Below are 72089 nucleotides of genomic sequence, written 5' to 3'. Positions count from 1 at the left end.
CCAAATTAGTCATGCACACGTGCGAAGTATTCTGTGGTCTGGAGACTTGCAACCTTCATTCCATATGTGTCCCAAGCACACCAAGCCACTGATTGATTTGTTCAAGGGGAAGAAGTTCCTTCATAAAAGCTAATCATATGACTTATGCAAGGACTTCGTTATCCACGGTGATGGTTCCCAACCAGAACTCGGTAGTGTTTTATTGTAAGACTACCACGTGGTCATGCTTGTCCGGGACAACGTGTTCACATGTTTGTAGCAGAACCAGCTCATGTTTTGGAGCTTGCTATCGTAGTTCATCTCCCAAAAATCCCGCAACGTCATCTCGTCGATTTGTGTTGCAAACTTTTATTTTCTTCCTAGACTCGATGAGTCTGGAATATCCTGACACCAACCAGATCTGAATCTCAGGCAGATATGATGGTTTGGAACATTTCCCAAGAACTATAATATTGGTCCCTCGATAACCGGTAAAGTGGATGTCGTGGCCAGCACCACCCAGCCGAAGGACCTATTATTGTGGTATCTTGATTGAAGCAGTTGGCCACCTTCCCATAAGGACTTCGTAGGATTTACTTCCTAGTTGTGCCTTATGATTATTGTGTTCCCGAAGTCCGACCTTTTACTTGATGTTCTAGTTATCAAACCATATCTATGAATGGGATACACTAGCACGTCAAGGAGAACATTAGAAGCGGAGTGCTAAATGTCTCTCGGTCGATCATCCAGATTCTATTCCCTTGGCCTCGCTAAGATGAAATCTGAGAAGTGTTATCTTCCTTTGCATCTGCATCATCCATCATCATTCATCATGGTAGCAAGTTGTGTTGCCAGGATCCTTGACACGGATGTTGGTAAAACCTTGATGAATATGGAAATGCTCAAGTTCTTGAGAGCACGCACAAGCGCTACGTGTTATCATCGGCACTAACTGGGATGCTCTCAGTTCCCTCGGCAATGCTATGACCTTCTCAAACAGTGCATTCACTCTCTATTGTTGGGTTCTTCCCCAGTTACCAGAATCATTCCCAGCATTTGCATTTTGTTCCCAGCTTGCACCGCCAATGTGCCATTCTACCATGGGTCTCTTCCATTTCCGGTGATAAGCAAATTCATCCATTACGTTGTCTTCAACAAGGTAATCCACATCATCCAAGTCCGAGTATGCCATTCTACCGACCCCCTCCAAACGATCGCTCGAGATTTGCCTTAAGCTGGTATAAAGAGTTTTAATGATCTCTGAATCAAAGGTAATTCTTTTGCCACTTAAGGGGAGATATCTACGAGTGACGGTTCCGAAGGTGTCTCGTTGTGGTATCATGGCAACTCAACTCCTCGCTACGTTGACAACCGATTACCACCTTCTTAAGTGTGGAATTGTTGTCCACCTAGTGAACCTTCGTCATCCGTTTCTTTCCACCCCTCTTGATGTGTATCTCATGTCTCAACCCGAGAGATGGTCCTATGTCTCATTCCGTGAGTTGTTCGATCTTCGAGAAGATCGACCCTTCTAGAGTCTCCTTCTTCCCTCCATGTCATGTTGGCAGGATTTCTCAGAGCAAGACGACAAGACAAAGATGGTGTTCAACTCAACGTTCATTTGAAGTGCAACCTGGATCGTGAAGATTGTACTAGTTTGCGTTTCCCCTTCATCCTACCCTACGCTTGAATCTCGAGACGAGATTCTTGTTTAGTGGGGGTGAGTTGTCACATCCCTAGCTTCTAGTAATGCTCTAGGCTAGCTTCATGTGTGCATCATGTTTAAATTTCATTTAAATTTGAAATGAGGATTGGTGGAACCCTCAGAATCATTTTGAAAATGACCCAAATAAAAAAAATTCCCCAAAAGGGTCCAAGAAAATGCTCATGTTGCCCTCTGAAAATATTGGACAGAGATAAAAATCAAAACAATATTTTTAGGAGCTCATGGACATTTATTTTGGCCATTTGGATTAATTCGATAAATATTTGCATTGGAAAGATATTTCTATATATATGAAATATGGTCCAAAAATTATGCCAATTATAAAAGATCTCTGGAATAATACCATTAGCCCCTACAAAAATTGGCATAATAAAATTAAATGATTTAATATATATTTATTAAATCAAACAAATGTCAGAAAAATAGAAAACAGAAGTAAAATAGGAAAAACAGAGAGAGGGAGGGAAACATTACCTGCAGCCCACCTGGGCCACTTACCTGTAGCCGGCCCAGCTCCTCCCGCTGGCCCAGCCCACCTCCTCCCCCCCCTTGTCCTCTTCTTCCTCTGCCAGTAGGCAGAGGCGAGGCGTGGCGCGCGCCCGAAGAGCGCCGGCCACCTCCTGCTTCGCCGTGGCAGCCTCCCTGCCTCCCTCATCGACGCCCGGAGACGCCACGCCACCCCCTCGGACCCCTCTCACTCTTCCTCGAGGCCCCGCTCCTCTGCTCTTTCTCTCTCGCCCGAACCCGAACACAGCCGTCGCCGCCGACGAGAACCACCATGGCCACAGCCACCCCCTCGCCCCTCGGTTGTGCCCACGAGCTCCGCGACGTCGTCCTCGACCCCCTCACCGAACCACGCCCCGCTGGAAGCCCTGCAGCGTCGACTTCGAGCTCTTCTTCAACCTTCGGCCGCCGGTGACCTCGTCTTCGATTCGCGCCGTCTAGGTCGTCCCCAGGCCCACTGAGCTGCGCTTCGACCTCCCAGTGAGCTCCTCCGTCGTTTCCCCCTAACCCCACGGCCTAGCGCTCGTTGTAGCACCACTTCCCATGATGGCCGAAGCACACCGCCGCACGAACTCGTCGCCGACGAGGCTCCGGTGGCCAATCGGCCCCGTGCATATGCCCGTTGGCTTTGTGGGAGCCTGCAGAACGCGTTGTTGCTACCCATTGATCCTCCCGTGCACGGTGGCGCCGTTTTCATCGGCGCCCGAACTCCGGCGACCGCCAAAGTCGTCGCCGGCGACGTCTCCGGCCACCCCGAGCTCAACCATCACCACCAAGAGCTGCGGCTCGTTCCCAGGAGCTCGTAGATGCTCTCCGCCCCCCGTTTGGTGGCCGTAACGTGCAAATGCACTTCCTCCGCCGCGCTTGGCCTCGCCGGCGGCTAAACTCCGGCGAGTTGACCGGGTTTGACCCCCAGGGTCGCTGACCAGTGGGCCCGACCCCCCTAACCTTTTAATTAAATTAAATTAACCCCTGTTAACCCCCTGTCACTGACGTGTGGGTCCCACACGTCAGATTTGACCGGACTGTGCCACGTTGACCTGCTGACGTCATCATGACATCAGGCTGACGCAATTAAATCATTTCTGGATTTAATTTAATTCTGAAATTCCAGAAAATAACTAAAACTTCAATAAATCATAGAAAATTAACCGTAACTCCAAATTTAATAAATTATATATGAAAAATTATCAGAAAAATTCAAGGAATCCATCTGTACCATTTTCATGCATGTTAGAACAACTTATAGGTGCTGTTTAGCACAAATCATATAAAGGGCATTTAAATAATCACATATGGAGTTTGAATTTGAATCTTGTATTCAAACCAACTTCATTTAATCTGTTGCTAGTTGCATTAGCTCAAAACACATTCATTTTGCCATGTCATGATCATGCATCATATTGTGCATTGCATTGATTGTGTTTTTCTGTGTTGCCGGTATTTGTCCCCTCTCGATAGACGCGATACCGGTGATGTGATCGTTGACACTGATGAAGACTCAATGTTATCTTCAGAAGTGCCAGGCAAGCAAAACCCCCTTGTTCATTCCGATACAATCCTACTCTCTCACTCCTGCTCTCTTTTACTGCATTAGGACAACACCGATTCAACTGTTACATGCTGCGGTAGTTGAACCCCTTTATCCTTTGCATGACCTGTCATTGCCACAGTAAATAGATGAAACCCACTAGCATGAGTAGGAGTTGTTTGAGCCCTGTTGTGCCTACTCATTCATGCTTGTTGGTCATGCCTGCTACTGCTTAGAGTTGAGTCAGGTCTGATTCATCGGGGATGAATCAGAGGTGTGTGAACATGTCCTACTGTGTGTGAGCTAAGTGTGTGAACACGTTTTGGTAAAGGTAGCGGTGAGAGGCCATGTAGGAGTACATGGTGGGTTGTCTCATTGCAGCCGTCCTCAGGAACTGAGTTCTGTGTTTGTGATCCATGATTCAGCTACTACCATGCATTGGGCCCTGAAATATGACCCCGCTCGACTTCTTATTCACCCTAGTCCTCTGTCCAGGAGTTGCAAGTAGTTTCTGGTGTTTGTAGCTTACTGGAGGCCGTGGACAGCGCTGACCGTAGGGGTGGGTTGTGATGCGGTAGGTACGTGGCACGGTGTACCGGATGCCCGTTTGGTATCTCGGGAACCCTGTTCACATCGTTTGGGGCTGTGAGCGAAACTCCGGCCGGATCTCCTCATGGATGGAACCCGAATAGGCGATAAACCTGGACTAGAGACTTGAGTGTTTAGGTAGGTCGTGGTCTACACCCACGTCGGCTTTCGCTTGAAGTCTGCCGAGCACATGTCGTGTGCAGACGCTAAGTGGTGGAAACATGTATGAAGAAGTACACCCCTGCAGGGTTAACATCATCTATTCGAATAGCCGTGTCCGCGGAAAAGGACTTCTAGATTGCTTATATCAGTTCATAGACAAGTGAAAGTGGATACTTTAAAATGCGCAAGATAAGCGTGAGTGCTATGGATGGCGTTCTCGTAGGGAGACGGGAGCGGATCCATAGTGGTGTATTGATATGGTGAATATGTGGACTCGTGTGCGCCACCTCAAAAGAGTCGATTGCAGTCGTAGTTTAGGATAGCCACCGAGTCAAAGCTGGCTTGCTGCAGTTAAACCCCACCATCCCCTTGTTGAAAATGATGCATATGTAGTTAGTTCTGATGTAAGTCTTGCTGGGTACATTTGTACTCACGTTTGCCTATTTTATGTTTTTGCAGAGAGACTTCAGTCTCACTAGTAATTCCGCGTGGTCTTCGACGTTTAGCTTGATACCTCAGCTACGATCTTGTGCCCTCGGCAGGATCTGATAGATAGTCAGGCTTCTCAGCCTTTTTCATTTATAGTTGTCTGTACTCAGACATGATAGCTTCCGCTTGTGCTTTGACTTGTATGCTCTGAGTGTTGGGTCATGAGACCCATGTTTGTAATATCTCGCTCCTCGGAGCCTATTGAATAAACTACTTGAGTCGTAGAGTCATTTTGTGATGCCATGTTGTATTGCACATATCGAGCATATTGTGTGTATGTTATTGAAATGCTTGGTATGTGTGGGATCTGACCATCTAGTTGTTTATATTTAGTAGCCTCTCTTACGGGGAAATGTCTCCTAGTGTTTCCACCGAGCCATGGTAGCTTGCTACTGCTCCGGAACACTTAGGCTGGCCGGCATGTGTCCTTCTTCGTTCCTGTGTCTGTCCCTTCGGGGAAATGTCACGCGATGAATACCGGAGTCCTGTTAGCCCGCTACAGCCCGGTTCACCGGAGTCCTGCTAGCCCAGTGCTACAGCCTGGTTTCACTCGCTGATGACCGACACGTTCGATGCTGGGTCATGGATGCCTGTCCCTGTAAGTCTGTGCCACTTTGGGTTTACGACTAGCCATGTCAGCCCGGGCTCTTTATCATATGGATGCTAGCGACACTGTCATATACGTGTGCCAAAAGGCGCAAACGGTCCCAGGCTAAGGTAAGGCGACACCCGTGGAATACCGTGCGTGAGGCCGCAAAGTGATATGAGGTGTTACATGCTAGATCGATGTGGCATTGAGTCGGGGTCCTGACAGCGTTGGTATCAGAGCTTGACTGCCTGTAGGATTACCAAGCCAAACCGGTCGAAGTTGAGTCTAGAAATTCTTCAGTTATATAAGGGAATTGATTGTGGGATGGAACGTAAGGCTCTTTTACTCCTTATATCTCATGCCCTTCTGATCTGAGTCATCTTATCTTTCCTACGGGGATTAAGAACTAGGCTATCTCTTCTTTCTATCAGGATCACGTGTTACTAATCCGTAGACTTATAAGATTGTTGGACTTAAGTCTCAGTTCAGTTCCTACTACTTCCGTATGTTAATTGCTGATCTTGAAACCTTGATTTTGTGCTTCTGAGTGGTTATGCCACCATTTTTGTGAATGTCTCAAATCTTTTCTGAGCATTTACCGCCGTTATGCTGTCCGAGTCATCCCAGGTTTCTAAGTAGTCTGATGCAATTGCAAATCCTTTCTTCCCGTTTCAATGTTCCCATGGGCCAGATTAACCACACTAATCAGTGAGTTGAGGTACTCCGTTACCTTGACATATATGTTGGAGATACTATTATGACCCTAGGTGTCTCAGGGGATCATCTAGTAGCCTAGCCATGATTTATGTTCCAGTGTGATGACTCTGGCCGTCATTATCGAAAGCATCTCGTGATGCCATTTAGTTAGTAGGTATTCTGTTCCTGGGTTCTTGAACCCGAGATTCACTCTACCTACTTCATGTTGATAGTAATTGCTAGTGCCTTTAGGATATTAGTAACCTTTGCGATAGTCCTTGAAGTCCGTGGTATCTTCTTCTTCCAAATACCATGAACTACTTATGGCAGAAGTTCCTCGTTGAACTGAAATATCACAACGGGATTATTTTGATGAGTTCTCCATGCTATATTGTGACTCTGCCAGCTCAACCTTTCTGCATGGGTTATCCGGAAGAAACATGTTGAACTTGGTTCAACATGCTAAACCATGCATCCACAACTCAGAAAATCGTATGTTCCTTTGAGTTGTCCCTCTTTAGTTGTCCTCTGACCCTCGTTTATCAATTGATAGTCAAGAGTATGCGTGCGTTCGTTTATCGATGCCTATTACTCTTGTGGTCCGTCAAGCCATTCTGTCCTGAATGACTTGGAGAAACAAACTCCAGTGCCTCTTCCATATCCAGGATTGGGTCAAAGAAGTTGTGCTCCGCAGATCAAATTGCTAATCCAGCTTTTGGTTATGTTCTACCTTGGAGTATTACCTTATTCTATATCGAGATTGTTATAGGAATTGCACACCATCCCATGAACTCTTGGTACAGTGATACTTCTTGCCATCACTGTTCATTCCTCGGCCCTCGTGTTGATGCAACCGGAATACCGACAAATGAATTGTGATGTGTGAAATCAATACTGCTAGCAACTCTGTTGCTTGGTAGTTAAAGGATAATAATTTCATTCTTAGTATGTTGGTTTTCGAATCATCCTTCTAAAATTGATCGTGCTACCTAGTCCTTATTTCCTGGTGCACTCTTTGATTGATGAGTTAGGATTTGTCAAGTCCTCGCTCATTTGATCATATCATCTTGCCCTGAAAAGCAAGATTGTTCTCGAGCTTAGTAACATATCGGTGGTTCGTGATTTTCCGAAGATCTTCTCAGAAATACTACCAGGTCGTCACCTGACCGTTATGTTGAGCCCGTGATCAAGTTGGTTTCTTATGAACCACCTTCCTTCCAAGAATCGGTGTTAGATATCCCTGAGCTAGTTGGTTAAGCTGGACAACAACTTGGAGAGTTGGAAGATAAAAACTTGTCTGACTTAGTTCGTTCCAAAGGGATATTCTTGTGTAGTGTGTGTTGAAGAAAGATGATATCTTCATCGATTGGTCCCTGTGATCAGTTGCTGGACCTATTGTCTTATCAATCCCTTGATTTGAGTGTGGGCTATCATCAAATCAAATCAGTACCAACGATGCTCGTAATGTTGTCCTATATTAAAAGTGCATGACAACCTCTGCTTCCCTCTACGAAGGGCCTATATTTTACTTTATGTCTTTTACTTTATGCAAGAGTTAAGGTGATCTTCACCTTTCCCTTTTTCATTTTATTCTTTGGCAAGCACTTTGTGTTAGGGTGATCCTGATATATATATATATATATATATATATCCAATTGGATGTACGTTAGCATGAACTATTATTTTTGACATCACCCAAAGGTGAATACGTTTGGAGGCAACATCATAAGCCCCTATCTTTCTCTGTGTCTGATTAAAACTTCATAACCACAAGTATGGCGTGACTGTTAGCAATTGTAGAAGACTATATGATAGTTGAGTATGTGGAGTTTGCTATTCCTGAAAATAAGATGAATTGCAAATTGTTTTAATGACTACGAATGAAGTTTGCTAGTTTTCAAGAAAGTTTATGGTCTATGCTTTGACATGTGAACTGCTTGTTACTAGTTCGTGAAAATTTTATGAGATGAACTACTGTTATGACATATAATGATGCTAGTAAAGGTGATTGAAATTATCATTGATCAAACTTGTGCACCTCTAGCATTCACACTTCATAAATTCTTTCTTTATCATTTACCTACACGAGGACGAGCAAGAATTAAGCTTGGGGATGCTGATACGTCTCCAACGTATCTATAATTTATTAAGCATTCATGCTATTTTCTTATTTGTTTTGAATGATTATGGGCTTTATTATACACTTTTATATTACTTTTGGGACTAACCTATTAACCGGAGGCCCAGCCCATATTGTTGTTTTATTGCCTATTTCAGTATTTCGAAGAAAAGGAATATCAAACGGAGTCCAAACGAAATGAAACCTTCGGCAACGTGATTTTTTGGAAGTTATCATCCTGGAGACTTGGAGTCCACGTTAGAAGATACTCGAGGAGCCCAGGAAATAGGGGGCACCCCCCTACTAGGCGCGCCCCCTGTCTCGTGGACCCCTCAAGCACACCCCGACCGACTTCTTTCGCCTATATAAGCCTACGTACCCTAAAACCATCAAATATCAAGATAGATCAGGAGTTCCGCCACCGCAAGCCTCTGTAGCCACCAAAAACCTCTCGGGAGCCCTTCCCGGCACCCTGTGGGGGGGGGGGCCATCACCGGTGGCCATCTTCATCATCCCGGCGCTCTCCATGACGAGGAGGGAGTAGTTCACCCTCGGGGCTGAGGCTATGTACCAGTAGCTATGTGTTTGCTCTCTCTCTCTCTCTCTCTCTCTCTCTCTCTCTCTCTCTCGTGTTCCTCTATGGCACGATCTTGATGTATCCCAATCTTTGCTATTGTAGTTGGATCTTATGATGTTTCTCCCCCTCTACTCTGTTGTGATGAATTGAGTTTCCCTTTGAAGTTATCTTATCGGATTGGGTCTTTTATGAGAACACTTGATGTATGTCTTGTCGTGCTTATCTGTGGTGACAATGGGATATCATGTGCCACTTGATATATGTTTTGGTGACCAACTTGCGGGTTCCGCCCATGAACCTATGCATAGGGGTTGGCACACGTTCTTGACTCTCCGGTAGAACCTTTGGGGCACTCTTTGAAGTACTTTGTGTTGGTTGAATAGATGAATCTGAGATTGTGTGATGCATATCGTATAATCATGCCCATGGATACTTGAGGTGACAATGGAGTATCTAGGTGACATTAGGGTTTTGGTTGATTTGTGTCTTAAGGTGTTATTCTAGTACGAACTCTTGAATAGATTGATCTGAAAGAATAACTTTGACGTGGTTTCATACCCTACCATAATCTCTTCGTTTGTTATCCGCTATTAGTGGCTTTGGAGTGACTCTTTGTTGCATGTTGAGGGATTGTTATATGATCTATCTATGTTATTATTGTTGAGAGAACTTGCACTAGTGAAAGTATGAACCCTAGGCATTGTTTCCTATCATTGCAATACCGTTTACGCTCACTTTTATCGCTTGCTACCTTGCTGTTTTTATAATTTCAGATTATAAATACCTTTATCTACCATCCATATTGCACTTGTATCACCATCTCTTCGCCGAACTAGTGCACCTATACAATTTGCCATTGTATTGGGTGTGTTGGGGACACAAGAGACACTTTGTAATTTGGTTGCAGGGTTGTTTGAGGGAGACCATTTTCATCCTACGCCTCCTACGGATTGATAAACCTTAGGTCATCCACTTGAGGGAAATTTGCTACTGTCCTACAAACCTGTGCACTTGCAGGCCCAACAATGTCTACAAGAAGAAGGTTGTGTAGTAGACATCAAGCTCTTTTCTGGCGCCATTGCCAGGGAGGTGAGTGCTTGAGGTGTGCAATGGGCGATGGGCCCAGACCCCTGCGCGCATAGGATTTAGACCGGCATGCTGACCTCTCTGTTGTGCCTAGGTAGGGCGGCGACGTGTTGATCTTCCGAGGCCGGGCATGACCCAGGAAAGTGTCTCCGGCCAGAGGGATCGAGCGTGTTGGGCTATGTGGTGCACCTCTGCAGGGAAGTTTATCTATTTGAATAGCCGTGTCCCTCGGTAAAAGGATGACCCGGAGTTGTACCTTGACCTTATGACAACTAGAATCGGATACTTAATAAAACACACCCAGACAAGTTCCAGAGATAACCCGGTGATCGCTTTCACACATTGCGATGAGGGGAGGATCGCCGGGTAGGATTATGCTATGCGATGCTACTTGGAGGGCTTCAATCTACTCTCTTCTACATGCTGCAAGATGGAGGCTGGCAGAAGCGTAGTCTTCGATAGGACTAGCTATCCCCCTCTTATTCTGGCATACTGCAGTTCAGTCCACCGATATTGTCTCTTTACACATATACCCATGCATATGTAGTGTAGATCCTTGCTTGCGAGTACTTTGGATGAGTACTCACGGTGGCTTTGCTCCCTCTCCCCCCCTTTTCCTCTTCTTCCCGGATGCCGCAACCAGACATTGGAGCCCAAGAGTCAGACGCCACCATCGACGATGACTCCTACTACACTGGAGGTGCCTACTACTACGTGCAGGCCGTCGCCGACGACCAGGAGTGGTTTGGGAGGATCCCAGGCAGGAGGCCCGCGCCTCTTTCGATCTGTATCCCAGTTTGTGGTAGCCATTTCATGGCAACTTGTTTAACTTATGTCTGTACTCAGATATTGATGCTTCCGCTGACTCGTTTATGTTCGAGCACTTGTATTCGAGCCCTCGAGGCCCCTGGCTTATAATATGATGCTTTTATGACTTATTTTACTTTTAGAGTTGTGTTGTGATATCTTCCCGTGAGTCCCTGATCTTGATCATACACATTTGCGTGCATGATTAGTGTACGATTGAATATAGCTTCAAGTAAAATACTGATGGTTGTTAGAAGAAAGCGAGGATTCCACTCGGGGGCACCCCCAAGCTTAGTTGCTTGCTAGTTCTTGAATATTATCTTGGGGTACCTAGGGAATCCCCAATCTTAGCCTTCTTCTAATCCTTATTCCTTCATCCATCGTAAGATCACCCAAAACTTGAAAACTTCAATCACACAAAACTCAACAAAACCTTCGTGAGATCCGTTAGTATAAGAAAGCAAAACACTACTATAAGTACTATTGAAAACATATTAATATTTTGTTTTTTCATTATATCTAATGTATTCCAACTTTTCTATGGCAAAAATTCATCAAAGAAAACCATAGAATCATCAAAACAAGCACACAACACAAAAAAACTAGAATCTGTCAAGATCAGAATAGTCTGTAGCAATCTGACTATTTCGTATACTTATGTAACTCCAAAAATTCTGAAAAACTTAGATTGACATGGGAAATTTGTCTATTAATCTTCTGAAAAAGGAATCAACTCAAAATCACTCTTCTATTAAAAGCGAAAAATAATTTCGTGAGTGCAAAAGTTTCTGTTTTTCAGCAAGATCAAATCAACTTTTACCCAAATCATCCCAAAGGCCTTGCTTGGCACAAACACTTATTTAAACCACAAAAACACATCTAACCAGAGTAATAATTGGGTATTTTATTAAAAACGTCAAGAAAACCAAAAAGCAAAAAGATACAAGTTGGGTCGCCTCCCAACGAGCGCTATCGTTTTACGCCCCTAGCTAGGCATAACGCGTAGGACCTGAGTTTTGCCATCTTTATTTCTAGATCCATAAGATGCCCTCATGATTGATTCATACGGTGGCCTAATTCTTTTTCTAGGGAAGTGTTCCACACCCTTCCTTAGTGGAAATTAAAATTTAATATTGCCTTCTTTCATATCAATCACGGCACCAATAGTACGTAAAACCGGTCTACCAAGAATAATTGGACAAGACGGATTGCAATCAATACCAAGAACAATAAAATCTATGGGCACATAATTCCTATTTGCAAGAATAAGAACATCATTAATTCTTCTCGTAGGCTTTTTAATAGTAAAATCCGCCAAGTGCAAATTTAAAGAGCATTCTTCAATATCGGTAAGACCAAGCACATCATATAAAGATTTTGGAATTGTAGAAACACTAGCACCCAAGTCAAATAAATCAAAACACTCATAATTTTTAATCTTTACTTTGATAGTAGGTTCCCACTCATCATGCAATTTTCTAGGAATTGAAACTTCTAATTCCAATTTTTCTTCAAAAGCTTTCATCATAGCATCTACAATATGTTTAGTAAAAGCTTTATTTTGTTCATAAGCATGGGGTGAATTTATCATGGATTGAAACAAAGAAATACAATCAACCAAAGAGCAACAATCATAACTAAAGTCTTTTTAATCCAAAATATTGGGCACATCACTAGTTAAAGTCTTGACCTCTTCAAACCCACTTTTATCAATTTTCTTAACAAGATTTTCACCCTCCGAATCATAGGGACGCCCTCTAAATAAAGTTGACTCTTCCCCAATCCCTTTTTCATTCATCTTAATTTTACTAAAGAAAGGATCAATAGAAGAAACATCAATCATTTTAAGATCTTCATCACCTTTATGAAAGTAATCACTAGAAAATGCTCTTTCTAAAAAAATCTCTTTTAGCTCTAAGCATAGCGGTTCTTTCCTTACTTTCATCCATAGAAACATAAAGAGCCTTAATGTATTCTTCAACTTTAGGAACAAAAATTTTCATATTGAGAGTTTCTAAATCATGAGAAATTCTATCAACACTTCTAGAGAAATCATCAATTTTATTCAACTTTTCTTCTATCGAAGTATTGAAAGCCTTTTGAGTATTGATAAATTCTTTAATATTGTTCTCAAGATAAGAGGTGTTTCTATTATTATTATAAGTAGGATTACCATAGGAATTACCATAATTATTAGAGTAATTACTAGGAAAAGGCCTAGGATTAAAATTACCTCTATAAGCATTGTTATTGATATTGTTTCGCGAGACAAAATTCACATATATGGCGTCACTATTTTGCTCAATCAAAGTAGACAAAGTCACATCATTAAAATCAATAGGAGCACTTTTATTAGCAACCAACTTCATAAGAGCATCAAAATTTTCACTCATAGAATTTATTTCTTCTACCGAATTGACTTTTTTTACTAGTAGGAGCTCTTTCGGTATGCTGAGTAATTTGACATAATATTGTCTAGCAATTTAGTAGCTTCACCCAAAGTAATTTCCATAAAATTACCCCCGCGGCGGAATCTAAAAGATTACAAGAAACAAAATTCAATCTAGCATAAAAAAATTGAATGATCATCCAAAGATTTAACCCATGAGTTGGGAAATTCCTTAGCATCAATTTCATCCTTTCCCAAGATTGTGCAACATGCTCACATTCAGGTTGCTTGAAATTCATGATCTGGGTTCTAAGGGAAATAATTTGTGCGGGCGGAAAATACTTAGTAATAAAGGCATCCTTGCACTTGTTCCAAGAATCGATACTATTGCGAGGCAAAGAAGAAAACCAAATTTTTGCACGATCTCGCAAAGAAAACAAAAAAAATTCAACTTCACAACATCATTGTCCACATATTATTTCTTTTGCATATCACATAATTCCACGAATGTGTTAAGATGGGGCGCAGCATGCTCATTAGGAGTACCGGCAAATTGATCCTGCATGACAAGATTCAGCAAAGCAGTGTTAATATCACAAGACTCCACACTAGTGGTGGGAGGAGAAATCAGAGTGCTAATAAAATCATTGTTGTTGGTATTTGAGAAATCACACTGCTTGGTGTTCTCTTGAGTCATGATGACTTCACAATAAGATTGCACTCAACAATAGATCCGACGAGAAAATGGCGAAGGAAAAAGAGGGTGAATAAAATGGTAAATTTTTGTGAAGTGGGGGAGAGGAAAATGGCAAATAATGTAAATTGCGAGGAGATGAGATTTGTGATTAGGAACCTGGTTGATGTTGAAGATCCTCCCCGGCAACGGCGCCAGAAATTCCTTTTGATGTCTGCTAGAACTACGTCGGTATTTCTGCAAAGAGATAGGGATGATGCAGTATAGTGACGGTAGGTATTTCCCTCAGTGATTAGACCAAGGTTATCGAACTAGTAGGAGAACCTCCTCACACCACGTAAATAGCCTATGCACACAAATAACAAATACTCGCAACCTGACGTGTAAAAGGGGTTGTCAATCCCTTTCGGGTACGACACCTCAAGATAGGCAAATAACGTGAGATAGAAGTGGTAGATAGGATAAATAGACCACGGAACAAATAAATTGCAGCAAGGAATTTTTGTATTTTTGGTTTAATAGATCTAAAAGTAAATGCAAAGGAAAATAGATCGCAAAGGCAAATATGATGAAAAGAGACCCGGGGGCCGTAGATTTCACTAGTAGCTTCTCTCAAGAGAAAAAGCAAACGGTGGGAAAACAATTACTGTTGGGAAATTGATAGAACTTCAAATAATCATGACTATATCCAGGCAATGATCATTATATAGGCATCACCTCCAAGATTAGTAGACTGACTCCTGCCTGCATCTACTACTATTACTCCACACATCGACCGCTATCCAGCATGCATCTAGTGTATTAAGTTCATGGAGAAACGGAGTAATGCAATAAGAACGATGACATGATGTAGACAAGATCTAGTTATGTAGAAATAGACCCCATCTTGTTTTCCTTAATAGCAATGATAAATACGTGTCATTTCCCTTTCTATCACTGGGATCAAGCACCGTAAGATCGAACCATCACAGAGCACCTCTTCCCATTGCAAGATAAATAGATCAAGTTGGCCAAACAAAACCCAAATATCGGAGAATAAATATGAGGCTATAATCAATCACGCTTATAAGAGATCAAAGAAGAATCAAATAACTTTCATGGATAAAAACATAGATCTGATCATAAACTCAAAGTTCATCGGATCCCAACAAACACACCACAAAAAGACTTACATCATATGGATCTCCAAGAGACCATTGTATTGATAATCAAGAGAGGGAGAGAGAGGAAGCCATCTAGCCACTAACTATGGACCAGTAGGTCTACAAAGAACTACTCACGAATCATCGGAGAGGCACCAATGGACATGATGCACCCCTCCGTGATGGTGTCTAGATTGGATTTGGTGTTTCTGGACTCTGCGGCGTCTGGAATTGATGTTCGTCGACTCCCCTAGGGTTTCTGGAATATTGGGATATTTATAGCGCAAAGAGGCGGTTCAGGGGGCACACGAGGTGGGCACAACCCACCTGGGCGCACCCTAGTGGGTTGTGCTCCCCTCAGAGCACCCCCCCCCCAGGTGCTTTCCTGGCACACTGGATGTCTTCTGGCCCAAAAAAGTCCTCAAGAAGTTTCATTGCGTTTGGACTCCGTGTGGTATTGATTTCCTGCATGTCAAAAACATGCAGAAAATAGCAACTAGCACTAGGCACTATGTTAATAGGTTAGTACCAAAAAATGATATAAAATGACTACAAAATGATTGTAAAACATCCAAGAATGATAATATAACAACATGGAACAATCAAAAATTATAGATACGTTGGAGACGTATCAATGATCTAGCATAGCAAATGACATCAAAAAACGGACAATCCATGTAAACATCATGCTAGTTATCTTATAATCATGCAAAGCAATATGACAATGATGGAACGTGTCATAATAAATGGAACGGTGGAAGTTGCATGGCAATATATCTCGGAATGGCTATGGAAATGCCATAATAGGTAGGTCTGAGTGGCTATTTTGAGGAAGGTATATGGTGGGTGTAAGGTACCGACGAAAGTTGCGTGGTACTAGAGAGGCTAGGAATGGTGGAAGGGTGAGAGTGCGTATAATCCATGGATTCAACATTAGACATAAAGAACTCACATACTTATTTCAAAAGTCTATTAGCTATCAAAACAAAGTACTACACGCATGCTCCTAGGGGGATATATTCATAGGGAAAGACCACCGCTCGTACCCGACCGCCACTCATAAGGAATATGATCAATAAATAAATCATGCTCCGACTTCATCACATAATGGTTCACCATACGTGCATGCTATGGGAATCACAAACTTTAACACAAGTACTTCTACCAATCCACAATTACTCACTTGCATGACTCTAATATCACCATCTTTATATCTCAAAACAATCATAAAGAATCAAACTTCACATAGTATTTAATGCACTTTCTATGAAAGTTTTTATTATATCCCTCTTGGATGCCAATCATATTAGGACTAAATTCGTAACCAAGAAAATTACCATGTTGTTTAGAGAGACTATCAAAATAATATAAGTGAAGCATGAGAGTTCAACAATTTCTATAAAATAAGGCCACTGCCATGCTCTAAAAAGATATAAGTGAAGCACTAGAGCAAGATTGCCTAGCTCAAAAGATATAAGTGAAACACATAAAGTATGATAATAAATCACAATTCATGCGTGTGCCTCTCAAAAGGTGTGTACAACAAGGATGATTGTGGAAAACTAAAAAGAAAAGACTCATATCATACAAGACGCTCCAAGCAAAACACATATCATGTTGTGAATAAAAATATAGCCTTAAGTAAATTTACCGATAGACAAAGGCGAAAGAAGGATGCCTTCCGGGGCATCCCCAAGCTTAGGCTCTTGGTTGTCCTTGAATATTACCTTGGGGTGACTTGGGCATCCCCAAGCTTAGGCTCCTGCCACTCCTTATTCCATCATCCATCAAATATTTACCCAAAACTTGAAAACTTCAGAACACAAAACTCAACAGCAAACTCATGAGATCCGTTAGTATAAGAAAATTAAATCAACACTTTTTGTACTATTGTGAACTCATTCTTTATTTATATTGGTGAAATATCAACTATATTCCGAATTATCCATGGTTCATACCCCCCGATACTACCCATAGATTCATCAAAATAAGCAAACACCACATTGAAAATAGAATCTGTCAAAAACAGAACAATGTGTAGTAATCTCTAACTTTCGAATATTTCTCTAACTCCAAAAATTCTGAAAAGTTAGGACAACAGAGGCAATTTGTATATCAATCTTCTAAAAAGAGAATTAATATTTTATCACGCTTCTGTTAAAAATGAGAATTATTTTACTAGGCGCAAAAGTTTCTGTTTTTCAGCAAGATCAAATCAACTATCACCGTAAGCCATCCCAAAGGACTTACTTGGCTCGAACACTAATTACAACACCAAAACATAGTTACTACAGAGGTCATAATGTGTATTTTATTCTAGAACAATAGCAAAACAAAAAACACAAATAAAAAATTGGGTTGCCTCCCAACAAGCGCTATTGTTTAATGCCCCTAGTTAGGCATAAAAACATAGATCTAGGTATTGTCATCTTTGGTACGCAATCCATAAGTGGCTCTCATAATAGATTTGTATGGCAACTTGATTTTATTTTTAGGAAAGTGTTCCACGCCCTTCCTTAACAGAAATTGAAATTTAATTTTTCCTTCTTTCATATCAATAATTGCACCAATCGCTCTAAGGAAAATTCTACCAAGAATAATAGGACATGTAGGATTGCAATCTATATCAAGAACAATGAAATCTATGGGCACATAATTCCTATTTTCAACAATAAGAACATCATTAATCCTTCCCATAGGTTTCTTAATAGTGGAATCCGCAAGATGCAAATTTAAGGAACAATCATCAAATTCAAAGAAACCTAGCACATCACATAAAGTTTTTGGAATAGTGGAAACGCTAGCACCCAAATCACACAAAGCATGGCCCTCATAATCTTTAATCTTAATCTTGATAGTAGGTTCCCACTCATCATAAAGTTTTCTAGGAATAGAAACTTCCAATTCAAGCTTTTCTTCAAAAGATTTCATCATAGCATCAACGATATGTTTAGTAAAAGCTTTATTTTGATTATAAGAATGTGGAGAATTCAACATGGATTGTAACAAGGAAATACAATCTATCAAATAACAATTATCATAATTAAAATCCTTGAAATCCAAAAGAGTGGGTGCATTGCTACTTAAAGTTTTGACCTCTCCAATCCCACTTTTATCAATTTTTGCATCAAGATCTATAAACTCCAAATCATTGGGATGCCTTCTAGCTAAAGTTGACTCATGTCCAGTCCCATCTTCATCAAGATTTATTTTAGAAAACAAAGATTCAATAGGAGTCACATCAATCACTTTAAGATCTTCATCATTATTTTCACAAACACTAGAAGAACACGCTTTTACAAACCAATCTCGCTTAGCAGGCATCTTAGCGGTTCTTTCTTTACATTTAGCAATGGAAATTCTCATAGATTTTATAGATTCATTAATATCATACTTGGGTGTAATAGATAAATTTTCAAAGAATCAATCTCAAGAGAAATTATATCCATGTTCGTAGCCAAATCATCAATCTTAAGCATTTTTTCTTCAACCATAGCATTGAAGTTCTTTTGTGAACTAATAAATTCTTTAATATTGTTCTCAAGATCATAGGGCATCTTATTATAATTTCCATAAGAATTGTGGTAGGAATTACCATAATTATTAGAGGAATTACTAGGAAATGGCCTAGGATTAAAATTACCTCTATGCGCGTTATTACCAAAGTTGTTCCTACCAACAAAATTTACACCCATAGATTCATTATTGTTCTCAATCAAAGTAGACAAAGGCATATCATTAGGATCAATAAGAGCACTCTTACTAGCAAAAAATTTCATAAGTTCATCCATCTTTCCACTCAAAACATTAATCTCTTCAATTGCATGCACTTTTTTACTAGTAGAAGATCTTTCGGTATGCCATTATGAATAATTAACCATAATATTATCTAGGAGTTTAGTAGCTTCTCCTAAATTAATTTCCATAGAAGTACCTCCCGCAGCCGAATCTAAAATATTTCTAGGAGCAAAATTCAATCCAGCATAAAAAATTGTATGATCATCCATAGATTTAAACCATGAGTAGGGAAATTTCGTATCATCAATTTCATCCTCTCCTAAGATTGTGCAACATGTTGATGATCAAGTTGCTTAAAATTCATAATATCATTTATAAGGGAGATCATCTTAGCGGGTGGAAAATACTTGGAAATAAAATCATCTTTACACTTATTCCATGAATCAATACTATTTTTAGGCAAAGATGAAAACCAAATTTTAGCACGATCTCGTAGTGAGAACAGAAATAGCTTCAATTTAAAAATATCATTATCCACATCTTTCTTCTTTTGCATATCACACAACTCAACAAAATTATTTAGATGGGATGCGACATCTTCACTAGGAAGGCCGAAAAATTGATCTTTCATAACAAGATTTAGCAAAGTGGCATTAATTTCATAAGATTCCACACTAGTGGCGGGAGTAATCGGAGTACTAACAAAATCATTATTATTAGTATTGTAAAAGTCATAAAATTTGGTATTCTCTTGGGTCATCGTGACAAACCAAGCAATCTAACACATGAGCAAACAAAAAGACGAACAGAAGAAGGGCGAATAAAAAGGCAAATCTTTTTGTATTTTTTCTGAAAATTGTTTTAGAAGTGGGGGAGAGGAAAACAAGAGGCAACTGGCAAATAATGTAATGCAAGAGATGAGATTTTTATGATGGGTACTTGGTATGCTTGACGTGGATCTCCCCGGCAACGGCGCCAGAAATTCTTCCTGCTACTTCTTGAGCTTGCATTGGTTTTTCCCTTGAAGAGGAAAGGGTGATGCAACACAGTAGAGATAAGTATCTCCCTTAGTTAAGAACCAAGGTATCAATCCAGTAGGAGAAACGTGCGGGTCCCCAATAGATGCACCTACACAAACAGTCAAACATTTGCACCCAACGCGATAAAGAGGTTGCCAATCCCTTGACGGTCACTTGCAAAGGTGAGATCTGATAGAGATAGATAAACTAAATAAAAGACAAGATATTTTTGGGTTTTTAGTTTATAGATCTGAAAATAAAAGGTTGCAAAATAGTAGATCAGAAACAAATATGATGGAAAATAGACCCAAGGCCATAGGTTTCACTAGAGGCTTCTCTCATGAAGGTAAATAATACGGCGGGTTAACAAATTACTGTCGAGCAATTGATAGAAAAGTGCAAAGTTATTACGATATCAAAGGCAATGATTATGCATATACGCATCACGTCCGTGTCAAGTAGACCGGCTCCTGCCTGCATCTACTATAATTACTCCACACATCGACTGCTATCCAGCATGCATCTAGAGTATTAAGTTCATAAAGAACCGAGTAACGCCTTAAGTAAGATGACATGATATAGAGGAATAAACTCAAGCAATATGATGAAAAACCTATCTTTTTATCCTTGATGGCAACAATCGAATACGTTTCTTGCTACCCCTAGTTTGTCACCGGGTGAAATCACGCAAGATTTAACCCAAAGCTACCTCTCATATTGCAAGAAAAACCAATCTAGTTGGCCAAACCAAACCGATAGTTCACGGAGAAATACAAAGATATCAAACCATGCATATAAGAATTTGAAGAAGATTCAAATAATATTCATAGATAAGCTAATCATAAATCCACAATTCATCGGATCTCGACAAACACACTGCAAAAGAAGATTACATCGGATAGATCTCCAAGAAGATCGAGGAGAACATGGTATTGAGAATCAAAGAGAGAGAAGAAGCCATCTAGCTACTAGCTATGGACCCATAGGTCTGAGGTAAACTACTCATGCTTCATCGGAAGGGCAATAGGGTTGATGTAGATGCCCCTCGTGATCGAATCCCCCTCCGGCAGGATGCCAGAAAAGGCCCCAAGATGGGATCTCACCGGAAGAGAAGGTTGCGGCGGCGGAAAAGTATTTTCGTGGACTCCCTTGAGGGTTTTAGAATATATGTGAATATATATAGGACGAAGAGCTAGGTCAGGAAGTCACCGAGGGGTCCACAAGGTAGGGGCGCCCCCCCCCTCCCTAGGGCGCGCCCTCCACCCTTGCCACCGCCTCATGGCTCTTCTGGCTTGGAATCCAAGTCCTCTGGGTGCCTTCTGGTCCAAGAAAAATCATCGTGAAGTTTGATTCCGTTTGGACTCCATTTGGTATTCCTTTTCTGCGAAACTCAAAAACAAGGAAAAATAGAAACTGGCACTAGGCTCTAGGTTAATAAGTTAGTCCCAAAAATAATACAAAATAGCATAATAATGTATATAAAACATCTAAAACAGACAATATAATAGCATGGAACAATAAAAAATTATAGATACGTTGGAGACGTATCAAACATCGCATTGCAGAATTGAACCAAACAGTTAACTAAACACCATAACAAATGAACTAAATGTTAACTGAGCACCACATTGCACAATATATAACATACTAGAAGATGAAACAGTTAACCAAACCAAGTATGCTTGACAACTTGGAAATAAAGCAATTGTATTTGTTTCCCATGTATTTTGTAAAGATAAGTTCAATTTATTTCTCACATGGAAGACAATACAAAATTGCACCCTAAAGAATTGAATGTAACATTTGCAGAATTGAACCAAATAACTGAACACATCAAGTAACCAAATAGTTAATAAGTGAGCACCACATTGCACGACATATAGAACATATACAGTAGAGCAACAGATTGCATGGTAAAAGTACATAGGATAACTCACTAGAATTTGTTAAGGAAAGGTAGTAGCAACACATGGAATGGGTAAACCGAGCATGCCTAACCGGCGTAGCTAGCAAACTGAACATAGGTCCTTATGGTGAGCTAATAACACAAGCTACTCCTCATCGTCGGATATATCGATGATGATTGGCTCCTTGGACATGGAAGAGGGCGAGGCCTCCACATCGTGGGTGCCCTCGTCGTAGTGGTGAGTTTCCTGAGCCGCTCCAGCACCAACCTGCTGCTCTCGAGTTGAGGTAAGCATGGGCATATTGAGAAAACACCTTGTAGTCTTTGTCGAAGGCATCGACGGTGGCCTCGAGAAAACGCCATGAACTGTCATTTAAAGCAGCTGTAACATCCCATTTTCCAATTTGGATGTTATACATAGATCATCATATGCATATCATATTTATTTTTGCATTTTGTTGTGATCCTAGAATCTTAAGCAACTCAAGGACCCAAGGAGAGAGTTGGAGATTTCACAAAATTCATATTTGAAAAGAGGATCAATTTGATTTTATATTTTTCTCTCCAATTATTTCCAATATTAAAAATAAATGAGAGAAGATAATATGACTTCTTCAACAGAAGAGAAATATTGGAGAAAGAATTTTAAAATCAAATTATTATTTTATTTGTATTTTATTTGAATTAGAAAAAATGGCATTTTTAAAAATTGCATATTATCTAGAAAAATGTTCGTCTTGCCCTAATTATTAGGTTTGGAAGGTGAAAATTGTTTCTGGAATCTTTAGAATTTTTTTATATTTTTTTAGGATTTTATTGTCTGCTGCGAAATTATTAAAAAAAAACTTCTGGGCAAACTGGGCCGAAGCCCAGCCGGCCCGTCAAGGCCGCCGCCTTCCTAGCGTGCAGCGCATCACCGTGCAGCACAATCGCAAGAAGAAGTATGGACAGGGGAGGAACAATTCTGGAACTCAGCAGAAGCCCCGCTATACCCCGTACTCGGGAGGACATACCCACAACCATGGAGGCATAACCATGGAGGACACACACACAATGGAGCAAGTTCGCACAACCATAGTGGCCCCAGGAATGGCAATGGGAATGGAGGAAGCAGCAATTAGAACTGTTCCAACACCTCAACACTAGCCAAGAGGGATCTGAGCCACGTTACTTGTTTCAAGTGCCAGAAGACCAGATATTATGCCAATGATTGTCCTGAAGCCAATAATGGAAATGGAGGTTCTGCCAAGAAGCCCACCCCCTTCACCAAAGGTCAGGTGAACCACATCAGTGTGGAGAAGATTGAGGATCAACTCGACGCAGTTGTCGGTAAGTTTTTGATTAATGCATTTACCACACTTGTTTTTTTTCGATACTAGTGCATCGCATTCATTCATATCAAGTGGATTTATGGATAAGTATAAATTGCCAACCGTAGCCCTTAAGTCACCTATGTTAGTAAGTTCCCCAGGAGAAGAGTATATGGCTAGTAGGGGATGCTATCAGTTGCCAGTAACCATAGGTAGACATGTTTTCCCCACCGACCTGATTGTTCTGGAGTCACAAGGATTGTATGTGATACTAGGCATGGATTGGCTATCCAAGTTTGAGGGAAACATTGATTGCGCCAGTAAATCAATTCTTCTCACCACCCCAGAAGGAAAGAGGATCAACTATGTATCCCGGCATGCGCCGAGGAGGACTAAGGTGAATTCCTTAATAGGAGTTGTTCAGGAGGAAGTACCAGTGGTGCAGGATTATCCTGATGTATTTCCAGAGGAGTTACCAGGCATACCACCGGATCGAGACATTGAGTTTTTGATTGAGTTATTGCCAGGCACCGGACCAATATCCAAGAGACCATATCAGATGCCAGCAAAAGATCTGGAGGAAATTAAGAAGCAGATAAAGGAGTTACTGGAGAAAGGTTACATTGACCAAGTTCATCACCTTGGGGAGCCCCAATGCTTCTAGTGGAGAAGAAGGATGGATCTTTGAGGATGGTTGTTGATTATCATGCGCTGAATGAGGTGACAATCAAGAATAAATACCCTCTGCCAATGATCAATGATTTGTTTGACAGTTGCAAGGAGCTAAAGTTTTCTCCAAGATCGATCTTCGATCAGGTTATCACTAGTTGAAGATCCGAGAGCAGGATATACCTAAGACGGCTTTTACCATGAGGTATGGGCTATATGAGTATACAGTGATGTCATTTAGTTTGACTAATGCCCCTGCATATTTCATGAGTATGATGAACAAGGTGTTCATGGAGTTTTTGGATAAATTCGTCACGGTGCGATATTTTGGTCTACTCAAAGAATGAAGAAGAGCATAAGGAGCATTTGTGTTTGGTTCTTGAGAAGCTCAGAGAACATCAGTTGTATGCAAAGTTCAGCAAATGTGAGTTTTGGTTAAAGGAAGTTGGATTTCTTGGACATGTTATATCTGGAGAAGGAATAGCAGTAGACCCTATCAAGGTTGCTTCTGTAACTAAATGGTTGGCACCCACCTCAGTTGGAGAAATCAGGAGTTTTCTTGGACTCGCAGGTTATTACCAGAGGTTTATTGAGAATTTCTCCAAGATTGCAAAGCCCATGATGGAGTTATTGAAGAAGGACACCAAGTTTAAATGGACTGAGGATTGTGAGGCCAGTTTTCAAGAGTTGAAGAAATGTTTGGTTATAGCCCCAGTGTTGATTCTCCCAGACCAACGCAAGGATTTTCAAGTATATTGCGACGCTTCATGTCGAGGACTTGGAGGTGTGCTTATGCAGGAAGGAAGAGTTGTTTCTTATGCCTCACGATAGCTTCGACCTCATGAGTTTAATTATGCTACGCATGATTTGGAGTTAGCAGACGTAGTGCATGCGCTGAAGACATGGAGGCATTTTCTCATCGGTAATCGTTGTGGTCTATACATGGATCGTAAGAGTTTGGAATACATCTTCACGCAGAAAGAGCTGAACCTCATGCAAAGGAGATGGTTGGAGCTCATAAAAGATTATGACATGAGATTGCACTATCATCCCGGAAAGGCTAATGCCGTAGCAGATGCGTTGTGCCACAAGAGTTATGTTAACACGCTCATAACCGGAGGATTACCGAAGGAGTTAGCAAATGATCTTTGAGAGCTATGCTTGGAAATAGTTCCAAAAGGTTATGTTGCAGCATTGGAAATTCAGTCCACTCTATTGGGTCAGATCAGAGAAGCCTAGAAGACGGACAAGGAGATTGCTGAGATAAAGGAAAAAATGAGTAAAGGAAAGGCTAAAGGATTTTGTGAGGATGAGCACGACACATTATGGTTTGAGGACCGTATTTATGTGCCTAATGACACTGAGATTAGGAAGTTGGTTCTTCAGGAGGCTCATGATTCGCCTTACTCGATTCACCCCGGCAACACCAAGATGTATCTGGATTTGAAGGAAAGTTTCTAGTGGACAAGAATGAAGAAGGATATTGCCGAGTATGTAGTAGTATGCGATGTATGTCAAAGAGTCAAGGCAGAGCATCAGAAGCCAACAGGATTGCTACAGCTATTGCCGATACCCGAATGGAAGTGGGATAAACTTGGCATGGATTTTATCACTGGATTACCTAGGACTCGTTCAGGCTATGGCTCTATTTGGGATGTAGTTGATCGCTTGATGAAAGTAGCCCATTTCATCCCGGTGAAGACAACTTATATGAGTGCTAAGTTGGCAAAGATATACATGACCAGGATCGTCTGTCTGCATGGAGTTCCGAGGACCATTATATAAGATAGAGGAACCCAGTTTACTTCAAAGTTTTGGAATCAGTTGCATGAAACTTTGGGTACCAGGCTAGAGTTCAGTACAGCCTTTCATCCATAGATAGATGGACAGATCGAGAGAGTCAATCAGATTCTGGAGGACATGTTGAGAGCTTGTGCGCTAGATTATGGATCTAGTTGGGATGACAATTTGCCCTATGTGGAGTACTCTTATAACAACAGTTATCAAGCCAGTTTGAATATGGCTCCTTTCGAAGCCTTGTACGGAAGGAGGTGCAGGACACCATTATCGTGGGATCAAGTTGGAGATCGACAGTTGTTCGGACCAGAATTAATCAAAGACTCTGAAGAGAAGGTTAAGTTGATTCGCGACCGACTTAAGGTAGCCGTCCAGGCAGAAGAGTTATGCGGATAGTAAACGCAAGGAGATAGTTTACGAAGTTAGAGACAGAGAACATCTTCGTGTGTCCCCACTTCGAGGAGTTAAACGTTTTGGAGTCAAGGGAAAGCTAGCACCATGTTTTGTGAGACCGTACCGAGTTTTGGAACGCATGGGAGAAGTTGCGTCCAAGTTGGAATTACCAGAAGGATTGTCAGGAGTGCATGATGTGTTTCACGTTTCCCAGTTGAAGAAGTGCCACGCAGAGATGGCCGATATTCCTCTAAGAGATACAGTGCCACTGGAAGCAATTCAGTTGGATAGTGCTCTGACCTATGAAGGGAAGCCAGTCAAGATTCTCGAGTATTCTAGACAAGTTACTCGCAGCAAGGTTATCAAGTTTTGCAAAGTTCAGTGGAGCCACCATATCGAGGAAGAAGCCACCTGGGAGCAAGAAAAAGGTCTTCGCAAGGACCACCCAAACTTTTTTGCTGACCAACCCGAATCTCGAGGGCGAGATTCTTCTTAAGGGGGGTAGGTTTGTAACATCCCAATTTTCAATTTGGATGTTATACATAGATCATCATATGCATATCATATTTATTTTTGCATTTTGTTGTGATCCTAGAAATCTTAAGCAACTCAAGGACCCAAGGAGAGAGTTGGAGGTTTCACAAATTTCATATTTCAATTTAATTCAAATTTGAAAAGAGGATCAATTTGATTTTAATATTTTTCTCTCCAATTTTTTCCAATAATAAAAATAAATGAGAGAAGATAATATGACAAAAGAGAAATATTGGAGAAACAATTTTAAAATAAAATTATTATATTATTTGCTATTTTATTTGAATTTAAAAAATGACATTTTTTAAAATTGCATATTGTCCAGAAAAATGTTCATCTTGTCCTAAATATTAGGTTTGGACAGTGAAAATTGTTTCTGGAATTTTTAGAATTTATCATATTTTATTAGGATTTTATTGTTTGTGGCAAAATTATTTTAAAAAAACTTTTGGGCGAACTGGGCCGAAGCCTAGCCGGCCTGTCAAGGCCGCCGCCTTCCCAACGCGCAGCGCGTCACCGTGCCGAACTCCTTGGAGTCCGTGTCACAGGCGCCGGCCGACTTGGAGGCCAAGTCGGAGCCACCCGAGACCCCCCTTTTTATAAGGGTCGGCCCCGCCCCCCTCTGCCCCTCGTCACACTGCCCCGCGCCACTAGCTGCTGACGTTGTTGCTGCTGTGCATCACCGCCGCCCCGCGTTGCAGATGTCGCTGCTCCGCCGCGCCGCTGCACGCCATAGCCCGTGCCATCGCCGTCCCGATCCCTTGCCCCCGCCGTCGACCGGTTAACCCGGCGAACCGGTAAGAACCGCACGGTTATTTTTCGGTTTTTGTTTCCGGTTTAGTAGGTTCGATAGTTAGATTGGTTTATTTTTTTTAGGTTTATCTATTTAACGAACGTTCGTTCGTTTTAACGAACGGTTTTCGTTAGATTAGTTCTGTTAGCGAATGTTCGCGTGGTAGATTTTTCTTTTTAGTTTACTTTCATCCAGGGACCTATCCGCGAATAGTTTTCTCGCGATTTAGCCCCTGATTTTAAAACTAGCATAACTTTTTGCTTGTTTGTCCAAATTAGATGAAACCATCGCCTAAATCTTCGTAACAATCTGTTCTTTCCAGTTAAATAACTTGAACATGATTTTTACACTGTAAAATTTGAGTTTATTTCAGATTAGTAAACGACCTTGTTTCGTTCATATCTTGAGTTTCGTTTCTCCGTTTGAGTTGTTTCTTTTTGCAAATCATTGCTAATCACATGTATCTACTGTTAAGATCTAATCTACATGATAATAATGCTGTTAGGTTTTACTTTCTGTTAGTTTAAGCCATTGCTTGTTTCGTGTTTGATTTGGATCTTTTCTCGGTTTTCTCATTGTTTCCTTTGAGTGATTGCTTAGGAATGCTACTGTTTATCTACGCTAGATTACCCGGAGAACAAAGTTTGTTACTACAAATCTCTAGAGTTTGCAGATCATCAGCAAGTCAAGCTACACTTTGATCATACTCTTCTATACCCAGTTTTTACTATGCATTAGTATTGCCCCTCAAATATTTGCATGAGTAGGATTGGGAACATGTGGTTTGGTTGTAGTACTTGAGGTAGGAACCTAATACCCTTTTATCACCCCGGGAATATATGTTATGCTTTATCATTGCTTAGCCATGCTCGTAGACGGGGATTGGATGGTGATTCACATGGAAGTTTTGAGAGTTATTAATCTTGGATAACATTAAGGTGGCAACTTTAATACACATCTGGGTGGATTGGTTGGGGCACCTGGGGAACCCAATGTTGTCCATTAAGGGAAATCCCGGGGTATCCATGTGATTTTTTCCTCGGTTCGCCACCCAGGCTCAAAGGGATCATTTTCATGACTAGAAACTTCCGTGTGCAGCCACAAGCCATTATGGGCTCTAGCATAGTTGAGTAAGTTGTATGAGCTCTCGAAGAGGTGTACTAGCAGATGTAGGGGAAAGTAGGTGTACCTACTGCCTGGAGTAGAGAGTAAGTGCTTCAGAAAGACTATGTCTCGATCTTCTGATCATGGATGCAGTCGAGTCTTGTGGGGAAAAGTGCGCAACCTCTGCAGAGTGTATAAACTAATCATGGTTAGCCGTGTCCCCAGTTATGGACATCTTGAGTATCCAGAATTGGATATTATTGTTGATCTCATCACTCTTTAATTAATTGAATTGGGTTTAATGACGATACTTTTAATTGGTATTTGAGTTGGGGGAACCTTCTCAAATATTTGGAACAACTTGGGAGTAGTTAAATACATTTATTCCTTTGTTGTAGGGAAAAACTAGCTTTATGCAAAATCATAAACTTAGAGCCTCCATCAGCCAAATATTGCATGTAGATATAGTCTTGCATTTCATTGCTTTACAGTGTAACGCTGCCAGCATATTCAATGTGCTGACCTACACGGCTGCAACGTCTCATATTGCTGACTACTCAGACAATGAATAAGGTGCGATAGGTCATTGTCTTGCACTCTGCTATGTTGTTGGAGTTGATGGACTCATTTACCTTCGAAGCTTCCACGGTTAATTAGTTTAGATGGACTTCAGCCATGATATTTTCGTGTAATCATACTCTTTATGAGGACTCAATGTAATAAGTGTGTGATTGAAATCTATTATAATTCCTCGAGTACTGTGCGTGTCAGCATTACCAATCCAGGGATGACACTGAGGCCCAGAGACTTCGGTCCATTGGGATTCTGGTCGCTACAGTAGCCAACCGCGTCGCGGCATCTGCGTGCGAGGCATCGACGGCGAGGTGCTCCTCCAACATCTAGGGGTCGGCACGAATGGCAGCCATCATGACCTCATCCGTGCATGCGGCTAAGATTTACTTCTCCGCTGCCAAATGCTCCTTTAGCTCCTGGCTTTACTGCGTGCACCATGGATTAAGGCGGCGCTTATTTGGGGGAGGGGTCGGTGATTTGGGCGGAAGGTGCTGCGCCGGTGATGTCGACTACGCAACCTTCTTCTTGTAGACATTGTTGGGCCTCCAAGTGCAGAGGTTTGTAGGACAGGAGCAAATTTCCCTTAAGTGGATGGCCTAAGGTTTATCAATCCGTGGGAGGCGTAGGATGAAAATGGTCTCTCTCAAACAACCCTGCAACCAAATAACAAAGAGTCTCTTGTGTCCCCATCACACCCAATACAATGGTAAATTGTATAGGTGCACTAGTTCGGCGAAGAGATGGTGATACAAGTGCAATATGGATGGTAGATATAGGTTTTTGAAATCTATGGTATTGCAATGCTAGGAAACAAGGCCTAGTGTTCATACTTTCACTAGTGGAAGTTCTCAACAATAATAACATAACTGGATCATATAACTATCCCTCGACATGCAACAAAGAGTCACTCCAAAGTCATTAATAGCGGAGAACAAACGAAGAGATTATTGTAGGGTACGAGACCACCTCAAAGTTATCCTTTCTGATCGATCTATTCAAGAGTCCGTAGTAAAATAACACGAAGCTATTCTTTTCGTTCGATCTATCATAGAGTTTGTACTAGAATAACACCTTAAGACACAAATCAACCAAAACCCTAATGTCACCTAGATACTCCAATGTCACCTCAAGTATCCGTGGGTATGATTATACGATATGCATCACACAATCTCAGATTCATCTACTCAAACCAACACAAAGTACTTCAAAGAGTGCCCCAAAGTTTCTACCGGAGAGTCAAGAAGAAAACATGTGTCACTCCCTTTGCATAAGTTCACAAGGTCACTGAACCCGCAAGTTGATCACCAAAACATGCATCAAGTAGATCACGTGAATATCCCATTATCACCACAGTTAAGCACATGCAAGACATAAATCAAGTGTTCTCAAATCCTTAAAGACTCAATCCGATAAGATAACTTCAAAGGGAAAACTCAATCCATTACAAGAGAGTAGAGGGGGAGAAACATCATAAGATACAACTATAATAACAAAGCTCACGGTACATCAAGATCGTGCCAAATCAAGAACACGAGAGAGAGAGAGAGAGAGAGAGAGATCAAACACATAGCTACTGGTACATACCCTCAACCCTGAGGGTGAACTAATCCCTCCTCGTCATGGAGAGCGCCGGGATGATGAAGATGGCCACCGGTGAGGGATCCCCCCTCCGGCAGGGTGCGGGAGCAGGGTCCCAATTGGTTTTTGGTGGCTACAGAGGCTTGCGGAGACAAAATTCACATATATGGCGTCACTATTTTGCTCAATCAAAGTAGACAAAGTCACATCATTAAAATCAATAGGAGCACTTTTATTAGCAACCAACTTCATAAGAGCATCAAAATTTTCACTCAAAGAATTTATTTCTTCTACCGAATTGACTTTTTTTACTAGTAGGAGCTCTTTCGGTATGCTGAGTAATTTGCCATAATATTTTCTAGCAATTTAGTAGCTTCACCCAAAGTAATTTCCATAAAATTACCCCCCGCCGCAGAATCTAAAAGATTACAAGAAACAAAATTCAATCTAGCATAAAAAAATTGTATGATCATCCAAAGATTTAACCCATGAGTTGGGAAATTCCTTAGCATCAATTTCATCCTTTCCCAAGATTGTGCAACATGCTCACATTCAGGTTGCTTGAAATTCATGATCTGGGTTCTAAGGGAAATAATTTGTGCGGGCGGAAAATACTTAGTAATAAAGGCATCCTTGCACCTGTTCCAAGAATCGATACTATTGCGAGGCAAAGAAGAAAACCAAATTTTTGCACGATCTCGCAAAGAAAACAAAAAAAATTCAACTTCACAACATCATTGTCCACATATTTTTTCTTTTGCATATCACATAATTCCATGAATGTGTTAAGATGGGGCGCAGCATGCTCATTAGGAGTACCGGCAAATTGATCCTGCATGACAAGATTCAGCAAAGCAGTGTTAATATCACAAGACTCCACACTAGTGGTGGGAGGAGAAATCAGAGTGCTAATAAAATCATTGTTGTTGGTATTTGAGAAATCACACTGCTTGGTGTTCTCTTGAGTCATGATGACTTCACAATAAGATTGCACTCAACAATAGATCCGACGAGAAAATGGCGAAGGAAAAAGAGGGTGAATAAAATGGTAAATTTTTGTGAAGTGGGGGAGAGGAAAATGGCAAATAATGTAAATTGCGAGGAGATGAGATTTGTGATTAGGAACCTGGTTGATGTTGAAGATCCTCCCCGGCAACGGCGCCAGAAATTCCTTTTGATGTCTGCTAGAACTACGTCGGTATTTCTGCAAAGAGATAGGGATGATGCAGTATAATGACGGTAGGTATTTCCCTCAGTGATTAGACCAAGGTTATCGAACCAGTAGGAGAACCTCCTCACACCACGTAAATAGCCTATGCACACAAATAACAAATACTCGCAACCTGACGTGTAAAAGGGGTTGTCAATCCCTTTCGGGTACGACACCTCAAGATAGGCAAATAACGTGAGATAGAAGTGGTAGATAGGATAAATAGACCACGGAACAAATAAATTGCAGCAAGGAATTTTTGTATTTTTGGTTTAATAGATCTAAAAGTAAATGCAAAGGAAAATAGATCGCAAAGGCAAATATGATGAAAAGAGACCCAGGGGTCGTAGATTTCACTAGTAGCTTCTCTCAAGAGAAAAAGCAAACGGTGGGAAAACAATTACTGTTGGGAAATTGATAGAACTTCAAATAATCATGACTATATCCAGGCAATGATCATTATATAGGCATCACCTCCAAGATTAGTAGACTGACTCCTGCTTGCATCTACTACTATTACTCCACACATCGACCGCTATCCAGCATGCATCTAGTGTATTAAGTTCATGGAGAAACGGAGTAATGCAATAAGAACGATGACATGATGTAGACAAGATCTATTTATGTAGAAATAGACCCCATCTTGTTATCCTTAATAGCAATGATAAATACGTGTCATTTCCCTTTCTATCACTGGGATCAAGCACCGTAAGATCGAACCATCACAGAGCACCTCTTCCCATTGCAAGATAAATAGATCAAGTTGGCCAAACAAAACCCAAATATCGGAGAATAAATATGAGGCTATAATCAATCACGCTTATAAGAGATCAAAGAAGAATCAAATAACTTTCATGGATAAAAACATAGATCTGATCATAAACTCAAAGTTCATCGGATCCCAACAAACACACCACAAAAAGACTTACATCATATGGATCTCCAAGAGACCATTGTATTGATAATCAAGAGAGGGAGAGAGAGGAAGCCATCTAGCCACTAACTATGGACCAGTAGGTCTACAAAGAACTACTCATGAATCATCGGAGAGGCACCAATGGACATGATGCACCCCTCCGTGATGGTGTCTAGATTGGATTTGGTGTTTCTGGACTCTGCGGCGTCTGGAATTGATGTTCGTCGACTCCCCTAGGGTTTCTGGAATATTGGGATATTTATAGCGCAAAGAGGCGGTTCAGGGGGCACACGAGGTGGGCACAACCCACCTGGGCGCGCCTGGGCCTCCAGGCGCGCCCTAGTGGGTTGTGCTCCCCTCAGAGCACCCCCCCAGGTGCTTTCCTGGCACACTGGATGTCTTCTAGCCCAAAAAAGTCCTCAAGAAGTTTCATTGCGTTTGGACTCCGTGTGGTATTGATTTCCTGCATGTCAAAAACATGCAGAAAATAGCAACTAGCACTAGGCACTATGTTAATAGGTTAGTACCAAAAAATGATATAAAATGACTACAAAATGATTGTAAAACATCCAAGAATGATAATATAACAACATGGAACAATCAAAAATTATAGATACGTTGGAGACGTATCAATGATCTAGCATAGCAAATGACATCAAAAAACGGACAATCCATGTAAACATCATGCTAGTTGTCTTATAATCATGCAAAGCAATATGACAATGATGGAACATGTCATAATAAATGGAACGGTGGAAGTTGCATGGCAATATATCTCGGAATGGCTATGGAAATGCCATAATAGGTAGGTCTGAGTGGCTATTTTGAGGAAGGTATATGGTGGGTGTAAGGTACCGACGAAAGTTGCGTGGTACTAGAGAGGCTAGGAATGGTGGAAGGGTGAGAGTGCGTATAATCCATGGATTCAACATTAGACATAAAGAACTCACATACTTATTTCAAAAGTCTATTAGCTATCAAAACAAAGTACTACACGCATGCTCCTAGGGGGATATATTCATAGGGAAAGACCACCGCTCGTACCCGACCGCCACTCATAAGGAATATGATCAATAAATAAATCATGCTCCGACTTCATCACATAATGGTTCACCATACGTGCATGCTATGGGAATCACAAACTTTAACACAAGTACTTCTACCAATCCACAATTACTCACTTGCATGACTCTAATATCACCATCTTTATATCTCAAAACAATCATAAAGAATCAAACTTCACATAGTATTTAATGCACTTTCTATGAAAGTTTTTATTATATCCCTCTTGGATGCCAATCATATTAGGACTAAATTCGTAACCAAGAAAATTACCATGTTGTTTAGAGAGACTATCAAAATAATATAAGTGAAGCATGAGAGTTCAACAATTTCTATAAAATAAGGCCACTGCCATGCTCTAAAAAGATATAAGTGAAGCACTAGAGCAAGATTGCCTAGCTCAAAAGATATAAGTGAAACACATAAAGTATGATAATAAATCACGATTCATGCGTGTGCCTCTCAAAAGGTGTGTACAACAAGGATGATTGTGGAAAACTAAAAAGAAAAGACTCATATCATACAAGACGCTCCAAGCAAAACACATATCATGTTGTGAATAAAAATATAGCCTTAAGTAAATTTACCGATAGACGAAGGCGAAAGAAGGATGCCTTCCGGGGCATCCCCAAGCTTAGGCTCTTGGTTGTCCTTGAATATTACCTTGGGGTGACTTGGGCATCCCCAAGCTTAGGCTCCTGCCACTCCTTATTCCATCATCCATCAAATATTTACCCAAAACTTGAAAACTTCAGAACACAAAACTCAACAGCAAACTCATGAGATCCGTTAGTATAAGAAAATTAAATCAACACTTTTTGTACTATTGTGAACTCATTCTTTATTTATATTGGTGAAATATCAACTATATTCCGACTTCTCCATGTTTCATACCCCCCGATACTACCCATAGATTCATCAAAATAAGCAAACACCACATTGAAAATAGAATCTGTCAAAAACAGAACAATGTGTAGTAATCTGTAACTTTCGAATATTTCTCTAACTCCAAAAATTCTGAAAAGTTAGGACAACAGAGGCAATTTGTATATCAATCTTCTAAAAAGAGAATTAATATTTTATCACGCTTCTGTTAAAAATGAGAATTATTTTACTAGGCGCAAAAGTTTCTGTTTTTCAGCAAGATCAAATCAACTATCACCGTAAGCCATCCCAAAGGACTTACTTGGCTCGAACACTAATTACAACACCAAAACATAGTTACTACAGAGGTCATAATGTGTATTTTATTCTAGAACAATAGCAAAACAAAAAACACAAATAAAAAATTGGGTTGCCTCCCAACAAGCGCTATTGTTTAATGCCCCTAGTTAGGCATAAAAACATAGATCTAGGTATTGTCATCTTTGGTACGCAATCCATAAGTGGCTCTCATAATAGATTTGTATGGCAACTTGATTTGATTTTTAGGAAAGTGTTCCATGCCCTTCCTTAACATAAATTGAAATCTAATGTTTCCTTCTTTCATATCAATAATTGCACCAATCGCTCTAAGGAAAATTCTACCAAGAATAATAGGACATGTAGGATTGCAATCTATATCAAGAACAATGAAATCTACGGGCACATAATTCCTATTTTCAACAATAAGAACATCATTAATCCTTCCCATAGGTTTCTTAATAGTGGAATCCGCAAGATGCAAATTTAAGGAACAATCATCAAATTCAAAGAAACCTAGCACATCATCATAAAGTTTTATAGGAATAGAAACTTCCAATTCAAGCTTTTCTTCAAAAGATTTCATCATAGCATCAACGATATGTTTAGTAAAAGCTTTATTTTGATTATAAGCATGTGGAGAATTCAACATGGATTGTAACAAGGAAATACAATCTATCAAATAACAATTATCATAATTAAAATCCTTGAAATCCAAAAGAGTGGGTGCATTGCTACTTAAAGTTTTGACCTCTCCAATCCCACTTTTATCAATTTTTGCATCAAGATCTATAAACTCCAAATCATTGGGATGCCTTCTAGCTAAAGTTGACTCATGTCCAGTCCCATCTTCATCAAGATTTATTTTAGAAAACAAAGATTCAATAGGAGTCACATCAATCACTTTAAGATCTTCATCATTATTTTCACAAACACTAGAAGAACACGCTTTTACAAACCAATCTCGCTTAGCAGGCATCTTAGCGGTTCTTTCTTTACATTTAGCAATGGAAATTCTCATAGATTTTATAGATTCATTAATATCATACTTGGGTGTAATAGATAAATTTTCAAAGAATCAATCTCAAGAGAAATTATATCCATGTTCGTAGCCAAATCATCAATCTTAAGCAATTTTTCTTCAACCATAGCATTGAAATTCTTTTGTGAACTAATAAATTCTTTAATATTGTTCTCAAGATCAGAGGGCATATTATTATAATTTCCATAAGAATTGTGGTAGGAATTACCATAATTATTAGAGGAATTACTAGGAAATGGCCTAGGATTAAAATTACCTCTATGCGCGTTATTACCAAAGTTGTTCCTACCAACAAAATTTACACCCATAGATTCATTATTGTTCTCAATCAAAGTAGACAAAGGAATATCATTAGGATCAATAAGAGCACTCTTACTAGCAAAAAATTTCATAAGTTCATCCATCTTTCCACTCAAAACATTAATCTCTTCAATTGCATGCACTTTTTTACTAGTAGAAGATCTTTCGGTATGCCATTATGAATAATTAACCGTAATATTATCTAGGAGTTTAGTAGCTTCTCCTAAATTAATTTCCATAGAAGTACCTCCCGCAGCCGAATCTAAAATATTTCTAGGAGCAAAATTCAATCCAGCATAAAAAAATTGTATGATCATCCATAGATTTAAACCATGAGTAGGGAAATTTCGTATCATCAATTTCATCCTCTCCTAAGATTGTGCAACATGTTGATGATCAAGTTGCTTAAAATTCATAATATCATTTATAAGGGAGATCATCTTAGCGGGTGGAAAATACTTGGAAATAAAATCATCTTTACACTTATTCCATGAATCAATACTATTTTTAGGCAAAGATGAAAACCAAGTTTTAGCACGATCTCGTAGTTTGAACAGAAATAGCTTCAATTTAAAAATATCATTATCCACATCTTTCTTCTTTTGCATATCACACAACTCAACAAAATTATTTAGATGGGATGCGACATCTTCACTAGGAAGGCCGAAAAATTGATCTTTCATAACAAGATTTAGCAAAGTGGCATTAATTTCATAAGATTCCACACTAGTGGCGAGAGTAATCGGAGTACTAACAAAATCATTATTGTTAGTATAGTAAAAGTCAAAAAATCTGGTATTCTCTTGGGTCATCGTGACAAACCAAGCAATCTAACACATGAGCAAACAAAAAGACGAACAGAAGAAGGGCGAATAAAAAGGCAAATCTTTTTGTATTTTTTCTGAAAATTGTTTTAGAAGTGGGGGAGAGGAAAACAAGAGGCAACTGGCAAATAATGTAATGCAAGAGATGAGATTTTTATGATGGGTACTTGGTATGCTTGACATGGATCTCCCCGGCAACGGCGCCAGAAATTCTTCCTGCTACTTCTTGAGCTTGCATTGGTTTTTCCCTTGAAGAGGAAAGGGTGATGCAACACAGTAGAGATAAGTATCTCCCTTAGTTAAGAACCAAGGTATCAATCCAGTAGGAGAAACGTGCGGGTCCCCAATAGATGCACCTACACAAACAGTCAAACATTTGCACCCAACGCGATAAAGGGGTTGCCAATCCCTTGACGGTCACTTGCAAAGGTGAGATCTGATAGAGATAGATAAACTAAATAAAAGACAAGATATTTTTGGGTTTTTAGTTTATAGATCTGAAAATAAAGGGTTGCAAAATAGTAGATCAGAAACAAATATGATGGAAAATAGACCCAAGGCCATAGGTTTCACTAGAGGCTTCTCTCATGAAGGTAAATAGTACGGCGGGTTAACAAATTACTGTCGAGCAATTGATAGAAAAGTGCAAAGTTATTACGATATCAAAGGCAATGATTATGCATATACGCATCACGTCCGTGTCAAGTAGACCGGCTCCTGCCTGCATCTACTACAATTACTCCACACATCGACTGCTATCCAGCATGCATCTAGAGTATTAAGTTCATAAAGAACCGAGTAACGCCTTAAGTAAGATGACATGATATAGAGGAATAAACTCAAGCAATATGATGAAAAACCTATCTTTTTATCCTTGATGGCAACAATCGAATACGTTTCTTGCTACCCCTAGTTTGTCACTGGGTGAAATCACGCAAGATTTAACCCAAAGCTACCTCTCATATTGCAAGAAAAACCAATCTAGTTGGCCAAACCAAACCGATAGTTCACAGAGAAATACAAAGATATCAAACCATGCATATAAGAATTCGAAGAAGATTCAAATAATATTCATAGGTAAGCTAATCATAAATCCACAATTCATCGGATCTCGACAAACACACTGCAAAAGAAGATTACATCGGATAGATCTCCAAGAAGATCGAGGAGAACATGGTATTGAGAATCAAAGAGAGAGAAGAAGCCATCTAGCTACTAGCTATGGACCCATAGGTCTGAGGTAAACTACTCATGCTTCATCGAAAGGGCAATAGGGTTGATGTAGATGCCCCTCGTGATCGAATCCCCCTCCGGCAGGATGCCAGAAAAGGCCCCAAGATGGGATCTCACAGGAAGAGAAGGTTGCGGCGGCGGAAAAGTATTTTCGTGGACTCCCTTGAGGGTTTTAGAATATATGTGAATATATATAGGACGAAGAGCTAGGTCAGGAAGTCACCGAGGGGTCCACAAGGTAGGGGCGCCCCCCCCCCTCCCTAGGGCGCGCCCTCCACCCTTGCCACCGCCTCGTGGCTCTTCTGGCTTGGAATCCAAGTCCTCTGGGTGCCTTCTGGTCCAAGAAAAATCATCGTGAAGTTTGATTCCGTTTGGACTCCATTTGGTATTCCTTTTCTGCGAAACTCAAAAACAAGGAAAAATAGAAACTAGCACTGGGCTCTAGGTTAATAAGTTAGTCCCAAAAATAATACAAAATAGCATAATAATGTATATAAAACATCTAAAACAGACAATATAATAGCATGGAACAATAAAAAATTATAGATACGTTGGAGACGTATCAAACATTGCATTGCAGAATTGAACCAAACAGTTAACTAAACACCATAACAAATGAACTAAATGTTAACTGAGCACCACATTGCACAATATATAACATACTAGAAGATGAGACAGTTAACCAAACCAAGTATGCTTGACAACTTGGAAATAAAGCAATTGTATTTGTTTCCCATGTATTTTGTAAAGATAAGTTCAATTTATTTCTCACATGGAAGACAATACAAAATTGCACCCTAAAGAATTGAATGTAACATTTGCAGAATTGAACCAAATAACTGAACACATCAAGTAACCAAATAGTTAATAAGTGAGCACCACATTGCACGACATATAGAACATATACAGTAGAGCAACAGATTGCATGGTAAAAGTACATAGGATAACTCACTAGAATTTGTTAAGGAAAGGTAGTAGCAACACATGGAATGGGTAAACCGAGCATGCCTAACCGGCGTAGCTAGCAAACTGAACATAGGTCCTTATGGTGAGCTAATAACACAAGCTACTCCTCATCGTCGGATATATCGATGATGATTGGCTCCTTGGACATGGAAGAGGGCGAGGCCTCCACATCGTGGGTGCCCTCGTCGTAGTGGTGAGTTTCCTGAGCCACTCCAGCACCAACCTACTGCTCTCGAGTTGAGGTAAGCATGGGCATATTGAGAAAACACCTTGTAGTCTTTGTCGAAGGCATCGACGGTGGCCTCGAGAAAACGCCATGAACTGTCATTTAAAGCAGCTGTAACATCCCATTTTCCAATTTGGATGTTATACATAGATCATCATATGCATATCATATTTATTTTTGCATTTTGTTGTGATCTTAGAATCTTAAGCAACTCAAGGACCCAAGGAGAGAGTTGGAGATTTCACAAAATTCATATTTGAAAAGAGGATCAATTTGATTTTATATTTTTCTCTCCAATTATTTCCAATATTAAAAATAAATGAGAGAAGATAATATGACTTCTTCAACAGAAGAGAAATATTGGAGAAAGAATTTTAAAATCAAATTATTATTTTATTTGTATTTTATTTGAATTAGAAAAAATGGCATTTTTAAAAATTGCATATTATCTAGAAAAATGTTCGTCTTGCCCTAATTATTAGGTTTGGAAGGTGAAAATTGTTTATGGAATCTTTAGAATTTTTTTATATTTTTTTAGGATTTTATTGTCTGCTGCGAAATTATTAAAAAAAACTTCTGGGCAAACTGGGCCGAAGCCCAGCCGGCCCGTCAAGGCCGCCGCCTTCCTAGCGTGCAGCGCATCACCGTGCAGCACAATCGCAAGAAGAAGTATGGACAGGGGAGGAACAATTCTGGAACTCAGCAGAAGCCCCGCTATACCCCGTACTCGGGAGGACATACCCACAACCATGGAGGCATAACCATGGAGGACACACACACAATGGAGCAAGTTCGCACAACCATAGTGGCCCCAGGAATGGCAATGGGAATGGAGGAAGCAGCAATCAGAACTGTTCCAACACCTCAACACTAGCCAAGAGGGATCTGAGCCACGTTACTTGTTTCAAGTGCCAGAAGACCAGATATTATGCCAATGATTGTCCTGAAGCCAATAATGGAAATGGAGGTTCTGCCAAGAATCCCACCCCCTTCACCAAAGGTCAGGTGAACCACATCAGTGTGGAGAAGATTGAGGATCAACTCGACGCAGTTGTCGGTAAGTTTTTGATTAATGCATTTACCACACTTGTTTTTTTCGATACTAGTGCATCGCATTCATTCATATCAAGTGGATTTATGGATAAGTATAAATTGCCAACCGTAGCCCTTAAGTCACCTATGTTAGTAAGTTCCCCAGGAGAAGAGTATATGGCTAGTAGGGGATGCTATCAGTTGCCAGTAACCATAGGTAGACATGTTTTCCCCACCGACCTGATTGTTCTGGAGTCACAAGGATTGTATGTGATACTAGGCATGGATTGGCTATCCAAGTTTGAGGGAAACATTGATTGCGCCAGTAAATCAATTCTTCTCACCACCCCAGAAGGAAAGAGGATCAACTATGTATCCCGGCATGCGCCGAGGAGGACTAAGGTGAATTCCTTAACAGGAGTTGTTCAGGAGGAAGTACCAGTGGTGCAGGATTATCCTGATGTATTTCCAGAGGAGTTACCAGGCATACCACCGGATCGAGACATTGAGTTTTTGATTGAGTTATTGCGAGGCACCGTACCAATATCCAAGAGACCATATCGGATGCCAGCAAAAGATCTGGAGGAAATTAAGAAGCAGATAAAGGAGTTACTGGAGAAAGGTTACATTGACCAAGTTCATCACCTTGGGGAGCCCCAGTGCTTCTAGTGGAGAAGAAGGATGGATCTTTCAGGATGGTTGTTGATTATCATGCGCTGAATGAGGTGACAATCAAGAATAAATACCCTCTGCCAATGATCAATGATTTGTTTGACAGTTGCAAGGAGCTAAAGTTTTCTCCAAGATCGATCTTCGATCAGGTTATCACTAGTTGAAGATCCGAGAGCAGGATATACCTAAGACGGCTTTTACCATGAGGTATGGGCTATATGAGTATACAGTGATGTCATTTAGTTTGACTAATGCCCCTGCATATTTCATGAGTATGATGAACAAGGTGTTCATGGAGTTTTTGGATAAATTCGTCACGGTGCGATATTTTGGTCTACTCGAAGAATGAAGAAGAGCATAAGGAGCATTTGTGTTTGGTTCTTGAGAAGCTCAGAGAACATCAGTTGTATGCAAAGTTCAGCAAATGTGAGTTTTGGTTAAAGGAAGTTGGATTTCTTGGACATGTTATATCTGGAGAAGGAATAACAGTAGACCCTATCAAGGTTGCTTCTGTCACTAAATGGTTGGCACCCACCTCAGTTGGAGAAATCAGGAGTTTTCTTGGACTCGCAGGTTATTACCAGAGGTTTATTGAGAATTTCTCCAAGATTGCAAAGCCCATGATGGAGTTATTGAAGAAGGACACCAAGTTTAAATGGACTGAGGATTGTGAGGCCAGTTTTCAGGAGTTGAAGAAATGTTTGGTTACAGCCCCAGTGCTGATTCTCCCAGACCAACGCAAGGATTTTCAAGTATATTGCGACGCTTCACGTCGAGGACTTGGAGGTGTGCTTATGCAGGAAGGAAGAGTTGTTTCTTATGCCTCACGATAGCTTCGACCTCATGAGTTTAATTATGCTACGCATGATTTGGAGTTAGCAGCCGTAGTGCATGCGCTGAAGACATGGAGGCATTTTCTCATCGGTAATCGTTGTGGTCTATACATGGATCGTAAGAGTTTGGAATACATCTTCATGCAGAAAGAACTGAACCTCATGAAAGGAGATGGTTGGAGCTCATAAAAGATTATGACATGAGATTGCACTATCATCCCGGAAAGGCCAATGCCGTAGCAGATGCGTTGTGCCACAAGAGTTATGCTAACACGCTCATAACCGGAGGATTACCGAAGGAGTTAGCAAATGATCTTTGAGAGCTATGCTTGGAAATAGTTCCAAAAGGTTATGTTGCAGCATTGGAAATTCAGTCCACTCTATTGGGTCAGATCAGAGAAGCCTAGAAGACGGACAAGGAGATTGCTGAGATAAAGGAAAAAATGAGTAAAGGAAAGGCTAAAGGATTTTGTGAGGATGAGCACGACACATTATGGTTTGAGGACCGTATTTATGTGCCTAATGACACTGAGATTAGGAAGTTGGTTCTTCAGGAGGCTCATGATTCGCCTTACTCGATTCACCCCGGCAACACCAAGATGTATCTGGATTTGAAGGAAAGTTTCTAGTGGACAAGAATGAAGAAGGATATTGCCGAGTATGTAGTAGTATGCGATGTATGTCAAAGAGTCAAGGCAGAGCATCAGAAGCCAACAGGATTGCTACAGCTATTGCCGATACCCGAATGGAAGTGGGATAAACTTGACATGGATTTTATCACTGGATTACCTAGGACTCGTTCAGGCTATGGCTCTATTTGGGATGTAGTTGATCGCTTGACGAAAGTAGCCCATTTCATCCCGGTGAAGACAACTTATATGAGTGCTAAGTTGGCAAAGATATACATGACCAGGATCGTCTGTCTGCATGGAGTTCCGAGGACCATTATATAAGATAGAGGAACCCAGTTTACTTCAAAGTTTTGGAATCAGTTGCATGAAACTTTGGGTACCAGGCTAGAGTTTAGTACAGCCTTTCATCCATAGACAGATGGACAGATCGAGAGAGTCAATCAGATTCTGGAGGACATGTTGAGAGCTTGTGCGCTAGATTATGGATCTAGTTGGGATGACAATTTGCCCTATGCGGAGTACTCTTATAACAACAGTTATCAAGCCAGTTTGAATATGGCTCCTTTCGAAGCCGTGTACGGAAGGAGGTGCAGGACACCATTATCGTGGGATCAAGTTGGAGATCGACAGTTGTTCGGACCAAACTTAATCAAAGACTCTGAAGAGAAGGTTAAGTTGATTCGCGACCGACTTAAGGTAGCCGTCCAGGCAGAAGAGTTATGCGGATAGTAAACGCAAGGAGATAGTTTACGAAGTTAGTGTTGGAAATATGCCCTAGAGGCAATAATAAAAGTATTATTATATTTCATTGTTCATGATAATTGTCTTGTATTCATGCTATAACTGTATTATCCGGAAATCGTAATACACGTGTGAATACTTAGACCACACTGTGTCCCTGGTAAGCCTCTAGTTGACCAGCTCGTTGTGATCAACAGATAGTCATGGTTTCCTGACTATGGACATTGGATGTAGTTGATAACGGGATCACATCATTAGGAGAATGATGTGATGGACAAGACCCAATCCTAAGCATAGCATAAAAGATCGTGTAGTTCGTTTTGCTAGAGCTTTGCAAGTGTCAAGTATCTCTTCCTTCGACCATGAGATCGTGTAACTCCCGGATACCGTAAGAATGCCTTGGGTGTACCAAACGTCACAACGTAACTGGGTGACTATAAAGGTACATTACAGGTATCTCCGAAAGTAGCTGTTGGGTTGACACGGATCGAGACTGGGATTTGTCACTCCGTATGACGGAGAGGTATCTCTGGGCCCACTCGGTAATGCATCATCATAATGAGCTCAAAGTGACCAAGGTGTTGGACACGGGATCATGCATTACGGTACGAGTAAAGTGACTTGCCGGTAACGAGACTGAACAAGGTATTGGGATACCGACGATCAAGTCTCGGGCAAGTAACGTACCGATTGACAAAGGGAATTGCATACAGGGTTTGATCGAATCCTCGACATAGTGGTTCATCCGATGACAACATCGAGGAGCATGTGGGAGCCATCATGGGTATCCAGATCCCGCTGATGGTTATTGACTAAGAGAGTCTCGGTCATGTCTACATGTCTCCCGAACCCGTAGGGTCTACACACTTAAGGTTCAGTCACGCTAGGGTTGTAGGGATATGTATATGCAGTAACCCGAATGTTGTTCGGAGTCCCGGATGAGATCCCGGACGTCACGAGGAGTTCCGGAATGGTCCGGAGGTAAAGATTTATATATGGGAAGTCCTGTTTCGGGCATCGGGACAAGTTTCGGGGTTATCGGTATTGTACCGGGACCACCGGAGGGGTCCCGGGGGCCCACCGGGTGGGGCCACCCATCCCCGGGGGCCACATGGGCTGTAGGGGGTGCGCCTTGGCCTACATGGGCCAAGGGCACCAGCCCCACAAGGCCCATGCGCCTAGGGTTCCAAGGGGGAGGAGTCCTACTAGTGGAAGGCACCTCCTAGGTGCCTTGGGGGGGAGGGAAACCCCCCTAGGCCGCCGCACCCCCTAGGAGATTGGATCTCCTAGGGCCGGCCACCCCCCCTTGGCACCCCTATATATAGTGGGGGAGAGGAGGGACTTCATACCTTGTGCCCTGGCCTTTGGTTGCCTCCTTCTCCCTCCCCAACACCTCCTCCAACTCCATAGCGCTTAGCGAAGCTCTGCCGGAGTACTGCAGCTCCACCAACACCACGCCGTCGTGCTGCTGCTGGTGCCATCTCCCTCAACCTCTCCTCCCTTCCTTGCTGGATCAAGAAGGAGGAGACGTGGCTGTTCCGTACGTGTGTTGAACGCGGAGGTGCCGTCCGTTCGGCGCAGGTCATCGGTGATTTGGATCACGTCGAGTACGACTACATCATCACCTTGCAAGCTTCCGCACGCGATCTACAAGTGGTATGTAGATGCAAACTCTCTCCCTAGACTCGTTGCTTAGATGAACTCATAGATGGATCTTGGTGAAACCGTAGGAAAAATTTTAATTTTCTGCAACGTTCCCCAACAGTGGCATCATGAGCTAGGTCTATGCGTAGTTCTCTTTGCACGAGTAGAACACAACTTTGTTGTGGACGTGGATTTTGTCATCTTACTTGCCTCTACTAGTCTTTTCTTGCTCAACGGTATTGTGGGATGAAGCGGCCCGGACCAACCTTACACGTACACTTACGTGAGACCGGTTCCACCGACTGACATGCACAAGTTGCATAAGGTGGCTGGCGGGTGTCTGTCTCTCCCACCTTAGTTGGAGCGGAATCGATGAACAGGGCCCTTATGAAGGGTAAATAGAAGTTGACAAAATCACGTTGTGGTGATTCGTAGGTAAGAAAACGTTCTTGCTAGAACCCAATTGCAGCCACGTAAAAGATGCAACAACAATTAGAGGACGTCTAACTTGTTTTTGCAGCGATTGATCATGTGATGTGATATGGCCAGAAGTTGTGATGAATGATGAATTGTGATGTATGAGATCATGTTCTTTGTAATAGGATTCACGACTTGCATGTCGATGAGTATGACAACCGGCAGGAGCCATAGGAGTTGTCATTATTTTTTTGTATGACCTGCGTGTCATTGAATAACGTCATGTAAACTACTTTACTTTATTGCTAAACGTTAGTCATAGAAGTAGAAGTAGTCGTTGGCGTGACAACTTCATGAAGACACGATGATGGAGATCATGATGATGGAGATCATGGTGTCAAGCCGGTGACAAGATGATCATGGAGCCCCGAAGATGAAGATCAATGGAGCTATATGATATTGGCCATATCATGTCACAACTATATAATTGCATGTGATGTTTATTATGTATTATGCATCTTGTTTACTTAGAACGACGGTAGTAAATAAGATGATCCCTTATAAAATTTCAAGAAGTGTTCTCCCCTAACTGTGCACCGTTGCTACAGTTCGTCGTTTCTAAGCACCACGTGATGATCGGGTGTGATGGATTCTTACGTTCACATACAACGGGTGTAAGACAGTTTTACACAGCGAAAACACTTAGGGTTAACTTGACGAGCCTAGCATGTGCAGACATGGCCTCGGAACACGGAGACCGAAAGGTCGAACACGAATCGTATAGAAGATACGATCAACATGAAAATGTTCACCGACGATGACTAGTCCGTCTCACGTGATGATCGGACACGGGCTAGTCAACTCGGATCGTGTAAACACTTAGATGACTAAAGGGATGTCTAATCTAAGTGGGAGTTCATAATTTGATTAGAACTTTATTATCATGAACATAGTCTAAAACCTTTGCAAATATGTCTTGTAGATCAATGGCCAACGCTAATGTCAACATGAACTTCAACGCGTTCCTAGAGAAAACCAAGCTGAAAGATGATGGCAGCAACTATACGGACTGGGTCCGGAACCTGAGGATCATCCTCATAGCTGCCAGGAAACAATATGTCCTAGAAGGACCGCTAGGTGACGCTCCCGTCCCAGAGAACCAAGACATTATGAATGCTTGGCAAACTCGCGCTGATGATTACTCCCTCGTTCAGTGCGGCATGCTTTACAGCTTAGAACCGGGGCTCCAAAAGCGTTTTGAGCATCACGGAGCATATGAGATGTTCGAAGAGCTGAAACTAGTTTTTCAAGCTCATGCCCGGGTCGAGAGATATGATGTCTCCGACAAGTTCTACAGTTGTAAGATGGAGGAAAACAGTTCTGTCAGTGAGCACATCCTGAAGATGTCTGGGTTGCACAACCGTATGACCCAGCTAAACATTAACCTCCCAGATGAGGCGGTCATTGACAGAATCCTCCAGTCGCTCCCACCAAGCTACAAGAGCTTTGTGATGAACTACAACATGCAAGGAATGGAAAAGACCATTCCTGAATTGTTCTCGATGCTGAAGTCAGCAGAGGCTGAAATCAAGAAAGAACATCAAGTGTTGATGGTCAATAAGACCACTAAGTTCAAGAAGGGCAAGGGTAAGAAGAACTTCAAGAAGGACGGCAAAGATGTTGCCGCGCCTGGTAAGCCAGTTACCGGGAAGAAGTCAAAGAATGGACCCAAGCCTGAGACTGAGTGCTTTTATTGCAAGGGGAAGGGTCACTGGAAGCGGAACTGCCCCAAATACTTAGCGGATAAGAAGGCCGGCAACACCAAAGGTATATTTGATATACATGTGATTGATGTGTACCTTACCAGTAATCGTAGTAACTCCTGGGTATTTGATACCGGTGCCGTTGCTCATATTTGTAACTCACAGCAGGAGCTGCGGAATAAACGGAGACTGGCAAAGGACGAGGTGACGATGCGCGTCGGGAATGGTTCCAAAGTCGATGTGATCGCCGTCGGCACGCTGCCTCTACATTTACCTACGGGATTAGTTTTGAACCTTAATAATTGTTATTTAGTGCCAAGTTTGAGCATGAACATTGTATCTGGATCTCGTTTAATACGAGATGGCTACTCATTTAAGTCTGAGAATAATGGTTGTTCGATTTATATGAGAGATATGTTTTATGGTCATGCTCCGATGGTCAATGGTTTATTCTTAATGAATCTCGAGCGTAATGTTACACATGTTCATAGTGTAGATGCCAAAAGATTTAAAGTTGATAACGATTGTCCCACATACTTGTGGCACTGCCGCCTTGGTCACATTGGTGTCAAGCGCATGAAGAAGCTCCATGCCGATGGACTTTTAGAGTCTCTTGATTATGAATCGTTTGACACGTGCGAACCATGCCTCTTAGGTAAAATGACCAAGACTCCGTTCTCCGGAACAATGGAGCGAGCAACCAACTTGTTGGAAATCATACATACCGATGTGTGCGGTCCAATGAGCGTTGAGGCTCGCGGAGGATATCGTTATGTTCTCACTCTCACAGATGACTTGAGTAGATATGGGTATGTCTACTTAATGAAACACAAGTCTGAGACCTTTGAAAAGTTCAAGGAATTTCAGAATGAGGTGGAGAATCAACGTGACCGAAAGATAAAATTCTTACGATCAGATCGTGGAGGAGAATACTTAAGTCACGAATTTGGTACACACTTAAAGAAATGTGGAATCGTTTCACAGCTCACGCCGCCTGGAACACCTCAGCGAAACGGTGTGTCCGAACGTCGTAATCGCACTCTATTGGATATGGTGCGGTCTATGATGTCTCTTACCGATTTACCGCTATCATTTTGGGGATACGCTCTAGAGACAGCTACATTCACTTTAAATAGGGCACCGTCTAAATCCGTTGAGACGACACCGTATGAATTATGGTTTGGAAAGAAACCTAAGCTGTCGTTTCTAAAAGTTTGGGGATGCGAAGCTTATGTCAAGAAACTTCAACCTGAAAAGCTCGAACCCAAGTCGGAAAAATGCGTATTCATAGGATACCCTAAGGAAACTATAGGGTATACCTTCTACTTAAGATCCGAAGGCAAGATCTTTGTTGCCAAGAACGGATGCTTTCTGGAAAAAGAGTTTCTCTCGAAAGAAGTAAGTGGGAGGAAAGTAGAACTCGATGAAGTACTACCTCTTGAGCGGGATGGTGACACAGCACAGGAAACCATTCCTGTGATGCCCACACCAACTGAAGAGGAAAACCATGATAATGATCAAGGTACTTCGGATCAAGTTACTACTGAACTTCGTAGGTCAACAAGGACACGTTCCGCACCAGAGTGGTACGGCAACCCTGTCCTGGAAATCATGTTGTTAGACAACAATGAACCTTCGAACTATGAAGAAGCAATGACGGGCCCGGATTCCAACAAATGGCTTGAAGCCATGAAATCCGAGATAGAATCCATGTATGAAAACAAAGTATGGACTTTGACAGACTTGCCCGATGATCGGCGAGCGATAGAAAACAAATGGATCTTTAAGAAGAAGACGGACGCGGATGGTAATGTTACCATCTATAAAGCTCGACTTGTCGCTAAGGGTTATCGACAGGTTCAAGGGATTGACTACGACGAGACATTCTCTCCCGTAGCGAAGCTAAAGTCCGTCCGAATCATGTTAGCAATTGCCGCATACTATGATTATGAGATATGGCAGATGCACGTCAAAACAGCATTCCTTAACGGGCATCTTAAAGAAGAACTGTATATGATGCAGCCGGAAGGTTTTGTCGATCCTCAGAACGCTAACAAAGTATGCAAGCTCCAGCGATCCATTTATGGACTGGTGCAAGCATCTCGGAGTTGGAACATTCGCTTTGATGAGATGATCAAAGCGTTTGGGTTTATGCAGACTTATGGAGAAGCCTGCGTTTACAAGAAAGTGAGTGGGAGCTCTGTAGCATTTCTCATATTATATGTAGATGACATACTCCTGATGGGAAATGATATAGAATTTCTGGACAGCATTAAGGCCTACTTGAATAAGTGTTTTTCAATGAAGGACCTTGGAGAAGCTGCTTATATATTAGGCATCAAGATCTATAGAGATAGATCGAGACGCCTCATAGGTCTTTCACAAAGTACATACCTTGATAAGATTTTGAAGAGATTCAGAATGGATCAGTCCAAGAAGGGGTTCTTGCCTATGTTACAAGGTATGAGACTGAGCTCAGCTCAGTCACCGACCACGGCAAAAGATAAAGAAGAGATGAGTGTCATCCCCTATGCTTCAGCCATAGGATCTATTATGTATGCCATGCTGTGTACCAGACCCGATGTAAACCTCGCCGTAAGTTTGGTAGCAAGATACCAAAGTAATCCCGGCAAGGAACACTGGACAGCGGTCAAGAATATCCTGAAGTACCTGAAAAGGACAAAGGACATGTTTCTCGTTTATGGAGGAGACGAAGAGCTCGTCGTAAAGGGTTACGTCGACGCTAGCTTCGACTCAGATCCGGATGACTCTAAGTCGCAAACCGGATACGTGTATATGTTGAATGGTGGAGCAGTAAGCTGGTGCAGCTGCAAGCAGAGCGTCGTGGCGGGATCTACGTGTGAAGCGGAATACATGGCAGCCTCGGAGGCAGCACATGAAGCGATTTGGGTGAAGGAGTTCATCACCGACCTAGGAGTCATACCCAATGCGTCGGGGCCGATCAAACTCTTCTGTGACAACACTGGAGCTATTGCCCTCGCAAAGGAGCCCAGGTTTCACAAGAAGACCAGGCACATCAAGCGTCGTTTCAACTCCATCCGTGAAAATGTTCAAGATGGAGACATAGAGATTTGCAAAGTGCACACGGATCTGAATGTCGCAGATCCGCTGACTAAACCTCTCTCGCGTGCAAAACATGATCAACACCAGAACTCTATGGGTGTTCGATTCATCACAATGTAACTAGATTAGTGACTCTAGTGCAAGTGGGAGACTGTTGGAAATATGCCCTAGAGGCAATAATAAAAGTATTATTATATTTCATTGTTCATGATAATTGTCTTGTATTCATGCTATAACTGTATTATCCGGAAATCGTAATACACGTGTGAATACTTAGACCACACTGTGTCCCTGGTAAGCCTCTAGTTGACCAGCTCGTTGTGATCAACAGATAGTCATGGTTTCCTGACTATGGACATTGGATGTAGTTGATAACGGGATCACATCATTAGGAGAATGATGTGATGGACAAGACCCAATCCTAAGCATAGCATAAAAGATCGTGTAGTTCGTTTTGCTAGAGCTTTGTAAGTGTCAAGTATCTCTTCCTTCGACCATGAGATCGTGTAACTCCCGGATACCGTAAGAATGCCTTGGGTGTACCAAACGTCACAACGTAACTGGGTGACCATAAAGGTACATTACAGGTATCTCCGAAAGTAGTTGTTGGGTTGACACGGATCGAGACTGGGATTTGTCACTCCGTATGACGGAGAGGTATCTCTGGGCCCACTCGGTAATGCATCATCATAATGAGCTCAAAGTGACCAAGGTGTTGGACACGGGATCATGCATTACGGTATGAGTAAAGTGACTTGCCGGTAACGAGACTGAACAAGGTATTGGGATACCGACGATCAAGTCTCGGGCAAGTAACGTACCGATTGACAAAGGGAATTGCATACAGGGTTTGATCGAATCCTCGACATAGTGGTTCATCCGATGACAACATCGAGGAGCATGTGGGAGCCATCATGGGTATCCAGATCCCGCTGATGGTTATTGACTAAGAGAGTCTCGGTCATGTCTACATGTCTCCCGAACCCGTAGGGTCTACACACTTAAGGTTCAGTCACGCTAGGGTTGTAGGGATATGTATATGCAGTAACCCGAATGTTGTTCGGAGTCCCGGATGAGATCCCGGACGTCACGAGGAGTTCCGGAATGGTCCGGAGGTAAAGATTTATATATGGGAAGTCCTGTTTCGGGCATCGGGACAAGTTTCGGGGTTATCGGTATTGTACCGGGACCACCGGAGGGGTCCCGGGGGCCCACCGGGTGGGGCCACCCATCCCCGGGGGCCACATGGGCTGTAGGGGGTGCGCCTTGGCCTACATGGGCCAAGGGCACCAGCCCCACAAGGCCCATGCGCCTAGGATTCCAAAGGGGGAGGAGTCCTACTAGTGGAAGGCACCTCCTAGGTGCCTTGGGGGGGAGGGAAACCCCCCTAGGCCGCCGCACCCCCTAGGAGATTGGATCTCCTAGGGCCGGCCACCCCCCCTTGGCACCCCTATATATAGTGGGGGAGGAGGAGGGACTTCATACCTTGTGCCCTGGCCTTTGGTTGCCTCCTTCTCCCTCCCCAACACCTCCTCCAACTCCATAGCGCTTAGCGAAGCTCTGCCGGAGTACTGCAGCTCCACCAACACCACGCCGTCGTGCTGCTGCTGGTGCCATCTCCCTCAACCTCTCCTCCCTTCCTTGCTGGATCAAGAAGGAGGAGACGTGGCTGTTCCGTACGTGTGTTGAACGCGGAGGTGCCGTCCGTTCGGCGCAGGTCATCGGTGATTTGGATCACGTCGAGTACGACTACATCATCACCTTGCAAGCTTCCGCACGCGATCTACAAGTGGTATGTAGATGCAAACTCTCTCCCTAGACTCGTTGCTTAGATGAACTCATAGATGGATCTTGGTGAAACCATAGGAAAAATTTTAATTTTCTGCAACGTTCCCCAACAGTTAGAGACAGAGCACATCTTCGTGTGTCCCCACTTCGAGGAGTTAAACGTTTTGGAGTCAAGGGAAAGCTAGCACCATGTTTTGTGAGACCGTACCGAGTTTTGGAACGCATGGGAGAAGTTGCGTACAAGTTGGAATTACCAGAAGGATTGTCAGGAGTGCATGATGTGTTTCACGTTTCCCAGTTGAAGAAGTGCCACGCAGAGATGGCCGATATTCCTCTAAGAGATACAGTGCCACTGGAAGCAATTCAGTTGGATAGTGCTCTGACCTATGTAGGGAAGCCAGTCAAGATTCTCGAGTATTCTAGACAAGTTACTCGCAGCAAGGTTATCAAGTTTTGCAAAGTTCAGTGGAGCCACCATATCGAGGAAGAAGCCACCTGGGAGCAAGAAAAAGGTCTTCGCAAGGACCACCCAAACTTTTTTGCTGACCAACCCGAATCTCGAGGGCGAGATTCTTCTTAAGGGGGGTAGGTTTGTAACATCCCAATTTTCAATTTGGATGTTATACATAGATCATCATATGCATATCATATTTATTTTTGCATTTTGTTGTGATCCTAGAAATCTTAAGCAACTCAAGGACCCAAGGAGAGAGTTGGAGGTTTCACAAATTTCATATTTCAATTTAATTCAAATTTGAAAAGAGGATCAATTTGATTTTAATATTTTTCTCTCCAATTTTTTCCAATAATAAAAATAAATGAGAGAAGATAAAATGACAAAAGAGAAATATTGGAGAAACAATTTTAAAATCAAATTATTATATTATTTGCTATTTTATTTGAATTTAAAAAATGACATTTTTTAAAATTGCATATTGTCCAGAAAAATGTTCATCTTGTCCTAAATATTAGGTTTGGACAGTGAAAATTGTTTCTGGAATTTTTAGAATTTATCATATTTTATTAGGATTTTATTGTTTGTGGCAAAATTATTTTAAAAAAACTTTCGGGCGAACTGGGCCGAAGCCTAGCCGGCCTGTCAAGGCCGCCGCCTTCCCAACGCGCAGCGCGTCACCGTGCCGGACTCCTTGGAGTCCGTGTCACAGGCGCCGGCCGACTTGGAGGCCAAGTCGGAGCCACCCGAGACCCCCCTTTTTATAAGGGTCGGCCCCGCCCCCCTCTGCCCCTCGTCACACTGCCCCGCGCCACTAGCTGCTGACGTTGTTGCTGCTGTGCATCACTGCCGCCCCGCGTTGCAGATGTCGCTGCTCCGCCGCGCCGCTGCACGCCATAGCCCGTGCCATCGCCGTCCCAATCCCTTGCCCCCGCCGTCGACCGGTTAACCCGGCGAACTGGTAAGAACCGCACGGTTCTTTTTCGGTTTTTGTTTCCGGTTTAGTAGGTTCGATAGTTAGATTGGTTTATTTTTTTTAGGTTTACCTATTTAACGAACGTTCGTTCGTTCGTTTTAACGAACGGTTTTCATTAGATTAGTTCTGTTAGCGAATGTTCGCGTGGTAGATTTTTCTTTTTAGTTTACTTTCATCCAGGGACCTATCCGCGAATAGTTTTCTCGCGATTTAGCCCCTGATTTTAAAACTAGCATAACTTTTTGCTTGTTTGTCCAAATTAGATGAAACCATCGCCTAAATCTTCGTAACAATCTGTTCTTTCCAGTTAAATAACTTGAACATGATTTTTACACTGTAAAATTTGAGTTTATTTCAGATTAGTAAACGACCTTGTTTCGTTCATATCTTGAGTTTCGTTTCTCCGTTTGAGTTGTTTCTTTTTGCAAATCATTGCTAATCACATGTATCTACTGTTAAGATCTAATCTACATGATAATAATGCTGTTAGGTTTTACTTTCTGTTAGTTTAAGCCATTGCTTGTTTCGTGTTTGATTTGGATCTTTTCTCGGTTTTCTCATTGTTTCCTTTGAGTGATTGCTTAGGAATGCTACTGTTTATCTACGCTAGATTACCCGGAGTGCAAAGTTTGTTACTACAAATCTCTAGAGTTTGCAGATCATCAGCAAGTCAAGCTACACTTTGATCATACTCTTCTATACCCAGTTTTTACTATGCATTAGTATTGCCCCTCAAATATTTGCATGAGTAGGATTGGGAACATGTGGTTTGGTTGTAGTACTTGAGGTAGGAACCTAATACCCTTTTAGCACCCCGGGAATATATGTTATGCTTTATCATTGCTTAGCCATGCTCGTAGACGGGGATTGGATGGTGATTCACATGGAAGTTTTGAGAGTTATTAATCTTGGATAACATTAAGGTGGCAACTTTAATACACATCTGGGTGGATTGGTTGGGGCACCTGGGGAACCCAATGTTGTCCATTAAGGGAAATCCCGGGGTATCCATGTGATTTTTTCCTCGGTTCGCCACCCAGGCTCAAAGGGATCATATGATATTTCATGACTAGAAACTTCCGTGTGCAGCCACAAGCCATTATGGGCTCTAGCATAGTTGAGTAAGTTGTATGAGCTCTCGAAGAGGTGTACTAGCAGATGTAGGGGAAACTAGGTGTACCTACTGCCTGGAGTAGAGAGTAAGTGCTTCAGAAAGACTATGTCTCGATCTTCTGATCATGGATGCAGTCGAGTCTTGTGGGGAAAAGTGCGCAACCTCTGCAGAGTGTATAAACTAATCATGGTTAGCCGTGTCCCCAGTTATGGACATCTTGATTATCCGGAATTGGATATTATTGTTGATCTCATCACTCTTTAATTAATTGAATTGGGTTTAATGACGATACTTTTAATTGGTATTTGAGTTGGGGGAACCTTCTCAAATATTTGGAACAACTTGGGAGTAGTTAAATACATTTATTCCTTTGTTGTAGGGAAAAACTAGCTTTATGAAAAATCATAAACTTAGAGCCTCCATCAGCCAAATATTGCATGTAGATATAGTCTTGCATTTCATTGCTTTACAGTGTAACGCTGCCAGCATATTCAATGTGCTGACCTACACGGCTGCAACGTCTCATATTGCTGACTACTCAGACAATGAATAAGGTGCGATAGGTCGTTGTCTTGCACTCAACTATGTTGTTGGAGTTGATGGACTCATTTACCTTCGAAGCTTCCACGGTTAATTAGTTTAGATGGACTTCAGCCATGATATTTTCGTGTAATCATACTCTTTATGAGGACTCGATGTAATAAGTGTGTGATTGAAATCTATTATAATTCCTCGAGTACTGTGCGTGTCAGCATTACCAATCCAGGGATGACACTGAGGCCCAAAGACTTCGGTCCATTGGGATTCTGGTCGCTACAGTAGCCAACCGTGTCGCGGCATCTGCGTGCGAGGCATCGACGGCGAGGTGCTCCTCCAACATCTAGGGGTCGGCACGAATGGCAGCCATCATGACCTCATCCGTGCATGCGGCTGAGATTTACTTCTCCGCTGCCAAATGCTCCTTTAGCTCCTGGCTTTACTGCGTGCACCATGGATTAAGGCGGCGCTTATTTGGGGGAGGGGTCGGTGATTTGGGCGGAAGGTGCTGCACCGGTGATGTCGACTACGCAACCTTCTTCTTGTAGACATTGTTGGGCCTCCAAGTGCAGAGGTTTGTAGGACAACAACAAAGTTCCCTCAAGTGGATGGCCTAAGGTTTATCAATCCGTGGGAGGCATAGGATGAAAATGGTCTCTCTCAAACAACCCTGCAACCAAATAACAAAGAGTCTCTTGTGTCCCCAACACACCCAATACAATGGTACATTGTATAGGTGCACTAGTTCGGCGAAGAGATGGTGATACAAGTGCAATATGGATGGTAGATATAGGTTTTTGAAATCTACGGTATTGCAATGCTAGGAAACAAGGCCTAGGGTTCATACTTTCACTAGTGCAAGTTCTCAACAATAATAACATAATTGGATCATATAACTATCCCTCGACATGCAACAAAGAGTCACTCCAAAGTCATTAATAGCGGAGAACAAATGAAGAGATTATTGTAGGGTACGAGACCACCTCAAAGTTATCCTTTCTGATCGATCTATTCAAGAGTCCGTAGTAAAATAACACGAAGCTATTCTTTTTGTTCGATCTATCATAGAGTTTGTACTAGAATAACACCTTCAGACACAAATCAACCAAAACCCTAATGTCACCTAGATACTCCAATGTCACCTCAAGTATCCGTGGGTATGATTATACGATATGCATCACACAATCTCAGATTCATCTACTCAAACCAACACAAAGTACTTCAAAGAGTGCCCCAAAGTTTCTACCGGAGAGTCAAGAAGAAAACATGTGTCACTCCCTTTGCATAAGTTCACAAGGTCACTGAACCCGCAAGTTGATCACCAAAACATGCATCAAGTAGATCACGTGAATATCCCATTATCACCACAGTTAAGCACATGCAAGACATACATCAAGTGTTCTCAAATCCTTAAAGACTCAATCCGATAAGATAACTTCAAAGGGAAAACTCAATCCATTACAAGAGAGTAGAGGGGGAGAAACATCATAAGATACAACTATAATAACAAAGCTCACGGTACATCAAGATCGTGCCAAATCAAGAACACGAGAGAGAGAGAGAGAGAGAGATCAAACACATAGCTACTGGTACATACCCTCAACCCCGAGGGTGAACTAATCCCTCCTCGTCATGGAGAGCGCCGGGATGATGAAGATGGCCACCGGTGAGGGATCCCCCCTCCGGCAGGGTGCTGGAGCAGGGTCCCGATTGGTTTTTGGTGGCTACAGAGGCTTGCGGCGGCGGAACTCCCGATCTATGGTTCTCCTAGATGTTTTCAGGGTATATGGATATATATAGGTGAAAGAAGTCGGTCAGGGGAGCCATGAGGGTCCCACGAGGGTGGGGTGCACCCAGGGGGGAGGGCGTGCCTTGGACCCTCGTGGCCACCTCGTTGCTTCCCTGACGTATACTCCAAGTCTCCTGGATTGCGTTTGTTCCAAAAATAACTCTCCTGAAGGTTTCATTCCGTTTGATATTCCTTTTCTCTAAAACACTGAAATAGGCAAAAAAAATAGCAATTTGGGCTGGGCCTCCGGTTAATAGGTTAGTCCCAAAAATAATATAAAAGTGCTTAGTGAAGCCCATAAACATCGAAAACAGGTAATATAATAGCATGGAACAATCAAAAATTATAGATACGTTGGAGACGTATCAAGCATCCCCAAGCTTAATTCCTGCTCGTCCTCGAGTAGGTAAATGATAAAAACAGAAGCTTTGATGTGGAATGCTACCTAGCATATTTCTCAATGTAATTTTCTTTATTGTGGCATGAATGTTTAGATCCAAATGATTCAAGATAAAAGTTTAGTATTGACATAAAAATAGTAATACTTCAAGCATACTAACAAATTAATTATGTATTCTTAAAATAACATGGCCAAAGAAAGTTATCCCTACAAAATCATATAGTCTCGCTATGCTCTATCTTCATCACACAAAATATTCAAATCATGCACAACCCGGTTTTAGCCAAGCAATTGTTTCATACTTTAGTATTCTCAAAAAAATTCAACTTTCACGCAATACATGAGCGTGAGCCATGGACATAGCACTATAGGTGGAATAGAATATGGTGTTTGTGGAGAAGACAAAAAGGAGGAAGATAGTCTCACATCAACTAGGTGTATGAACAGGCTATGGTGATGTGAGTGAGTAGGGATTGCCATGCAACGGATGCACTAGAGCTATAAGTGTATGAAAGCTCAAAAGGAAACTAAGTGGGTGTGCATCCAACTTGCTTGCTCATGAAGACCTAGGGCACTTTGGAATATACAAGCCAAGTTCTATAATGGAAAATACCCACTAGTATATGAAAGTGACAACATAGGAGACTCTCTATCATGAAGATCATGGTGCTACTTTGAAGCACAAGTGTGGTAAAAGGATAGTGACATTGTCCCTTCTCTCTTTTTCTCTCGTTTTATTTATTTTGCTGGGCTTCTTTGACCTCCCCCTTTTTTATTTGGGCTTCTTTGGCCTCTTTTATTTTTCTTTAAGTCCGGAGTCTCATCCCAACTTGTGGGGGAATCATAGTCCACATCATCCTTTCCTCACTTGGGACAATGCTCTAATAATGAAGATCATCACACTTCTATTGATTTACAACTCAAGAATTACAACTCAATACTTAGAACAAAATATGAACCAATGTGAATGCCTCCGGTGGTGTACCGGGATATGCAATGAATCAAGAGCGACATGTATGAAAGAATTATAAAGGCGGCTTTGCCACAAATACGATGTCAACTACATGATCATGCAAAAGCAATATGACAATGATGGAGCATGTCATAATAAACAGAACGGTGGAAAGTTGCATGGCAATATATCTCGGAATGCCTATGGAAATGCCATAATAGGTAGGTATGGTGGATTTTTTGAGGAAGGTATATGGTGGGTGTATGGTACCGGCAAAAGTTGCGCGGAACAAGAGAGGCTAGCAATGGTGGAAGGGTGAGAGTGTGTATAATCCATGGACTCAATATTAGTCATAAAGAACTCATATACTTATTGCAAAAATCTAAAAGTAATCATAACAAAGTACTACACGCATGCTCCTAGGGGAATGGTTGGTAGGAGTTAACCATCGCGCGATCCTGACCTCCAAACATAAGGAAGACAATCAATAAATAAATTATGCTCCAACTTCATCACATAACGGTTCACCATACGTGCATGCAACGGGAATCAAAAACTTTAACACAAGTATTCCTCAAATTCTCAATTACCCAACTAGCATGACTCTAATATTACCATCCTCATATCTCAAAACAATCATCAAGCACCAAATTGATCATAGTATTCAATGCACTTTCTATGATAGTTTTTATTATACCCAACTTGGATGCTCATCATATTAGGACCAATTTTATAACCATGGCAAATACCATGTTGTTCTAAATTACTCTCAAAATAATATAAGTGAAGCATGAGAGATCAATAATTTCTACAAAATAAAACCACCGCCGTGCTCTAAAGAGATATACGTGAAGAACTAGAGCAAAATTGTCTAGCTCAAAAGATATAAGTGAAGCACATAGAGTATTCTAATAAATTCCGAATCATGTGTGTCTCTCCCAAAAGGTGTGTACATCAAGGATGATTGTGGTAAACTAAAAAACAAATACTCAAATCATACAAGACGCTCCAAGCAAAACACATATCATGTGGTGAATAAAAATATAGCTCCAAGTAAAGTTACCGATAGACGAAGACGAAAGAGGGGATGCCTTACGGGGAATCCCCAAGCTTAGGCTTTTGGTTGTCCTTGAATTATCTTGGGGTGCCATGGGCATCCCCAAGCTTAGGCTATTGCCACTCCTTATTCCATAGTCCATCAAATCTTTACCAAAAACTTGAAAACTTCACAACACAAAACTCAACAGGAAATCTCATGAGCTCCGTTAGTGCAAGAAAGAAAAACCACCACTTAAGGTACTGTAATTAACTCATTCTTTATTTATATTGGTGTTAAACCTAATGTATTCCAAATTCTCTATGGTTCATACCCCCCGATACTAGCCATAGATTCATCAAAATAAGCAAACAACACACGAAAAACAGAATATGTCAAAAACAGAATAGTCTGTAGAAATCTGTAACTTCCGAATACTTCTATAACTCCAAAAATTCTGAAATAAATTGGTGGACCTGAGGCATTTGTATATTAATCATCTTCGAAAATAATCAACCTAAAATCACTCTCCAGTAAAAAATTGCAGCTAATCTTGTGAGCAAAAAAGTTTCTGTTTTTTACAGCAAGATCACAAAGACTTCACCCAAGTCTTCCCAAAGGTTCTACTTGGCACAAACACTAACTAAAACATAAAACCACATCTAAAAAGAGTCTAGATGAATTATTTATTACTAAACAGGAGCAAAAGCAAGGAGCAAAAGTAAAATTGGGTTGCCTCCCAACAAGCGCTATCGTTTAACGCCGCTAGCTAGGCATGATGATTTCAATGATGCTCACACAAAAGATAAGAATTGAAACATAAAGAGAGCATCATGAAAAATATGATTAGCACATTTAAGTCTACCCCACTTCCTATGCCTAGGGATTTTGTGAGCAAACAACTTATGGAAACAATAAACTAACTAGTGATAAAACAAGAAACTAAAAGATTCAATTGCAAGATCTAAAGATATACCTTCAAGCACTCACCTCCCCGGCAACGGCGCTAGAAAAGAGCTTGATGTCTACTACGCAACCTTCTTCTTGTAGACGTTGTTGGGCCTCCAAGTGCAGAGGTTTGTAGGACAGTAGCAAATTTCCCTCAAGTGGATAACCTAAGGTTTATCAATCCGTTGGAGGCGTAGGATGAAGATGGTCTCTCTCAAACAACCCTGCAACCAAATAACAAAGAGTCTCTTGTGTCCCCAACACACCCAATACAATGGTAAATTGTATAGGTGCAGTAGTTCCGCGAAGAGATGGTGATACAAGTGCAATATGGATGGTAGATATAGGTTTTTGTAATCTGAAAATATAAAAACAGCAAGGTAACTAATGGTAAAAGTGAGCACAAACGGTATTGCAATGCTAGGAAACAAGGCCTAGGGTTCATACTTTCACTAGTGCAAGTTCTCTCAACAATAATAACATAACTGGATCCTATAACTATCCCTCAACAAGCAACAAAGAGCCACTCCAAAGTCATTAATAGCGGAGAACAAATGAAGAGATTATTGTAGGGTACGATACCACCTCAAAGTTATCCTTTCTGATCGATCTATTCAAGAGTCCGTAGTAAAATAACACGAAGCTATTCTTTCGTTCGATCTATCATAGAGTTCGTACTAGAGTAACACCATAAGACACAAATCAACCAAAACCCTATGTCACCTAGATACTCCAATGTCACCTCAAGTATCCGCGGGTATGATTATATGATATGCATCACACAATATCAGATTCATCTATTCAAACCAACACAAAGTACTTCAAAGAGTGCCCCAAAGTTTCTACCGGAGAGTCAAGACGAAAACGTGTGCCAACCCCTATGCATAAGTTCACAAGGTAAACCCGCAAGTTGATCACCAAAACATACATCAAGTAGATCACGTGAATATCCCATTGTCACCACAGATAAGAACGGCAATACATACATCAAGTGTTCTCAAATCCTTAAAGACTCAATCCGATAAGATAACTTCGAAGGGAAAACTCAAACCATTACAAGAGAGTAGAGGGGGAGAAACATCATAAGATCCAACTATAATAGCAAAGCTCGCGGTACATCAAGATCGTGCCAAATCAAGAACATGAGAGAGAGAGAGAGATCAAACACATAGCTACTGGTACATATCCTCAGCCCCGAGGGTGAACTACTCCCTCATCATCATGGAGAGCACCGGGATGATTAAGATGGACACCGGTGAGGGATCCCCCCTCCGGCAGGGTGCCGGAACAGGGTCTCGATTTGTTTTTGGTGGCTACAGAGGCTTGCAGCGACGGAACTCCCGATCTATGGTGCTCTTGGATGTTTTGGGGGTATATGGATATATATAGGTGAAAGAAGTCGGTCAGGGGAGACACAAGGGGCCCATGAGGGTGGGGGCGCGCCCAGGGGGGTAGGGCGCGCCCTCGACCCTCGTGGCCACCTCGTTGCTTCCCATATGTCTACTCCAAGTCTCCTGGATTGCATTTGTTCCAAAAATAACTCTCCCAAAGGTTTCATTCTGTTTGGACTCCGTTTGATATTGCTTTTCTGCGAAACACTGAAAGAGGCAAAAAAAACAGCAATTTGGGCTGGGCCTCCGGTTAATAGGTTAGTCCCAAAAATAATATAAAAGTGCTTAGTAAAGCCCATAAATATCCAAAACAGGTAATATAATAGCATGGAACAATCAAAAAAGTATAGATACGTTGGAGACGTATCAGCCGGCGGTCGAGGCATGTGGGATGTGGAAGGAGGAGGAGGATGGGGGTCGGGTGTGGATTACCTGCCTGGAACGACGAGGCCAAGCAACGTGAAGGAGGCTCACCGGCGAGGCGCCAGCGCTCCAAGCAAGGAGTTATGGTTTCAACTTGGAAAGGAAGGCGGAAATAGGGGAAATGTGACTTTTGGTAAGGGGGAGGGGCGGGGAGGTAGATATTTCCACGGATTGGGCCACCTTGCTGCACCTTAGTTACTTTTGTTACTTGCTACCCGTTATGAGTTATCTTATCACACAACTATCTGTTACCGATAATTTTAGTGCTTGCAGAGAATACCTTGCTGAAAACCGCTTGTCACTTCCTTTTGCTCCTCATTGGGTTCGACACTCTTACTTATCAAAAGGACTATGATAGATCCCCTATACTTGTGGTCATTAGACTCCTGCGTGCATCTACTACTATTACTCCACACATCGACCGCTATCCAGCATGCATCTTGTGTATTAAGTTATCAAGAATGGAGTAATTCCTTAAGCAAGATGACATGATGTAGAGGGATAGATCCAATCAATATGGTAAAACCCCCATCTTTTTATCCTTAATGCCAACAATACAAATACGTGCCTCACTACCCCTTCTGTCACTAGGTGAGGACACCGCAAGATTGAACCCAAAACAAAGCACATCCCCCATTGCAAGATAGATCAATCTAATTGGCCAAACCAAATCAATAGATCAGAGAGAAATGCAAAGCTATCTTAATCATGCATAAAAGAGTTCAGAGAAGACTCAAATAATATTCATGGATAATCTGATCATAAATCCACAATTCATCAGATCTCAACAAAGGCACTACAAAAGAAGATTACATCGAATAGAACTCCAAGAACATTGAGGAGAACATTGTATTGAAGATCAAAGAGAGAGATAAGCCATCTAGCTACTAGCTATGGACCCGTAGGTCTCTAGTAAAGTATTCACACATCATCGGAATGGCAGCAAGGATGATGTAGAGGCCCTCCGTGATTGAATCCCCCTCCAACAGAGTGCCGGAAAAGGCCCCAAGATGGGATCTCGCGAGAATAGAAGCTTGCGGTGGCGGAAAAGAATTTTTGGTGTGCCCTCTGGTATATGGGGAATATTTGGGTATTTGTGGAGCTAAGATTAGGGTTAGGGGAGTCGCGAGGGGCCCACAAGCTTGGGGCCCACCCTTTGGGGGCATCCCTTTGGGGGCATGGCCTAATGAGCTTGTGGCCCACTCGTGTCTCCTCTGGCTCCACCCAAAGCTTCGTGTGTGTCTTCCGTTTGGACTCCGTTTGGTGTTGATTTTCTCTAAAAGACAAAAACAAGGAAAAAACAGCAACTGACACTGGGCACTAGGTTAATAGGTTAGTCCCAAAAAATGATATAAAATAACATAATAGTGCATATAAAATATCCAAAATGGATAATACTCCCTCCGTCCCAAAATAAATGTCTCAACCTTGGTACAACTTTGTACTAAAGTTAGTACAAATTTGAGACACTTATTTTGGGACGGAGGGAGTATAATAGCATGGAACAATAAAAATTTATAGATACATTGGAGACGTATCAATCATCCCCAAGCTTAATTTCTGCTCTTTCTTTATTGTGGCAGGAATATTAAGATCCAGAAAATTCAAAACAAAAGTTTAATATTGACATAAAAATAATAATACTTCAAGCATACTAAATAAAGCAATCATGTCTTCTCAAAATACCATGGCTAAATAAAGTTATCCCTACAAAATCATATAATCTTGTCATGCTATATCTTCATCACACACAATATTTATCATGCACAACCCCGATGACAAGCCAAGAAATTGTTTCATACTTTCAATGTTCTCAAACTTTTTCAACTCTCACGCAATACATGAGCGTGAGCCATGGATATAGCACTATAGGTGGAATAGAGTATGATGGTGGAGGGTGCGGCCTAAGGGCGTGTGGGTCCCTCAGGACTCTTCTGGCCCCCTCTCCAAGCTCTGTGGATGTCTTCTGGTCCAAGAAAAATCATCGTAAAGTATTATTCCATTTGGACTCCATTTGATATTCCCTTCCTGTAAAACTCAAAAACAAGAAAAAATAGAAACTGGCACTAGGCTCTAGGTTAATAGGTTAGTCCCAAAAATAATATAAAATAGCATATTAATGTATATAAAACATCCAAAACAGATGGCATAATAGCATGGAACAATCAAAAATTATAGATACGTTGGAGACGCATCAGTGGCCCCCCTCTGGTTTCTTTTTCCGCTAGTATTTTATATATATTCCAAAAATATTCTCCGTAAAATTTCAGGTCAATCCAAGAACTTTGATTTCTGCACAAAAATAACACCATGGCAATTCTGCTGAAAACAACGCCAGTCCGGGTTAGTCCCATTCAAATCGTGCAAATTAGAGTCCAAAACAGGAGCAAAAGTGTTTGGAAAAGTAGATACGATGGAGACGTATAAATGACCACCACGACATTAAATACTTGCCAGAGAAACTTAGGGGATCGACACGACATTAGCTCAACAACTTCCCCGAGAACTCCATCGACAATTAGGAGGACCTCGGAGATGCCTTCTGAGCAATTTTTTAGGGCACTTATGTCCGAACCCCGGATGCTGATGACCTCGGTCATATCGCGCAAGATCCAGTGAAGTCAGCCAGAAAATTATGGAATCTTAACCAAGAAAAAACAAATAGTTAATTGTCCAAATGAGGAGGCTATAGCATCTTTCAAGCATAGTATCCATGATGAATGGCTCACTAGAGAGTTTGGACAGGAAAATTCTCAGTCAATGGCCGCCCTCACACACCTGATGACTCAATTTTGTGCAGGAGAGGATAGCTGGCTTGCTCGTCGAAAAAAGCCATAGAGGCGGCCCGGGTACTCCCGAGGCGAGCGACGGCGACGATAAACCTCGGCGTAATATAAACAAGAGTCGAAGCAGATGAAATGGCAGCGACGGCGAGGAAGGAGCAGTAAATGTCAAATTCACCAGCCAATTTCACCCGAGTCCTAATGGGCGGAGGCAGAAGTCTCAACTTGATGTATGCTGATACCATCAAGAAAATGCATATTGAGCCGGCAAGAGTCAAGCCCAGCATCACTACTTTCAAAGGTATTATACTAGGAATTGAGACACTGTGCTTGGGCAGCATAAGCTTAGATGTCGTCTTCGGCATGCCTGATAACTTCCGTAGTGAAGAGTTAGTCTTCGATATTGTTCCCTTTCGAAGTGGTTATCATGCGCTTCTCAGTGTTGGGAAACATAGTAGAAAAAAAGGCACCCAGGAACAATATGAAGATGCATTAATGGTTTGGATTTGATCATTATCGACTCTGACTACCAGCGGAAGAAGATGAGTCGGTGTAGACAATATTTGGAGTCCCTTGAACCATGGATGAATGATCCCGTGAACCGCACAAGAACAGTCCCTCGAATGGAAGACCGAAAGCACGGTCTTCACGATCGGGAAGCGCTTCGACGTCCAAAGCTAATCGTCGCTGGAGAATTAGAGGAAGGAGATTAGAACCACATTGAGGCTCCAGCTAAGAATCAACCACGTATGGGCGAAAACTGACGAAGAACCTGCTCATTCCTGATCTCCAATCAATTAAGCCCCTAGAAGGAAACATTTCTATCCTCCTCCACTTAACGAGGGTGAGTTGAATCTTTTCCCCATGAAGATACATGTGACAATAAGACATGTTGGCGCATGCTCGATGTTCGCAATGCAATTCGTTGTGAACTCCAATGAGCACTATGATGCTATCCTTGATATGCATCACTAGCTAATAGATCCACATACATGCACTGCTATGAGTTATACACAAAAACCATGGTTGCCGCTCACTTTGTGATACGTCTCCAACGTATCTATAATTTTTGATTGTTCCATGCTATTATATTACCCCTTTTGGATGTTCATGGGCTTTATTTTACACATTTATATCATTTTTGGGACTAACCTACTAACCGGAGGCCCAGCCCGTATTGCTGTTTTTTGCCTATTTCAGTATTTCGAAGAAAAGGAATATCAAATGGAGTCCAAATGGAATGAAACCTTCGGAAGCGTGATTTTTGGAACGAACGTGATCCAGAGGACTTGGAGTGCAAGTCAAGAAGCAATCGAGTTGGCCAGGAGATAGGAGGGCACGCCCACCCCTCCTGGGCGCACCCCCTGTCTCCTGGGCCCCTCGAGCGGCCACCAATGTACTTCTTCCTCCTATATATACCTACGTACCCCGAAAACATCCAGGGAGCAACCGAAACACAATTTCCACCGCCGTAACCTTCTGTATCCGCGAGATTCCATCTTGGAGCCTTCGCCGGCGCTCCGCCGGAGGGGGAATCGACCACGGAGGGCTTCTACATCAACACCATAGCCCCTCCGATGAGTTGTGAGTAGTTTACCATAGACCTTCCGGTCCATAGTTATTAGCTAGATGGCTTCTTCTCTCTTTTTGGATCTCAATACAATGTTCTCCCCCTCTCTTGTGGAGATCTATTTGATGTAAACTCTTTTTGCGGTGTGTTTGTCGAGATCCGATGAATTGTGGGTTTATGATCAAGTTTATCTATGAGAAATATTTGAATCTTCTCTGAATTCTTTTATGTATGATTAAGTTATCTTTGCAAGTCTCTTCGAATTATCAGTTTGGTTTGGCCTACTAGATTGATCTTTCTTGCCATGGCAGAAGTGCTTAGCTTTGGGTTCCATCTTGCGGTGTCCTTACCCAGTGACAGAAAGGGTTGCAAGGCACGTATTGTATTGTTGCCATCGAGGATAAAAAGATGGGGTTTATATGTCAGGACCCCGACTCGATGTCACATCGAGCTAGCTGGTAACACCTCATATCACTTTGCGGCCTCACGCACGGTATCCCCATGGGTGTCGTCTTACCTTTTCCCGGGACCGTTTGCGCCTTTTGGCTCACGTATATGATAGTGTCGCTAGCATCCATATGATAAAGAGCCCAGGCTGACATGACTAGTCGTAAACCCAAAGTGGCACAGACTTACAGGGACAGGCATCCATGACCCAGCTTCGAACGTGTCGGTCATCAGCAAGTGGGTCCGGGCTGTAGCACTGGGCTAGCAGGACTCCGGTAAACCGGGCTGTAGCGGGCTAACAGGACTCCGGTACTCAAAGCGTGACATTTCCCCGAAGGGACAGACACAGGAACGAAGAAGGACACATGCCGGCCAGCCTAAGTGTTCCAGAGCAGTAGCAAGCTACCATGGCTCAGCGGTAACACTAGGAGACATTTCCCGGTAAGAGAGGCTACTAAAGATAAACAACTAGATAGTCAGATCCCACACATACCAAGCATTTCAATCATACACACAATATGCTCGATATGTGCAAATACAACGAAGCATCACAACATGACTCTATGACACAAGTACTTTATTTAAGGCTCAGGGAGCCATACATAACATTCACAAAGGTACGGGTCTCACGACCCAACATACAAGTCATACAATCATACAAGCCAGCAGCGGAAGTACATTGTCTGGGTACAGACAACTAGTAAAATAAAAGAGGCTTGGAAGCCTAACTATACTACGTGGTCCATCACAAGCTCAGGGTCACCACCTGGGTCTTTAGCCTACTCGTTGATGTCAACGTCTACATAGAACCCATCAGAAGGGGTTGCAGCGTCTTCTGTAAAGAAATGTAAATTATAGCAACATGAGTACAAAGGTACTCAGCAAGACTTACATCAGATCCTACATACATGCATAGTATCAAGAATGGTTGGTGGAGTTATTGCAGCAAGCCAGCTTTGACTCTTGGCTAGACTATCCTACGATACTCCAACTTGAAATGTTTTGCGCACACGAGTCCACTACTCACCACTTCAATACACTACCGAGGATCCACCTCCGTCTTCCTACGGAAGAGCCATCCTCGGCACTCACACTTATCTTGAGGCTTTTAGTAGTTTCCATTTACTTGTCTATGAACTGTATAGGCAACCAAGTAGTCCTTTACCGCGGACGCGGCTATTCGAATAGATCATGATAACCCTGCAGGGGTGTACTTCTTCATACATGTTTCCACCACTTAGCGTCTGCACACGACATGTGCTCGGCAGACTTCAAGCGAAAGCCGACGTGGGTGTAGACCACGACCTACCTAAACACTTAAGCCTCTAGTCCAGGTTTATCGCCTATTCAGGTTCCATCCGCAGGGAGTTCGGCCGAGGTTTCCCATACGGCCCCGAACGATGTGAACAGGGTTCCCGAGATACCTAACGGGTATTCGGTACACCCGGCCACGTACCTACCGCATCACAGCCCACCCCTACGGTCAGCGCTGTCCACGGCCTCTAGTAGGCTACAAACACCAGAAACTACTTGCAACTCCTGGACAGAGAGCTAGGGTGAATAAGAAGTCGAGCGGGGTCATATTTCAGGGCCCAATGCATGGTAGTAGCTGTATCTTAAATCACACATACAGATCTCAGTGCTTAAGGTCGGCTTCAATGAAACAACCCACCATGTACTCCTACATGGCCTCTCATCGATACCTTTACCAAATCGTGTTCACCACACCACTCTCATTACCGACATAATCATTTCACTCTAGCCCATCACCCAGATGAACCAGACCTGACACGACTCTAAGCATAGCAGGCATAGCAAGGTAGGAACAACACATACACATGGCTCAATCAACTCCTACACATGCTAGTGGGTTTCATCTAGTTACTGTGGCAATGACAGGTCATGCAGAGGAAATGGGTTCAACTACCGTAGCACACAGCAGTTTGAATCGCGTTGTCTTAATGCAGTAAAAGAGAGCAGGAGCGAGAACATGGGATTGTATCGATATGATCAAATGGTTGGTTGCTTGCCTGATGGTTCGATGCTCGGATATGATTCTTCGTTAGGGTAATCACGGTACTCCTCGGAGACAGAACCTGTCGCAAAGGACATCGATACACAAGCATCACCAAACAATGTGCAACAATATGATGCATGCATGAAACATGGCAATATGAGCGTGTTGGGCTAATGCAACTAAAACCAGAGGGGTTTGAACAAATTTGAATCAAGGATTCAAATTTCAAACTCAAACATGGCCTCTTTAAGTGCTTTTCCTTATTCTGCTTAAAACATCAATTTAACTTGTTTGATCATGCATGAAAATAGTACAGATGGATAGATTGGATTTTTCTGATCATTTTTCATATATAATTTGTCCAATTTGGAGTTACAGAATAAAAGTTATGAATTTTTGAAGTTTAATTAATATTCTGGAATTTCCTGATTTAATTTAAATCCAGAAAATCAATTACTGCGTCAGCCTGACGTCAGCGTGACGTCAGCAGGTCAACGGAACAGGTCTGGGTCAAACCTGACAGTGGGTCCCGCATGTCAGAGTGATTAATTTAATTAAAAGTTAATTAAAACTAATCCTGTTTAATTAACAGGGCTGGGCCCCACCTGTCATTGACTCAGGGGAGTCAACCAGGGCCCACCCGTGGTCAAAGTCAAAGTCGGCTGCCGGCGTTTAGTCGCCGGCGAGCCCGACGCGGCGGCGGAAGTGGTTTTGGTCATTTCGGCCACCAAACGGACCGCGGAGACCACCGGAGTGGAGCTGAGGACAACCCGCAGCTCTTGGCGGAGTCCGTTGGGGTCGGGGTGGCCGGAGTCGATGGCGGCGAGCTCGGCTGCGGCCGCCGGGGTTCGGTCGTGCACGGGAACGGGGTTGGAGCTCGAAGTCGAGCGAAGCGAGGCGCTAGGGATGCTCTACGGGGTCTTGCGAACTCGTTGGACTCGCCGGGGTGACCAAATGGTCACCGGAGCTGCGTCGACGGCGAGCTCGGCGACGGCGGAGGTTCGGCCATGGTGGGGAGGAGGCTATGGTGAGGGAACGAGGGGGAGAAGAGGGGGAAACGGTGGCGTAGCTCACCGCGGTTGCAGTGGGCGTCGAAGCGGGCTCGGGGACGTGCCGGAGACGACGAATTCGACGGCGACGATGATCGGAGCCGAAGAGGGGAACGGCGACGTGGCGGCGATGCAGGGCTTCCGGGGACCCGTGGAGCGGTGGGGAGGAAGAGGGAGTTGTGGCGGAGCTTCTGAGCTAGTCGGGGGAGCGAGGGGTGGCCGGAGATGGCTGCTGTGGCGAACGGCGGCGACGGTGGTGTTCGGCCGTGAGAGAGAGAGAGCGAGGGAGAGGAAGGAAAGAGCCGGGGAGAATGAGAGAGAGCAGGGGGGATCGGGACGGGCTGCGGGCGTCGTCCACGCGGCCAGGAGGTCGTCGGCAAGCAGGAGGTGGCCGCGCGGCCGTGCGCGCGCGAGCACGCAGCAGCTTCGGGGCGAGGGGAGGAAGACGACGGAGGGCTACAGTGCTGGGCTGGGTCGGTTGCTGGCTGGGCCGGCCAGCTTGCTGGGCCGCACAGGGAGGAGCCCAGGTAAGTTTTTCCCTTTTTCTTCTGTTTTCTGTTTTATTTAATATATCTGCAACTTTGTTGAATTAAATAAAATACCTAGGCAACTTCAAAAATCACCAAACTATTCCTGGCCCATAGTTGGATTATTTCCAACATGAAACATTTTAGTTTGGAGATATTTGAGCATTTAAATATTTTATATTATTTTAAATGCCCAAATTCAAATATTTATGATTTAATTCAAAAACCCTAGGATGGCCTAGGAAAATGTGCACCATTTTTGGCAGAGGTTCTGAACCAAGACAAAAATGATGGGCATTTTAGAAGGGCATTTCAGGTTCATTGAAAAATTATTTTAGTAACCCTAGTTGGTTTCAGAGGGGACTGGGGGTTCTGTCATCCCCATTTCAAGTTTCTGATGAATGAGTAAACATGATGCAACACTCTAATGCATGACTAGCTAGGGTGTGACAACTCACCCCCACTCAAAAGAATCTCGTCCCGAGATTTGGGTTCCTCCGGGAAGAAGGCGGGATACTCTAGTCGAAGACGATCCTCCCTTTCCCAAGTTGCTTCATCCTCAGAATGATGCGACCATTGAACCTTGAGAAACTTGATATTATGACGTCGCGTGGTACGTTCGGCTTGATCGAGGATACGAATGGGGTACTCTCGATATGTAAGATCATCTTGGAGATCAAGCGTTTCGTGGTCCACTTCACGGATAGGATCCGAGAAGCAACGCCTGAGTTGAGAAACGTGGAAGACATCGTGAACTCTGGAGAGATGCGGAGGTAGTTCCAACTGGTAGGCAACTTCTCCTCGTTTGGCAAGAATGCGAAAAGGTCCAATGTAACGAGGAGCCAATTTGCCTTTGATACCGAAACGATGGGTTCCCTTCAGAGGGGTGACCCGAAGATAAGCCTTCTCGTCAACCTCAAAAGTCATAGCCCTATGTTTTCGGTCATATTGACTCTTTTGACGAGATTGGGCTGTTTTCAACTTTTCACGAACGATACGAACTTGATCTTCTGCTTCCTGAATCATGTCCGGGCCAAAGAATTGTCTTTCCCCGGTCTCTGACCAGTTAAGGGGTGTTCGACATCGTCGTCCATAGAGAACTTCAAAAGGGGCTTTACCCAAGCTAGATTGATAGCTGTTGTTGTAAGCGAATTCGGCAAATGGAAGGCACTTCTCCCAGTCCATTCCGAAAGAGATAACAGAAGCTCGAAGCATGTCTTCTAGAATTTGGTTGACGCGTTCCACTTGACCACTCGACTGAGGGTGGAAAGCGGTGCTAAAGGAGAGACGGGTTCCCATAGCATTTTGGAAACTTTCCCAAAATCGAGAGGTGAAAAGACTTCCTCGATCCGAGTTAATTTCCAAAGGAACACCATGGAGAGACACTATTCGGGAGATGTACAAGTCTGCCAGCTGACTAGCGGTTATACTCTCACAAACTGGTAAGAAATGAGCTACTTTGGAAAGACGATCGACCACGACGAAAATAGCATTATTCCCTCTCTTGGTCCTGGGAAAACCGGTAATAAAATCCATACTAATTTTATCCCATTTCCATTCAGGAATAGCTAAGGGTTGAAGGGTGCCAGCAGGCCGTTGATGCTCTGCTTTTACACG

This window comes from Triticum aestivum, chromosome 1B, assembly GCF_018294505.1.
Source record: "Triticum aestivum cultivar Chinese Spring chromosome 1B, IWGSC CS RefSeq v2.1, whole genome shotgun sequence".
NCBI lineage: Eukaryota > Viridiplantae > Streptophyta > Magnoliopsida > Poales > Poaceae > Triticum > Triticum aestivum.
The sequence above is the reverse complement of the archived record's forward strand: the minus strand, read 5'-3'. Positions refer to the sequence as shown.